The sequence below is a fragment of the Salmo trutta genome, chromosome 8 (genome assembly GCF_901001165.1).
Source record: "Salmo trutta chromosome 8, fSalTru1.1, whole genome shotgun sequence".
Taxonomy (NCBI): domain Eukaryota; kingdom Metazoa; phylum Chordata; class Actinopteri; order Salmoniformes; family Salmonidae; genus Salmo; species Salmo trutta.
The window spans coordinates 39,320,148-39,392,236 of record NC_042964.1 but is presented as its reverse complement, the minus strand read 5'-3'; the positions used below and the strand labels follow the sequence as shown (position 1 = coordinate 39,392,236).

The 72,089-nt window shown below is 43.3% G+C and overlaps 2 protein-coding genes across 5 annotated transcripts; both read right to left on the bottom strand.

The window, feature by feature from the left end:
* Positions 1–30,303: 30,303 nt before the first annotated feature.
* On the bottom strand, positions 30,304–65,475 carry LOC115198877 (neuroepithelial cell-transforming gene 1 protein). Of its 3 annotated transcripts, XM_029761265.1 has the most exons (11): positions 65,245–65,293; positions 51,926–51,980; positions 51,461–51,527; positions 47,046–47,108; positions 34,646–34,930; positions 33,850–33,912; positions 33,475–33,648; positions 33,013–33,270; positions 32,737–32,907; positions 32,196–32,382; positions 30,304–32,086 (listed from the first exon to the last, which is right to left on the bottom strand). In XM_029761265.1, the coding sequence occupies exons 1-11, from the start codon at positions 65,279–65,281 to the stop codon at positions 31,641–31,643; spliced, it is 1,806 nt and encodes a 601-aa protein (XP_029617125.1). In that variant the 5' UTR covers positions 65,282–65,293; the 3' UTR covers positions 30,304–31,640. The 3 variants fall into 3 exon arrangements, with proteins under 3 accessions (XP_029617125.1, XP_029617124.1, XP_029617126.1); XM_029761264.1 differs by lacking the exon at positions 51,926–51,980 and having other exon boundaries at positions 65,245–65,475; XM_029761266.1 differs by lacking the exons at positions 47,046–47,108; positions 51,461–51,527; positions 51,926–51,980; positions 65,245–65,293 and adding an exon at positions 38,907–39,160.
* A 293-nt stretch (positions 65,476–65,768) lies between these two features.
* Positions 65,769–69,656, bottom strand: LOC115198874 (uncharacterized). Of its 2 annotated transcripts, XM_029761263.1 has the most exons (7): positions 69,578–69,656; positions 69,388–69,476; positions 69,074–69,171; positions 68,582–68,806; positions 68,346–68,449; positions 68,131–68,216; positions 65,769–66,215 (listed from the first exon to the last, which is right to left on the bottom strand). In XM_029761263.1, exons 1-7 carry the CDS (start codon positions 69,589–69,591, stop codon positions 66,031–66,033), a joined length of 801 nt encoding a protein of 266 aa, XP_029617123.1. In that variant the 5' UTR covers positions 69,592–69,656; the 3' UTR covers positions 65,769–66,030. The 2 variants fall into 2 exon arrangements, with proteins under 2 accessions (XP_029617123.1, XP_029617122.1); XM_029761262.1 differs by having other exon boundaries at positions 69,388–69,652.
* Positions 69,657–72,089: the final 2,433 nt, after the last annotated feature.

Sequence of the window (72,089 nt, the reverse complement as noted above, 5' to 3'; positions counted from 1 at the left end):
GAATGGGACAGATAATGAATGATAAATGCCCCGGTTCACTCTGCTAAGGGAAACCACATGTGCTCTCTCTCTCTGGCCTGATCTGAGTCCCCTCACTTGAGCCAGAGAAAGAGAGAATAAAAAAAGTGTGTGTTTTCAGAAGCACAAAAGGGTTCTTTGTTGTCACCCTAGCAACCACAGGTGAATGACATCCTCCCCCCTCTCTGTGACTGCGGCAAATTGGAATTAAGCGGTCTGGTATGTGTGACTCTGTGTGTGTGACCTTAGTGATTGAAGCCATATCTCTCTGTGTGTGTGTGTGTGTGTGTGTGTGTGTGTGTGTGTGTGTGTGTGTGTGTGTGTGTGTGTGTGTGTGAGAGACCTTGGTGATTGAAGCCATATCTCAGTGTGATTGTGTGTCTCGGTGTCAGTTTTCCCATGAGAGAGAAACAGGGAAAACCCACACGTTACGAAGAAGCTAATGACTCCCTAACCCCAACCATTGGCCCAGCTACATTCAAATATTTTACCCAGAGCTAAAACAGGACAATGATGTTAAAACACAGACGCAGACCTCTAACGGAGATGAGAAGACATGAGTATACCACATACATTCATGACATCATGCATACAGCTACCACCATAAGGTTGGGTTACACACGGCAACCATAGCCAACACACTGTTCTCACAATGTCACCAGGACTGTTTAATACACAAGCTACACACGATAAACACACTACACAGAAGCACTAGGGTTAAGTTAGCATGTTAGCTAGACTTAGTTGTGTAAAGTACTTAAGTAAAAATACTTTAAAGTACTACTTAAGTATTTTTGGGGGGTATCTGTACTTTACTATTTATATTTTTGGCAACTTTTACTTCACTACATTCTGAAATAAAATAATGTACTTTTTACTCCATACATTTTCCCTGAACCCCCAAAAGTGCACGTTACATTTTGACAGGAAAATCAGCCAATTCACACACTTATCAAGAGAATATCCCTGGTCATCCCTACTGCATCTGATCTGGCAGACTCACTAAACACAAATGCTTTGTTTGTAAATTGTCAGAGTGTTAGAGTGTTCCCTGGCTATCCGTCAATAAAAAATAAAAAAAAACATTGTGCCGTCCGGTTTGCTTAATATAACGAACTTGAAATTATTTATACTTTTACTTTTAATACTTAAGTACATTTTAGCAATTCCATTTACATTTGATACTTTTAGACTTTTACTCAAGTAGTATTTTACTGGGTGACTTTTACTTGAGTCAATTTTTATTAATGTATCTTTATTTTTACTCAAGTATGACAATTTAGTACTTTTTACACCACTGGCTACACTCACAGACTGACAGAGGAGTGTGAGAGAGGCCGTTGGCAGCGGTGGAGGGATATAGGGTTACCCCTGCCAACAGAAGCCAGTGTTTGCATGTCCCTTGTGTCCCTTCTCTCTACAATACATGTGACACAGAGACACATGTATATCGTTCATACACACACACACGCACATACACACACACATTGAGGAACAGTGTTCTTAGTCACAAAAGTCCTTTGAAAAGTGGAAGAAGAATGTCTTTGCATGACACAGATTTGAATAATGTAAATGCATTGGTTGGTGGAGTTGGTTGATGTACAGGTGAGTATGCTTTTTCCAGGCCTTTAAACTGTATATGGGAAAGACAGAGAGAGTCAGATTCACAGATTCAACTACAAAGACTAGGGGGGTTTCCATACCTTGCAAAGAAGGGCACCTATTGATAGATGGGTAAAAAAAAACATGCATTGAATTTCCCTTTGAGCATGGTGAAGTTATTAATTACACTTTGGATGGTGTATCAATACACCCAGTCAATACAAAGATACAGGCGTCCTTCCTAACTCAGTTGCCAAAAAGGAAGGAAACAGCTCAGGGATTTCACCATGAGGCCAATTGTGACTTTAAAAAACAGTTACAGAGTTTAATGGCTGTGATAGGAGAAAACTGAAGATGGATCAACAACAGTGTAGTTACTCCACAATACTAACCTAATTGACAGAGTGAAAATAAAGAAAGCCTGTAGATAATACAAATATTTCAAAACATGCATCCTGTTTGCAATAAGGCACTAAAGTAATACTGCAAAAAATGTGGTAAAGCAATTAACTTTTTGTCCTGAATACAAAGTGTTATGTTTGGTGCAAATCCAATATAACACATTACTGAGTACCACTCTCCATATGATCAAGCATAGTGGTGGCTGCATCATGTTATGGGTATGCTTGTAATTGTTAAGGACTGGGGAGTTTTTCAGGGTAAAAAAGAAACAGAATGGAGCTCAGCACAGGCAAAATCTTAGAGGAAAACCTGGTTCGGTCTGCTTTCCACCAGACACTGGGACATGAATTTAATGTGATTTTCACGTGATTATTTTTTACATGTGAACTTGCAATTTCACATGTGAAACTGCAATTCACATGTGAGGTGAAAACATGGTTTTCTCCTCACATGAGAAAAGGTGGTGTTAACATGTGAACTCTAATTCTAATACATGTGACATTTTACCTCAACATCTAAAAATGTGAAATTGCAAATGTAATGTTGTTTTTCTGTAAGAATGATGCCACCAGCCGAGATTGTACCTGAACAACTATTGGCAGAAAGACAATGCGGTCCAAGAATGTAGTAGAAATCTGATTACAGTCACCTGCACAACGCTTCATCAAAGGAGCCTTTCTTAGTGAGTCTGAGGTCGAGATTATTGCAGGTGACAAACGACATTTCTTCATTCCTTATCTCCACTCAGACTGGGACTATTGTTCATAATCTACCCCTGCCTGGAGGCTGAAAGTCAAAGCTATGAGGGATGGTTGGCAGTGACAGTTTCAACCATGGCAGCATGGTATGTTTAGAAGTACACAAACAGAAGCGGGTTAATTGTAGTCTGCCAGACAGCAGAGAGATGAGAGGAAAGGATAAGAGTCGACAGACAGAGTCAACGAGGGGAAACTCCTCCTGCACATCCTGCCTTGTGACAGAGGAGTGTCAGAGGACATCTTGGTTGAATTTATTAACACTGATGTCATGTTAGGGCTGTTTGTGTCTGTGTTTGAAATGGCATCCTATTCTAGTCTATAAAGTACACTACTATAAAGTACACTACTACATACGGCTCTGGTCAAAAGTAGTGCACTATATAGAGAATAGGGTGCCATAGCGCTCTGGTCAAAAGTAGTGCACTAGAATGCCATTTCAGACACATCCTGTGTCACAGATTTAAAGAAAGCGTACTCTCCTTTGGGACTCCATTGTTCTAAACACAATTCTAACAGAATTGGAGGGGTTCTAAAGATAGAATGGAAGTATTTTTCATTGTGATCTATCTACTTTTGTCAAGGTGCCCCTTGCTGACATCGCTAAAACAGGTTCATGAGGCATATGCTCTATTTTGAAAAGACATATTTTGGATTTATCCCCTGTGTCACGCTGAGCTGAGGGAAGGATTCCAGAATAACGCTGTAACTTTTGTTTCAGGGCACCCGTAATACAAAAACTGAAAAGAGCTGCTGGGCTCGATTACAAATAGTCACACAAAGTACAGTAGCAAAAGCTTCACCCCGTAACAGTGGCATAAAAATAACAATATATGCTTTAGTATCTGCTCAGCAGTGTTCAATACATCACTGGGCCCTCTCTCTCTAGCTCTCTCTCCCGCAGGGCATATTGAAATGGACTAAACAGATGCAGATTGGCATTTATTGTTATCAATCTTTCCCTGAGGCAGATCTGCAGAATGGTCACTAGCTGGCACAGCCACGAAGTCAGAAAATCAGATTATAAACCGCACTGCTAACCATAATGTCGAACCCTAACCTGAAATTAAGACCAAAAAGCTACTTTTTATTTTCATGAATTTTTACGATATAGAATTTTTTTACTTTGTTGCTGGCCCATCTAGCAGAAATTGCTCAGTTCTGCCTCGAGGACAATAAACGTCAACGTTCTAAAACAGACGGCCAATCTGGCGACCTGCTGAGCCAATCTGACTGTGGGGTTAGAACAGTACGCAGCAGTGCTCCGGGGGAGAATCCATTATCTAAACACAGATGGAGTAATACCATCAGTAAACAAGACTAATAACAACCATTTATGAAAGGCTGTGGGCTCATTGACACACAGGTAGTGGTGTTCTTTCTGAGGGAACAGACACAACCTAAAGTAAAGTCAATATTTAGGTTGGCCGTATTTTCTCGCAGTCACCCGCCTCCCCATTCCTCCCTGCTGCTATAGAGGCTAATTATGGGAGAGAGTGAGACAAGATGGTGTAGAGTACAGCCCATCACTCCAGGGGAGTAATGCTTTCCCTCGTGATGCCACAGCTCACACACACACACGTCCCATGAGCAAAGCTGACAGAGGTTGGTGGACACAGAGACACAGACAGAGCTTCCTGGTCTGTAGACAGCAGACCTCCTCAGTAGAGTGAGTACTGGTGAGTAAAGGGAATACTGGTGACCCTCTCATATGACTAAGACTTAATGAGTGAAAGTACATCTATACCCAAACTAACTACTACACATAGCAACTACTATTCACATACTAACTACTACCCATACTAACTACTACAAAAATAACTAACTACCCAGACTAACTACTACCTAGACTAACTACTACCCATACTAACTACTACCCAGACTAACTACTACCCATACTAACTACTACCCATACTAACTACTACCCAGACTAACTACTACCCATACTAACTACTACCCAGACTAACAACTACCCAGACTAACAACTACCCAGACTAACTACTACCCATACTAACTACTCCACATACTAACTACTACCCAGACTAACTACTACACATAAGAACTACTACCCATACTAACTACTACACATAGTAACTACTACCCAGACTAATAACTACACATACTAACTACTACACATACTAACTACTACCCAGACTAACTACTACACATAAGAACTACTACCCATACTAACTACTACACATAGTAACTACTACCCATACTAACTACTACACATAGTAACTACTACCCAGACTAATAACTACACATACTAACTACTACACATACTAACTACTACCCAGACTAACTACTACACATAAGAACTACTACCCAGACTAATAACTACCCATACTAACTACTACACATACTAACTACTACACATAGTAACTACTACCCAGACTAATAACTACCCATACTAACTACTACCCAGACTAATAACTACACATACTAACTACTACACATAGTAACTACTACACATAGTAACTACTACCCATAGTAACTACTACACATACTAACTACTACCCATACTAACTACTACCCATACTAACTACTACACATAGTAACTACTACCCATACTAACTACTACACATAGTAACTACTACCCAGACTAATAACTACACATACTAACTACTACCCAGACTAATAACTACCCATACTAACTACTACACATACTAACTACTACACATAGTAACTACTACCCAGACTAATAACTACCCATACTAACTACTACCCAGACTAATAACTACACATACTAACTACTACACATAGTAACTACTACACATACTAACTACTACCCATACTAACTACTACCCATACTAACTACTACCCATACTAACTACTACCCATACTAACTACTACCCATACTAACTACTACCCATACTAACTACTACACATACTAACTACTACACATACTAACTACTACACATAGTAACTACTACACATAGTAATAACTACCCATACTAACTACTACCCATACTAACTACTACACATAGTAACTACTACCCATACTAATTACTACACATAGTAACTACTACACATAGTAACTACTACCCATACTAACTACTACACATGCTAACTACTACACATACTAACTACTACACATACTAACTACTACACATACTAACTACTACACATACTAACTACTACCCATACTAATAACTACCCATACTAATAACTACCCATACTAATAACTACCCATACTAATTACTACACATAGTAACTACTACACATACTAACTACTACCCAGACTAATAACTACCCATACTAATTACTACACATAGTAACTACTACACATACTAACTACTACCCAGACTAATAACTACCCATACTAATTACTACACATAGTAACTACTACACATACTAACTACTACCCATACTAACTACTACACATACTAACTACTACACATACTAACTACTACACATAGTAACTACTACACATAGTAACTACTACCCAGACTAATAACTACCCAGACTAATAACTACCCAGACTAATAACTACCCATACTAATTACTACACATAGTAACTACTACCCATACTAACTACTACCCATACTAACTACTACACATACTAACTACTACCCATACTAACTACTACCCATACTAACTACTACATATACTAACTACTACACATAGTAACTACTACCCATAGTAACTACTACCCATAGTAACTACTACCCATAGTAACTACTACCCATAGTAACTACTACCCATACTAACTACTACCCATACTAACTACTACACATACTAACTACTACACATACTAACTACTACAAATACTAACTACTACACATAGTAACTACTACCCATACTAACTACTACACATACTAACTACTACACATACTAACTACTACCCAGACTAACTACTACCCAGACTAACTACTACCCAGACTAACTACTACACATAGTAACTACTACCCATACTAACTACTACACATACTAACTACTACACATACTAACTACTACACATACTAACTACTACACATACTAATCACACAGTGAAAATGAAAAATGTACGTATATTATGTGATAACCGAATGACAAAATACAATTTTCCCAAAAATGTGAATCTAACTAATACATTACAGCAATATGTTTGTTACTGTATAGACACTGGCCACATCAGTGTTTTTCACCATCCGTCTAGCTAAACCAAATCCACAATGTGCATGATGTATGCATGGATTATCACGTCTGTGGAGTATTAATTACCTCATGATACCTATTATTATATAGGATGATAGGATCACACAGAAACTGATACGCCGCACACGTGACTTAAGCAGACAGGCTGCTGATAGACACAGATAGAGACACAGCTTCCTGTTTAGTAGACTCTCAGAGGGAGTATACTGATGTCCTCCTCCGATGAATCAGTGTTTAGAGAGAGAGCCAGAGGAATACAAATCCAGACTTTTGCAGTCTCATCCTATCCCCCCGCCAGTCGCCCAGACAGTGACAAACAGTCTCAACATCATCCTACCACCCCTCCGCATACTTGAATGAAAACAGCAATTCAATAAAGATTGACACAGCTGTTACACAACGATTCCATAAGTTGCTATAAGTAATGAGCCGAGTGGAGACACGACCGTCCTATTAAAACCTAATTGTGACTAATGTGGAAAAGAGAACGGGACAAACTTTAGGCAACCGTATTCAAATGAGAAAGTGCATTCGCTAACTAACATACGAAGACCTCACCCTCATATCATGTTTAACAAAAGATGAATAAAGTGCAAAACCCAAGTCAAGTAAAAGTCTAATTTTCCTATATGGGTCCAGTTTATCTCAATGTACACCCAAAAACCCTCAGCTGTAGGGAGCTAAGTAACATAGAGAACCAATTTCACCTCCCACCCGTTTCCCTGCACTCCTCCCCTTGTCCCCCTGTCCCTCCTTGTACACAACCTTCCCTGTATTCCTTGATTAACAGAGCTCTGCGGTCGACAGCGGCTTCTCATATTTCGGTAATAAACTTCATCAAGGGGTAATCAGGCGACCTCGCTCGGTGCGGCCGGGAGTAAAATAATACCGCAACCGCCACCTCGCTCCTGGCAGGCAGTCAGACAGGAAGTGCTTTAATCAGGGCTTCCTGTGCAGCTCGCTGCGAGAGGACCTTGTTTTGTCTAAGAAAGGGCGAGTAATGCATCCACCAGCTGTTGCTAGGACCCATGACTGCAGCTGGAGGCTTAGGGCTTAGGGCCAGGGAAAAGACAGAGAGAGAAGTTCAGCACTGGCGAATAAGGGGAGTATCAGAAGTGATGTACTACTTTTTATGAGCCCAAATCCCATCATATATCACTTCCAAGTAGTGGGCCTAGTCAATCTTTAGCGTTATGTTGACATGGGTTAACACTACACAGTTGTCATGTTTGCATGGGGCCTCATTTTGATTCTCGCATCCTCTTTCTGTAGCCTCATTCAGTGTGTTGGTTGGCCATACTGCAACCCTTAACACCCACACAACAACAACAAAACAAGAAAGTCATGTATGAGCTACAAGGCAGGCCCAGCTGGACAAAAGATGCATTGAGGACGAAACATGAGCTCACTAACAGTCACATCTATGTCTACCAACCGGTTTTCAGGCACAAACAGTTCTGTCAATGTCCCTGGAACATTTAAGGAACCATTCTGGAATGTGATGCGTCACCTTGTCTTTAATGTCCATCAGGAATGGATATCGATAGCAACCGTCAGGAGCTGTTTTTTTGGTAGCACAGCACAAATCGTTTAATGAAAGCCGAAAGGACAGATTAGACAGTTGAGCGTTGTTTCAGAATGAACTAAGTGATACTCAGATAGGGTATGAACTGGAAGGCTACTGTTTGTTCTCTCTGTGTACTGATCCCAAACCTCACACCTTTAGGGGTCTTTATCTTATCATCTGATAGGGTGGTCTCTCTCTCTCTCTCTCTCTCTCTCTCTCTCTCTCTCTCTCTCTCTCTCTCTCTCTCTCTCTCTCTCTCTCTCTCTCTCTCTCTCTCTCTCTCTCTCTCTCTCTCTCCTCTCTCTCTCTCTCTCTCTCTCTCTCTCTCCTCTCTCTCTCTCTCTCTCTCTCCTCTCTCTCTCTCTCTCTCTCTCTCTCTCTCTCTCTCTCTCTCTCTCTCTCTCTCTCTCTCTCTCTCTCTCTCTCTCTCTCTCTCTCTCTCTCTCTCTCTCTCTCTCTCTCTCTCTCTCTCTCTCTCTCTCTCTCTCTCTCTCTCTCTCTCTCTCTCTCTCTCTCTCTCTCTCTCTCTCTCTCTCTCTCTCCTGAGTCACAGTCGATAATGCGAAGGTTGTCCACACAACAAAGAACAGTGAATGCCTGTGTGTCTGACATCACTATATAGTGTACAGTCGTGGCCAAAAGTTGAGCACAAATTAATATTTGTGTCATTCTCAAAACTTTTGGCCACGACTGAACATACAGTTCAATGCATAACTTGATATCTACTGTAACTGGTGGTGTTTGATATCTACTGTAACTGGTGGTATCTGATATCTACTGTAACTGGTGGTATCTGATATCTACTGTAACTGGTGGTATCTGATATCTACTGTAACTGGTGGTATCTGATATCTACTGTAACTGGTGGTATCTGATATCTACTGTAACTGGTGGTATCTGATATTTGTTAGTCCAATGTACAACTGCTAATTGGGAGGGAACGTGATTACAAGTACAAGCACACAAACAAGGAATAATAATCTTGCACATCAACTCTTTTCTCTGTGGGGATTTTCCTAACACCCTGTTGCGACATTAAAGAGTTAAATAATATGATTTCTTTCTTTCACTTAGACGTTCTTAATTAGTTGTTTATGTCCAAGCAGGGGCATTTGGTTTTCTCCGAAAATCACCTAGGTGGTGCTTAAATTTTCTCTGAATTCACAGCAGGAAAAACAGAGTGCCATGTCTCGCTGTTGACAGACAACATGCCATGCAGGTGTTGCTGCTGGCTCGCATGGCACTGCCACACGTGGTAGCTCCCCTCTATGTTGTCATTGGACCCTGGCAACCAACGACACAGCACAGACCAGATAAACAAACCCCTGACATCAGCTTTGAGGAGAAATGGAGTCATCTTGCCTCAATTCAGCCTTTAAAAAGACCACAGAGGATCAAAAACAACAGTATTATCAGAAATGACAAGTTGACTGCAATTTCAACATTATCACACATTTGACACTGTATCCCTACCGGTCCAGTGTTGCCCCTGCCCTACCACATCTGAAGCATGTTCTGACCTACTTTGGGAGTTTAACCCTACCTCACCCCACCGTGCCACCGACACACAAGCAATCATTCTCTAATCAATTCAACAAAAGCTTGACGTCTTTCCCAAGTGTTCTGTCACTGTTTGAGGGTTAAACCAACCTGCCCTCGAGATCTCATGCTGCAATATTATGTCTGATTAACCATAATGAGAAGGGGAGTTTTCCCTTTGCCTTTCTCACGCTGTATGTATACTGTATGTATACTGTATGTATCCAAAGCCCAGCAGATCAGCTTACCACTGAACTGTAAACTCAAGTGGAGTTGGGTGTGTGTAGTACAGTGTTGCATGTCATCCATACCAGACGATCATCCCTAAATTGAGTGTAGTTGTGTTTTACTGATGTAGCACAATGTAAACCGGTGTTCCCTCATAAGTATGGGTCACAACATGCAGTAAATAAAAGGCTTGATATAGATTACTTATTGGAATACAATAACTGCTGTTCCGAGGGCCTTCTGTTTAGCTTTAGGCAGCTGACAGGTCTTACTAGGGGTTGATCTAACTGCGGTTCCTGAGAGCCTTCTGTTTAGCTTCAGGCAGCTGACATGGGTTGGTCATCTCAAATGTATTTTTTTGTGCAGATTTTGTTGCCAAGGTTCCACTTTGGAAAGCCTTTTTTTCAGTTAGTGGAAAACGGAGAGGAAACAACTCCCTCTTTAAAATGAAAGATAATAAAACCTTACAACCATGACTTCATGTAATGACCCTTGAATTAAAAATAATAGCTAACGAAGCATTATGTTAGCAGAGAAATGTACATCCTCCACACCCACTCCTGTGTTTTTATGGTAATACTTTAGGGCCCTCTGAAAATACCCCCCACTTTACCCCCACTGGATAATGTATTACTATTAATGTCTTAGTGGTCATTGTTACTAGACTGATGAGGGCTTTGCACTTATTGCAGTGGAATGTTTCCATTTCATTTTGCCCTTTGGCTCAGTTAAATTGACTCTTCTCACAAACAGCTTGATTTCACTGTTCTGGTTGACTGCCTGCCTCTGACATTTTAAACTCACAGGGATTATTGTTTTATTTATGTAGGAAATTTGGCTAGATAAAGAATAATGTAATTTATATTGATAGCTTCAAAATAAATTAAAATAGCAAAACTCTGTGATCTCTCATCTACAATCTTAGAAAAATAAGTGCTTTCTAGAAACTAAAATAATTATTTGGCTGTCCCCATTGGATAACCCTTTTTGTTTCCAGGAAGAACCCTTTTCACACAGGGTTCTACATGGAACCCAAAAGGGTTCTACCTGGAACCAAAAAAGGGTTATCCTATGGAGACAGCCCCCTTTTGGAACCCTTTTTTCTAAGGGTGTTCTATTGTTCCTATACTGGGTCTTTTTTCATACTCACCTGTTTACCTCTTCTGTCCAGTACTTGCAAGAGGTATCAGTCTGGAGAAGGCATGCAAAGACAAAAGAGACATGATCTAAATCTGTCCTAGAAACACTTCAGTAAGCTTCTGAACAAGAGGCTTATGGGCCCCAAAATCCTAGTAAGCCAAACCTTAACGGCGTGATCCAGGTGTAAACCTGATGGTTTTAGAGTGGAGACATTGGACACCTTGGAACAGGTTGGAGAGTGCATGGTTCTGCCAGGTGTACTGGTTTACAGTCCCTGCTCCTAGGGCCTTCATTGTAAATGATCGAGTGTTCAATCCTGGTCAAATAAAGGTAAGTATTACAACAACTTTGAAGAGCATACCAAAGTCAATATTACACCTAGATATACCCCGCAGCAGTTAGGCCTATAATACACTGGGATGGATATCCTAAGAACCTCCTTCCCTCCAGGGAAATAAAAAAAGGGGACATTGCCTTATCCTCCGCAGTGATGAGGCTCTGTCAACCAAGTCAGTCTGCTAGAGGGCCAGACAAGGACTGGTATGCACAGACAGTACAGTGGGCCCTCCATCACGCTCACATGTTTTGACCACCAGGACTAAACCCAGATGGTTGCTATTGTCGCTTGGGGGCTGAAGAGAGTACAAAGACGAGGGCCAGTGTTTTCATAGGAATACTCCTGTGGAGAAAGACAATATTGTCATGTTTGAGCTTCTTAGCCTGCTGAGGGATGTACTACTGTACTGTGCTGCAGCTGTTTGATGTTTCAGCTTGTCGGCCATGATTGTATTTGGGGTGAAGAGTTTTGCTATTGAAGGCATTATGTAACCTGTGTTGTTGAAATTCAACTTGAAGTGCACTGTTGAGGCGTGCTGTCTGACGTTTCGCCGGCAGCCTAATGGACGGCACAGCTCTGTATTCTCTCTCTGTTTGTCTCCGTAGCCAAGTTGACTATTGGCAACACTCTAAAGCAAGGTCCGCCCACAAAAAGGTGTCAGGCCGAAGTGTGTACTGGAGAGTGTACTGCTAGGCCCGAGGTAAACTGAGTGAGTGAATGAGTAACACAGTGAATAACACCTTGAACAACACATCGTGTTCCCTGAGGACATGGATGAGATCCAGATGGCTGGGCCTCTCTCACGCGATCGGCTGCAGGGAACGGGTTGACCTGACCCAGGTAAGGACCAGACCAGGCCCAGTGACTCTCTGGGAGGGGTTTCCCAGCTCCAGAGAATATAGAGACAGAAGGGTGTGTGTTTGGGAATTGTGTGCAGAAACTTTCAGAGCAGAGAGTTCGCATACTGGACATACCTCAGTGCCCAGACGGCTGACCGACACCAACGTGTCAGTCATCGGTGGTTAAGAAATCCAGCACTCCACCCAAACCTGCACTCACATGCACGCACCCACAAACAGACACACGCACTCATTGTTAATCGCTAACTTAGAAACACATTGTTTCTCAATCTCTTTCTTGTTGACACACAAAAACAGTCTTCTACCACATATTGCGCAAAAAAGAAACAAACACTTACTCATTCTTTCTTAGGAACACACTCAGTCTCACCTTTCAACCTCTCACCTGACAGTACCTGTGCTGCTGCAACCCCCCCCCCCCCCCCCCCCAATGTAAATAGCATGTATGTGTACCGCTACGTTTAGGTTACAGGTGCAAGTCGAAGCCTCTCTCTGCCTTATCGGCACAATCGACCTGCTGTCTATTTTGACAGGTACAGATCTAAGTAGCTATGTTCTCCATGCTAACATGTCAGGGACACAAAGTCAAGAACACGTGTTGTTACCTGCAGGCTGACGTGATCATTAGTAATTGTTCTTAAGTAGTGATTATGAAATATAATTACAGTCAAATTAGCATTTCATAAGAGCACACTCCATTATTTGAACATCGCATGTGAATGTCATTTCTAAGCAGTATGGATAATAGTTTAGGAGGATGACGTTGATGCTAGTAAACTGAGCGTCGATTTTAACGAGATGTTCCCTGTCCGGATGACCCTTCTGAGACAAGAAAGAAATGAGAGACAGACAGAGGTGGAAAAAAAACAGATGAGAAGAAAGACATGAGAGGGAAAGAGAGACAGAGGGGATTAAAAAAAACAACCTGCTGTGTTAGAATCAAAGACATTAAGTTTCTCAACAGTCAGAAAAGGGGACACATCATTGGAGCGTGAGGACACTGTCTTCTTGCTTTGATGTTGGTCTTGACTTTACATACCTCGCTCACCTCGTTTAGCAGGCAGAGGACCAGATGGGGAAGAGGGCGAAGATGTTTGTACAATGATGGGCTGTGGGTTGGTGTTTGTATATTCTAGCTGTTTGACGCTACAGAGTTGGATATTGTTCAGAACGCTAATACTTTACATGACGGGGGACCTTGATTCTCAGAAACCAGAAGGTAAAACCTACATAAAACTGCCATTCAGAATTCCTTAATTTAAAGGAATATTTTTGTTTTTGTTCGCTATGGGAAATTATTCAAATTGAACCGAACTAGATTACGTTGTTCCTGTACAAAAGCAATAGTTGTCCAGTGTTTTCCCGAAAAAAACGTGGCCTAATTTTTAGGGTTAATAAAATGTTTTCAGTGTAAACTTAAATGACTAAAACCAGACATACATTATGTAGAAAAGATAATGGAGCTATATATTTTTTTATAAAATAATCTTTGAGAACTAACAATCACCAGAATAAAAATCAACAGTCAGGAAGAATCAAAAAATGTCCCAAATGTCATGGCATGGGGCCCCATTGATTTTGTCAAAAGGTTTTAGTTACTCAGATACATTTACATTTACATTTACGTCATTTAGCAGACGCTCTTATCCAGAGCGACTTACAAATTGGGATAGCTTAAGAAGATGACATAAGCTATGGTAAAACATGTAGAATTGCAGAAAATTTGCTTTAAATAGCAACATTTTGTCTCTGCGGCCAGTGACCGTGCCATTGGCCACGCCTATTACCTCGCCCACTACCCTGCCCACTACCCTGCCACCAACTTTCCCACCGCTGCTTCAAATAATCCTAGGGGAAACACTCATCTCTGTGACTATTCCTCATCGACCATGCTAAGCCCAGTGTGAAGACATGACAAATTGGAGTTAACCTGTTAGAAACCCACCGGGCGAAGACAGGGGCCCCACAGGTTCACTGAAGAACAATGGACCAGTAGTTCAATGCTGCCTCCTCTGCAGCTCCCTAAAAGCTTCTAAATCTGGTTTACCAGGAGCACAGACATGGGGGATTTTTCAACAAGACTAAATAACTCAAGATACCCACATAGCCTCAGGGAAGGATTTGAGTTTACATCCACCCATCCACATAACCCAGAACCCACCTCCCCAACTCTAAGAGGCTTAATTAAACCTCTACAGGATCAGTGGGTCCCTCGCGGGACGGTTGCGCTAACGTAGGCTAATGTGATTAGTATGAGGTTGTAACAAGAACATTTCCCAGGACATAGACATATCTGATATAAGCTTAAATTGTTGTTAATCTAACTGCACTGTCCAATTTACAGTAGCTATTACAGTGAAATAATATCATGCTATTGTTTGAGGAGAGTGAACAGTTATGAACTTGTTATGAACTTGAAAATGTATTAATAAACCAATTGGGCAGTCTTGATACAAAATTTGGAACAGAAATGCAATTGTTCATTGGATCAGTCTAAAATTTTGCACATACGCTGCTGCCATCTAGTGGCCAAAATCTAAATTGCGTCTGGGCTGGAATAATACATTATGGCCTTTCTCTTGCATTTCAAAGTTGATGGTACAAAAAAACACGTTTTTTTTCTTAATATTATCTTTTACCAGATCTAATGTGTTATATTCTCCTACATTAATCGAACATTTCCACAAACTTCAAAGTGTTTTCTTTGAAATGGTATCAAAAATATAGATATCCTTGCCTCAGGTCCTGAGCTACAGGCAGTTAGATTTGGGTATGTCATTTTAGTCGAAATTTTAAAAAAAGGGTTGGATCCTTATTAATCTAAGATAACTCAAGAAATCTGTCATTAACTTTGACATTTTTGCTGAGGAGATCTTAGTCGTGCAATCTAACTAAGATGTTATTGCAGTATTTCTCAAGTGAAAATATTTGCATAAAAACGATTTGTCTCTCGCTGAATGACATCAAACACTTCATTGAAGAATCCCTACTGTTGACCAATCACCGATGAGGGGGCATAGACTTCGGGCTACCAACGTCGGCTTGCCTCGAGAAAAAAATTGCCACCGACCTCAAACACACTTCAAGTTTTACATTTCCTGCATTGCAGGAAAGTTCTCTTGCGACGAGGTGATCAAATTAAATTCCTACATCTGTAACAAAAGCCTGCTAATTCAATTTCAGTTGACTTTTCTAAGTAGAATTCCAGAGAGGAACACAGAGACTAAAGCCTTAAGGCAGTACGGCAGGAGGTCGGTTGTGCCAAGTCTTCATTTAAAGGTCCGTGTTGTGTACACAAAGAGAACTGTGTAACTCAGGACACCTATAAATCACTATCCCATTCCTCTGTTTATGAGGCAGTGTTCTCTAACCCTGGTCTGTTGTACATACAGAGCCTCCTGACAAACACACACACACACACACACACACACACACACACACACATTAGCAATACATACTTACTCACAATGGAATACACACACACACACGAGAGCAAAAATGAAACAGAACAGACATACAAATTTGTACAGTATGCAAACAAACAATAAAAGCTAGTATTGCACACGCACACACTGTCACGTCCACATTTACTCAAAGTATACAAGCAAACACACACATATACAATAAATCAATCACATGTTTTTTGTCACATGCTTCGTAAACAACAAGTGGAAACTAACAGTGAAATGCTTCCTTATGGGTCCTTCCCAAAAACACAGAGAGAAACAAGATAAATAATAGAAAGATAATAACACAAGGAATAAATACACAGTTGGTAACATACAAACACGCACACACACACAGACGCACACACACACACACACACACACACGACTCCCTTCTCCTTATCTGGCGACAGTGGCAGAGCATGAGATATGGAGAACCAACCTTACATAAATCGGTAATGAAGGAGGATTTACCTTGACAGAGACACACTAACTAACACTAGACACTCCGGGACCATCATCAAACCTGTCAACAGAAATCTATAATGAATCAGAGATCTTTACACACTTTTGTTTTTCTTTACCAACATAAGGTTTGGTCATTAAAATGCTGTATGCTGCTTAGACGTGCACCACCTTCTACACACAACACCCTAATCCCATGTTACAAAACTGACAGCAGCAGCTCCCCGTGCCAACTGACAGACACCAGGCACCAGAGTGTACACACACACATCCTTCCCCTACCTGTCTCATTCTCGCACACCAGCCTGCTATAATACCAGCCAACTGGGCCTACGAGGTGTCCAGTGCTGTATACACTGAACAGGCCCCTCCATTCACAATGCAGGGCAGAGATGTAGTAGGATGTAACATACTACTGGCCGATTACCACACGGCCACACGGCCACACGGCCACGCGGCCACACGGCCGTCACACGGCCGTCACACGGCCGTCACACGACCACACGGCCACACGGCCACACGACCACACGGCCGCCACACGGCCGTCACACGGCCACACGACCACACGGCCGCCACACGGCCGTCACACGGCCACACGACCACACGGCCGCCACACTGCCGTCACACGGCCACACGACCACACGGCCGCCACACGGCCGTCACACGGCCACACGGCCGTCACACGGCCACACGACCACACGGCCGCCACACGGCCACACGGCCGTGGGAGGGTGGCCACCGTCTACGACGGTTCCTGTGCTACACCCACCCCTTCCGCCAATCCTCCAGCTACGGAGGTGGCTCCGGCTTCGGGCGTAGCCCCCGTTCTGCGCTGCCAACCACCACTGGAGGCTCTGGGCTGCAGACCGTCGCTGAAGACCCTGGGCTGCAGACCGTCGCAGAGGCTTCATGCCATGGATTATCGCTGGAGGCTTCGGACCGTTGATCATTACTGGAGGCTTCCTACGGGGAGCGGGAACCGGTCTCACCAGACTGGGGAGACGCACAGGAGACTGGGTGCGCAGAGCAGGCACAGGGCACACTGGGCCGTGGAGGCGCACCAGAGGTCTGGAGCTCAGGGCTGGCACAACCCATCCTGGCTGGATGGTCACTGTAGCCCGGCACAGGCGGAGTGCTGGCACAGGGCGAACTGGGCTGTGCTGGAGAATGAGGGCTGCCGTGCGTAGAGCAGGCGCAGGATAAACTGGGCCGAGGAGACGCACTGGCGACCAGATGCGTTGAGCCGGTGCACTTCTTCCTGGCTGCCGGCCAACTCTCGCCTGGCAACAAACCAACCCCAAAACACACAAAACAACCCCCCTGCCACGCCCTGACCATACTACTATGGCAAAATGACCCTTTTCACTGGTCAGGACGTGACATCAATATAACAATTTGTTTAGCACTTTTGAAATGTACAGAGACAGAATTCAGAACATGGGCCGTTCTTACAGTGTTCTCCCTGTCACCAAGGCAGAACCGTAGGATAAATAAAGGGGGCATATAAACAGACAATGAAAGCTCTTACAAAATGTAATGATTATATTTCTCTAAAACAGATTATAAGCTACAGGTGCACCACCAAGTCATAACAGTATGGAAAAATTAAGAGGGGTAAATATACCAAATTATTAGGGTGAGGCACATGGGTTACTAACATCTTACTACACAACATACACTTAGTATTACTTTCTTATCTACAGTATAAATATCTCCCTGGCATATTACAGCATTTACGCAGCAGCGTACAATACATTTTTGGACTCACCTTGTTGTGCTGTGCTCACTTGAACAGGAAGGTGGCACAGCGGTTCTTCGTGGGCAAATGTTGTCATCAAAGTCTGGAATTCTCTGGATTTATGGTGCTTTCAAGACAACTGGGAACTCCAAAAAAACAAAGTTGAATCATGATGACGTCATTGATCTTCAGGTCGTAGCTCTAGAAAGAGGCCCGAGTGCCTGATTTACAATTACGAGTTGGATGACCGTTCAAAACGTATTTCCCAGTCGGAGCAATTTCTTTCTGGAATTCCAAGTTGTCTTAACTCCTTAAAGTCACGTTTTCGCAGCTAACAGTTGTTTTGAGTGCGGCACAAATCATGCTTCATTGACAGCATGGCCAATGTTGAATGTTTATCATTTTAAACTTTGAAAAGAGACACTTAATCCCAGATTTGAGACCACAATGCCACTCCACTGTCACGACTCCCACCGAAGGTGGCGCCCCCTCCTGTTCGGGTGGCGCTCGGCGGTCGTCGTCACCGGCCTACTAGCTGCCACGGATTCCTTTTGTTTTTCCCCTTTCTGTTATTGTTTGCACCTGTCCTTAGTTGGGTTGATTAGCGGGGCTATATTAGCTAGTTGGCCCGCCTGCTCTTTGTGCGGGATTGTTTCTCTGTTGGTTACTTTGTTATGCGCTGTATTGTAGTTAGCGCTAGTGCGTGGTTTTGCGCTCACTGTGTTTTGTCCCCTGTGTTTGGGGCACTTTGATTTTTGTGTGCGCTCAGTTCGCTATTTGGGGTGGCAGGTGTTTTGCTGTGTCGCTCATTAAAAGCCATCACCCGTATCGCTGCTTCCTGCATCTGATTCCTCCTCCACTACGCCCAAGCATTACATCCACTGAATAGCAGGCTAGTGATTGCTTTGCAGTGCTTGCAGTTAGCCACTGATTCCTTCCACCACAGAAAGCACTGATCTAGGCTGAAACACCTGCATTTTGGAGCTACCTTACTCATGAAAGTAAAAAAGAGACCATGTTTGTTTGTGGCTTTATTAACTCAATGCTTATTTGTATTCTTTTATGTTGCTTGCAGACTGATATGTGTCACGTATTAATGCCAAAATAACATGCAAAACAGGTAAGCCCCCTCACCCATTTTTTTGATAAAAATGTGGGGTTCAAAACAGGCTCTGCCCCACCTGCCCCGAATGACGGGTCGCCACTGTCACTGAACCATTCATATAAGTACCTGCTGAGAGTGCCAAAGCAAAGGCAAGGCCAAGACACCATTAGTCAAGACAATCTGAGCCTATAGATATTGAAGGAAATGTAGATTCCTTTTCGGGGCCTCTGTGATGTGACAAACAGAGTAAAGTAAAATGAAGGGGTGGAATGTTTTTTAGCACTTCTCACAGATCATAAAAATAACTTGTCTGCAGTGTGCGTGCCTCTAAAATAGTATGATGTGAATCTAGATGGATGGATGTGTGTGTGTGTGTGTGTGTATGTGTGTGTATGTGTGTGTGTGTGTGTGTGTGTGTGCGCATACGTACGTGCGTGTGTACACGTGTGTGTGTGTGTGTGTGTGTGTGTGTGTGTGTGTGTGTGTGTGTGTGTGTGTGTGTGTGTGTGTGTGTGTGTGTGTGTGTGATAACCATCTGTGAAGTTGTTTGTGTGCATTTATGCCAGTCTTGGCAGACAGTTGGGCAGACAGAAATAATAGCCCCTCTCCTTGCTGGCCTCAATATCTTGGCATATAAGGGTCGGTCGATTACACTCTCACTACCACAGGACAGCGTTACAAATGACTGGGAAAGGGAAATGCTTGACGTAGCTGTGCAGGCATCCAAGAAAAACTCCACTTCAGCCTGAGCAGAGTGAGTGGTTCAGACCCCTAAAGCCACAGGCTTTCACAGAGGAAATTAAAGGACTGCTTCAAGAGCAATATGTAGCCTACCTGGTTGTCACACCAGAAATGGGTAGAATACTGGGGGAGTAAACACAGATTTGAACTATAAGGCATCTAATAATGTTCTGCCTCAAAAAGCATGAACTGTATGCTCTATTTGGCTGTATTACTAGTACATTCCCAAGATGCAGTTGGCTGGCGATATTGTACCAAACTTTGTCCCACTGCAAAAATCAAACATTCTACATACAGAAGTAGGATCTTAATTTGATCACCTTGCTGCAGAAGAACTTTCCTGCCATGCAGGACATTTTAAACTTGAGGTTTAAAAAGTATTTGTAAGCTTGTAATTTCCACTTTTACATTTCAGACATACGGAAAAATGTATCAACCGCCACAAAATATCCATTAATTATAATACACATAATAATTCACACTATGTCATATATGTGCAGATAATGAGCAGTTCATCATTGCTCTCTCTCTCTCTCTCTCTCTCTCTCTCTCTCTCTCTCTCTCTCACTTGTTAAATCCACTTCAATCAGTGTAGATGAAGGGGAGGAGACAGGTTAAAGAAGGATCTTTAAGCTTTCAGACAATTGAGACATGGATTGTGTGTGTGTGTGCCATTCAGAAGGTGAACGAGCAAGACAAAATATGTAAGTTCCTTTGAACGGGGTATGGTAGTAGGTGCCAGTTCTTGTGTCAAGAACTGCAGCGCTCAACCGTTTCCCGTGTGTTTCAAGAATGGTCCACCACCCAAAGGACATCCAGTCAACTTGACACAACTGTTGGAAGCATTGGAGTCAACAAAGGCCAGCAGCCCTGTAGAACTCAAAATGGCGCTACACAGCTTCCAGAAAACAATCACTTTCAAACTAGGGATTTCGTGGCTAATAGCGGAGGAGCAAAAAAGATGGCGGCCCCCATGCACTCACCACAAATGCCTAGTTTGCTAAGTTTTCTGTATGGTACATTTCTCTCCTTTAGACCTACTCTTTTTTTTGTGTCGTCATTAGCCAGTGTACACCGGCAATATGAAAAAACGTAAAAAGTATATTGTGCTGATTTATTGTCATGTTGAATCATGTCGCTCACCGTAGTTTAAAACAACTTAGTGGATAGTGGTAAAACAATGACAGTCTGAATTCAACATCTTTTTGCATTAAGGTAAAACAGTAATTCTGCTCATAGATTAGGCATTTATGAACTACATATTGACACATCCAACCTATAGAGGGAGGTTTAAAAAATACTTACTGTTGTCGACTAAATAGCCTACCGGAACGTCTCCTTAAAAGCAAAAGACACATTTCAGTTGAATGCATTTAGTTGTGCAACTGACTAGGTATCCAATTTCTGTTCCCCATATTCCACAAACATATTCCAGACATGTTGAAAATCATTAGATATGACCTAAATGTGGGGGAAAACAACTCAACCTTTGCATAACACCTTAGATTTATGCTCAATACGCTTGTATAACACAACACTAGTAAAATGCCATGTGTGTAAAGAGGCCAGACATGAACCAGGATAGGGGTGTTGTGACTGGCATGAAAAATGGCATTGGCACAAAGGCAACGGGGTGGAGACAGCAAGGGTCATTAGCCTGCCATGCACTGCCCATTAGGCACTTGTGATGATGGCAAACTAATCCCCAATGGTGGAAAAAGTACTCAAATCTCATACTTGAGTAAAAGTAAAGATACCTTAATAGAAAATGACTCAAGTAAAAGTGAAAGTCACCCAGTAAAATACTACTTGAGTAAAAGTCTAAAAGTATTTGGTTTTAAAAATACTTAAGGATCAAAAGTAAATGTAGTTGCTAAAATATACTTAAGTATCAAAAGTAAAAGTAAAAGTATGAATAATTCAAAATTTCTTATATTATTTATGGATAGCAGGGTCACACTAACACTCACATAACAAAGTATTTGTGCTTAGTGAGTCTGCCAGATCAGAGGCAGTAGGGATGACCTGGGATGTTCTCTTCATAAGTACTTTTGGGTGTCAGAGAAAATGTACTGAGTAAAAAGTACATCATTTTCTTTAGGAATGTAGTGAAGCAAAAGTAAAAGTTGTCAAAAATATAAATAGAAAAGTAAAGTACAGATACCCAAAAATAACTATTTAAGTAGTACTTTAAAGTATTTATACTTAAGTACTTTACCCCACTGCTAATCCCTTTGGTTTTGGGAGTTAACCAAGGTGTGTCGTATCTGGGTTACTCACCTAAAGCCACACCTACATGTTTATACCCTTTTATACATCTTCTATTTAAGTGATTACACAGAAGTATCATGCTTCAAAAACTAGGTTGGAAAGATAGTACTGAGCATCAGATTGATATGAACCAGAAAATGTTATAGCTGTCAAGATGAAAATTGGTTACATATTAAGTTAGTATTATACCACACATGACTCAGTCACAATTAAGTTTATCCCATTATCAATAGAGATTTCTCCACCCATTCTGCTAAACTAGTGACCTTCTGCACTTAAAGGCATGATTAAGGACTTCTAAATGTCAGTGGTGTTGAATTGTATTAATTTATTTTTTATTTAACCGTCATTTAATTAGGCAAGTCAGTTAAGAACACATTCTTATTTACAATGACTGCCTACTTGGTATTTGGTGGTATTCTGCACTGTATCTTTTGGAGCTTAAGAAATGAAGGATTCATAACTGCCATTAGAGCAAGACAAAGTTGAAGTTACTTTTCAGACTGAAACAGGTTCATCTTATTTTGAGTCAATTTTGAGCTGTATTTCAGGGTGAATTCACTCACCTGAAGCGACTGTCTATGGCGGAAATCCCTGAGACTGTTTGTCTTAGAGGAAAATGCAATTTGCTGACAGGTCCTTTTGACACGGTGTTAGTGGTGACTGAACGTGCCTTTTATTTCTACACTCTGATGCCCTGGTATGTTAGGGTGTGGACGGAGGACTGTCTCTGTGACAGAAACATGAAGGCTGACTCAAATGGGGCGTCTGTGTACCCATGTGACCTGGAGTCCATAGAAGTTGCCTTAAGCACTGGTCTCAAGTCATATGTTATATTTAGCTCCAAATTAGTTCAGTTTGAGATGTCATTTGGGAAAACTGATCCTAGGTCTGTGCAAAGTGGGTAATTTCTACCTTGAGAGTCTGACCCACTGACATAACAAAGAGTTTAGCAGTTTCACTCTGTTCTGACTCGCAGGCTCTATAAGGGAGGCAACGCTGTTGAGGGCTTTTCATCAAACATAACATCTATCACATGATAATCCTTGTTCTGTAATATGTATGTACTTGTGTGTAGGGGAGGCTGACCTTTTGGCTATTCATGGACCTCACTTCAGAACCAATTTGATGTCAAAGGACTCTTTGATGGTGTGTGCATATGTTTTACATTTTCACTGGGGGTGGTGAGACTTGAGTTGGGGAGCTTGTCCAAAGCATTGGAGTGTGTGGTTGCAATAGGGAAATACAAAACAGTTAGGTCATAGAGCTAGCCCGGGGGTAGTGCACTGATGTGGGAGTGGGAGTGTGTATAGAGGACAGTGTGTTATCGCCTTTCTCCATTGTAGTCTTTGTCAAGTTGGTTTGATTCCGGAATTGAGTAACAGTGTCACTTCCATGGCACTGTTAAGGTAATATGTGTATGTAACTTAGTCACTTAGTAGAAACGTTGCTGCTTCCCTACTTGGTCTGAATCATATCCCTGTGTCTCTTTGTCACCCCAGGGGTAATAGAGAAGTAGGCTGTCTATCCGGAAGAGTTTGGATGAGTGCTGCATGGTGGGGGGTTTAGGATGAGTGTTACCGGATGGAGGGGTGATCAGTTACTGTAACGAGCCACATCTGTCTGTCTCAATCAGCTCCCCCAAGCTCTTTCAATTACATGTCCCCATGAGCTGCTGAGAGGAATGTTTTATAGGGTGGACGAGAGTTTTGATATGTGTTTGTTTGTGCATTCTTCAGGGTTCACATATCAACATTTAGTAGCGATTATATGGTATCATGCAATAGGGGATTTTGGCCATGGTTTGCGGAGGTGTACATTGATTGATTGTTAGGGCACTGGGTAGCTTCAACCACATGGCCTAAATAAACAGCTTCCTGCCATGCTGGATACAAGCCAGCTTTGTTGAATGTCCCCCGACCCAATGACTTTGACAACTGATGCCACTGTGGTATCACAATCACTTTCTGATATGGTCTCTGCATATCTCTCCATATCAATATCTTTCTCCATATCAATATCTACAGGCATAACAGTATCCAGAGCAATGCTTTGACACTGTATCCTCGTGAAGAGTAATATGGTGTAACTGTCTGTTTCAAGGACCATGTATTGAATTACATACATTCACACCTCAAAAGTACACAATTGAGACACAGCCCTGTTACGCAACCGCAGTTGTTACTGTTAATGGGGTGCTTGGCAGTTTTATCGACCACTTTAAGCCAAACGGTCCCTTGTTTGTTTAGAAACACCTTAAGCACAAAAGACAACAGCGAACGCCTGGGGGTTTTCTCCCGAGTGACTCCCCTCCTCCCTTCCGCTCCAAAGACGAAGTAAGATTGTGTATAATAGTGTTGCACAACGATGGATGTTACCCAGTTCTCCTTATTGGGGGTCAAAGGAAAACACAAGAAACGAAACATTAGTTTAACACAGTGATGAGGGTGTTGTAATACTTTCAGAGGGCTTGGAGCCTAATAACCCCTCAAGCAGTGAGTTGACACTGGTTAATGTTTAGTCTCAGTCAGGGTTGTTAAATGACAATCACTGACAATCATTTCTCATTTGGACTTTCTTTGTATGAATCCAACCAAAAAAGCACAAAATATCCCTTTCCTCAAGTAGATAAAAACAATAAAAGTAAATGTTTTGGTTTCTACTGACTACAGACGCTTGATAAGACCCTTCTTACATTACCTCACTGGCAAATGAAGTTAAGTGTCCATTTGTTGAATTGTGACAATTATGTACTTGTGTATATAAGGCCTGGGTTAAAGTAAATATGCAACAGCATGTTTGCTTTGTGGAGAGAATGAGCGAATGCCTTGAGAATTCTCCTATTACTGAAAAGCAGACATGAGGCCATTACTCCATAAAAGCTGAATCCGAGCTCGGCCCTGCCAAGCGGCACTGGCTGCACAGAGACCATTTAAAATGGCTGTAAGTTAAACCAGTCAAACAAATGACTTTATGCTGCTGGACATGAATGTGTTTACAGTGATGTCTGCAATGGACTCCCTATCTCTCTCTCTCTCTCACCCATAGCCCATAACTTAACTCCATACTTATGTTGGCACTATATTACCAAACATTATTGGACACACACATTATACACTGATTATACCAAACATTAAGAACACCTTCCTAATATTGAGTTGTACCTCCCCCTTTCGCCCTCAGAACAGCCTCAAATCGTTGGGTCATGGATTCTACAAGGTGTCGAAAGTGTTCCACAGGGATGCTGGCCCATGTTGACTCCATTGCTTCCCACAGTTGTGTCAAATTGGCTGGATGTCCTTTGGGTGGTGGACCATTCTTGATACACACGGGAAACTGTTGAGTGTGAAAAACCCAGCAGCTTTGCAGTTCTTGACACATTGTCTCAAGGCTTAAAAATCCTTCTTTAACTGGTCTCCTCCCGTTCATCATCACTAATTGAAGTGGATTTAAAAAGTAACATAAATAAGGAATCATAGCTATCACCTGGATTAAACTTGGTCAGTCTATGTCATGGACAGAGCAGGTGTTCCTAAAATTTAGTATACTCAGTGTATATCTCCTCTTTCATAAAAAGCACTTGATCGATATCTAAATGTGTGAACAAAGGATTCTTATTTGACTCTGCCATGTCTCATTGCCCATCTAACATTCCCTCATCTCCCACCCCTTCTAATGCGACTAGCCCCAATGCCGATCCCTCTTTTTCCCCTGCCCCGCTACAACATTTCTCCCTGCAGGCAGTCACTGAGTCTGTGTTGCTAAAGGAGTTCCTGAAACTTGACCCCAAAACAACATCTGGGTCAGATGGTTTAGATCATTTTTTCTAAGGTTGCAACACCTATCATCGCCAAGCCTATCTCCGACCTTTATAACATGTCTCTCCTCTCTGGGGAGGTTCCCATTGCTTGGAAGGCAGCCACGGTTCGTCCCTTATTTAAAGGGGGAGATCAAGCTGATCCTAACTGTTAATGGCATATTTCTATTTTGCCCTGTTTATCAAAAGTGTTGGAAAAACTTGTCAATAATCAACTGACTGGCTTGATGTCTATAGTATTCTCTCTGGTATGCAATCTGGTCTCCGTTCAGGGTATGGATATGTCACTGCAACCTTAAAGGTCCTAAATGATGTCTCCATTGCCCTTGATTCTAAGCAATGTTGGGCTGCTATTTTTATTGACTTGGCCTAAGCTTTTGATACGGTAGACCAATTCCGTTCTTGTGGGTCAGCTAAGAGTATTGGTGTCTCTGAGGGCCTTTGGCATGGTTTGCTAACTACCTCTCTCAAAGAGTGCAGTGTATAAAGTCAGAACATCTGCTGTCTCAGCCACTACCTGTCACCAAGGGAGTACCCCATGGCGCGATACTAGGCCCCATGCACTTCTCAATTTATATCAACAACATAGCTCAGGCAGTAGGAAGCTCTCTTATCCATTTATATGCAGATGGTGCAGTCTTACACTCAGCTGGCCCCAAATGTTGTGTTAAACGCTCTACAACAAAACTTTCTTAGTGTCCAACAAGCTTTCTATGCCCTTAACCTTGTTCTGAACACCTCCAAAATAAAGGTAATGTGGTTTGGTAAGAAGAATGCCCCTCTCCCCACAGGTGTGATTACTACCTCTGAGGGTTTAGAGCTTGAGGTAGTCACCTCATACAAGTACTTGGGAGTATGGCTAGATGGTCCACTGTTCTTCTCTCAGCACATGTCAAAGCTGCAGGCTAAGGTTAAATCTAGATTTGGTTTCCTCTATCATAATTGCGCCTCTTTCACCCCAGCTGCCAAACTAACCCTGATTCAGATGACCATCCTACCCATGCTAGATTACGGAGAAGTAATTTATAGATCGGCAGGTGAGGCTGCTCTCAAGCGGCCAGATGTTTTTTACCATTCGGCCATCAGATTTGCCACAAATGGTCCTTATAGGACATATCACTGCACTCTATACTCCTCTGTAAACTGGTAATCTCTGTATAACCGTTGCGAGACCCACTGGTCAATGCTTGTTTATAAAACCCTCGTAGGCCTATCTGAGATACCTACTGCAGCCCTCATCCTCCACATACAACACCCGTTCTGCCAGTCACATTCTGTTAAAGGTCCCCAAAGCACACACATCCCTGGGTCGCTCCTCTTTTCAGTTCGCTGCAGCTAGCGACTGGAACGAGCTGCAATAAACACTCAAACTGGACAGTTTTATCTCCATCTCTTCATTCAAAGTCTCAATCATGGACACTCTTACTGAAAGTTGTGGCTGCTTCACGTGATGTATTGTAGTCTCTACCTTCTTGCCTTTGTGCTGTTGTCTGTACCCAATAATGTTTGTACCATGTTTTGTTATGCTACCATGTTGTGCTGCTGCCATGTTTTGTTGCTACCATGTTGTTGTCATGTGTTGCTGCCATGCTATGTTGTTGTTTTAGGTCTCTCTTTATGTTGTGTTGTGGTGTCTCTTGTCGTGACGTTTTTTTTTTTTGTCCTACATATATATTTTTTATCCCAGCACCCGTCCCCGCAGGAGGCCTTTTGCCTTTTGGTAGGCCGTCATTGTAAATAATAATTTGATCTTAACTGACTGCCTTGTCAAATAAAGGTTTTAAAAATCCGGTCTCCCTTGTCATAACAACCTATACAGTGGGGGAAAAAAGTATGCAAATGCAAATAATTTTCAAACATTTTTGACATGCGTTTTTCTGGATTTTTTTGTTGTTATTCTATCTCTCACTGTTCAAATAAACCTTCTATTAAAATTATAGACTGATCATTTCTTTGTCAGTGGGCAAACATACAAAATCAGCAGGGGATCAAATACTTTTTTCCCCCACTGTATGAACCCCCAATTGCCACTGTTAACATGCCAATGGTATTAAAAGGTTTTGATGGTCCGTCCGTTAAGTCCCCCCTTTCAGGGGGAGGATTTGCTGTAAATACAGTCAGTGGTGTTGTGAGGAATGGAAGATCTGGGGACAGACTGAGGCACAGTGCATTCAGAAAGTATTTAGACCTCTTCCCTTTCCACATTTTGTTGCGCTACAGCCTTATTCTAAAATGGATTTAATAAACAAATGTCCTCATCAATCTACACGCAATACCCCATACTGACGAAGTAAAACATCTTTTAGAAATTTTTCTAAATGTTTTAAAAATAAAAAACAGAAATACCTTATTTGCATATGTATTCAGACCCTTTGCTATGTGACTCGAAATTGAGCTCAGGTTCATCCTGTTTCCATTGATCATCCTTGAGATGTTTCTACAACTTGGAGTACACCTGTGGTAAATTCAATTGATTGGACATGATTTGGAAAAGCACAAACCTGTCTATATAAGGTCCCACAGTTGACAGTGCATGTCAGGTCAAAAACCAAGCCACGAGGTCAAAGGAATTGTTCGTAGAGCTCCGAGACAGGATTGTGTCGAGCCACAGATCTGGGGAAGGGTACCAAAAAATGTCTGCAGCTTTGTAGGTCCCCAAGAACACAGTGGCCTCCATTATTCTTAAATGGATGTAGATTGGAACCACCAAGACTCTTCCTAGAGCTGGCCGCATGGCCAAACTGAGCAATTGGGGGAGAAGGGCCTTGGTCAGGGAGGTGACCAAGAACCTGATGGTCACTTGACAGAGCTCCAGAGTTCCTCTGTGGAGATGGGAGAACCTTCCAGAAGGACAACCATCTCTGCAGCACTTCACCAATCAGGCCTTTATGGTAGAGTGGCCAGACGGAAGCCACACCTCAGTAAAAGGCACATGACAGCCCGCTTAGAGTTTTCCAAAAGGCACCTAAAAGACTCTCAGACCATGAGAAACAAGACTATCTGGTCTGATGAAACCAAGATTGGACTCTTTCGCCTGAATGCCAAACGTCACGTCTGGAGGAAACCTGGCACCATCCCTACGGTGAAGCATGGTGATGGCAGCATCATGCTGTGGGGATGTTTTTCAGCGGCAGGGACTGGGAGTAGTCAGGATCGAGGGAAAGATTAAGAGAGCAAAGTAGAGCGAGATCCTTGATGGAAACCTGCTCCAGAGCACTCAGGACAACGACACTAAGCACACAGCCAAGACAATGCAGGAGGACAAGGACAAGACTTTGAATGTCCTTGAGTTTCCCAACCAGAGCCTGGACCCGATCAAACATTTCTGGAGAGACCTGAAAATAGCTGTGCAGCGACACTCCCCATCCAACCTGACAGAGCTTGAGAGAATCTGCAGAGAATGGGAGAAACTCCCCAAATACAGGTTGTGCCAAGCTTGTAGCGTCATAACCAAGAAGACTCAAGGCTGCAATCGCTGCCAAAGGTGCTTCAACAAAGTACTGAGTAAAGGGTCTGAATACTTATGTAAATGTGATCCGTTTTTTTTATTTTATAAATTTGCAAACATTTCTAAAAACCTGTTTTTGCTTTATCATTATGGGGTATTGTGCATAGATTGATGAGGGGGAAAAAACAGTTCAATCCATTTTAGAATACGGCTAACGTAACCAAATGTGGAAAAATTCAAGGGGTCTGAATACTTTCCAAACGCATTGTATTTTTCTAAGATAGAGGGACGAGGGCTGGTTTGTTTGGGAAGAGGAATTCATCGTAACTCTGAAAGTGAAAATGTTTTGCTTGTAGTTGCCCATGTGAGGAAATGTGGGTGAATGTTCAGAAAAGATTTCCAAATTATGAGCTCTGCATTGTTTAGTGGGGTCATCACAGCTCCATGGAAAGTTAAGTCATTTGTCGGTTATAGCCAAGACTAAGAGATGCCATAATGGTGTAATCATTGTCGTCACGCCATTAACTATCTAAACAATTCAGAGAACTCAAAATTCAGAGAACTCAAAAACAGTTACCAAGACAGCAACCAACAGCCGATGATGATTGTGTTTATGTATGACACGTACGTTTATTCAGTCCACTTTGTGGAAAAAAATAGAAAGAAAGATTGTAACTCAAGTCAGATGCAACTCTTACACAGATCTTTATTATAGATTTTTGTGTTGTTTTTATACCACATACATACAGGCCATGGCAGTCATATCACAGCCGTTTACTAGCTCTTCACTTTTCAGTACAGTTATTTTCCATCCCCTTTTCAAACAGCCAAACCTCTACACTCATTTTCCTTCTACAAAACACTTTCACAACACCATCTGTTTTCTCCCTCAAAACATACATAGTCTTTCTTTACATTTTTCTCACTGGCTTTTGACCAGTGCCTCTAACCTCCATTTTTGACAAGGCACCACATCCCAGCTCACTCGGAGCTCCATCATTGCGTGGCTAGTGGCAAAACACACCTTGAAACAAAAACCCAACTTCTCAGTTCAAACACATTCAACATTTCCATCTTTTTCCCACATCTCTTAAATCTTCTTCTAAACATACTCTTTTGCATTTCTCAACCCATCTTTGTGGTTTCTTTCAGCTATACGTCATCTCCTCAGTAGATCCCAACCCATCAGACAAGTATGTACATGCTCCTGCCACTACCGTGACTGGGCAGTGGCAGCGTCAACAACTAAAGCTCCGTGGAAGATTGCTACATTGAAAAGTGATAGATTTTCATTCGGAAGAGTCAGCTTTTTAAACCAACATGGCTCAGTTTAAATTGTTTTTACATTGTAGTAAAAGAAAATCTCATTTGATATGTTTTTTTTTTCCCCCATTAAAATGCGATTTGATTAAAATTAATGCCTTCAACTGCAGTAGATGCAAAAACGTGGCCGGATCATAAAAAAAAAATCTGTTATTAGGAATGTACAAAAATAAGACCCGTCCTCCAGTACACCTACGAATCAGACTTATCAAATTGTATAGTTTTCAGTTTCGTATACATCTCATCTATTGTGGGAACTCTTCCCTTCTATCCACCTCACATCCCCAAAAAGTGTTAAATAACTTCAGCTAAAAGCTAGAAACAGTGCTGTTTTAAAACAGAGCTACAGTAAGTTCAGATTGAAAAAAAAAGGAGTAAAACTTTAATTAAAAAAAATCAAACAGTAAACAGGACAATATGCACAACTTCTCTCTAATTACTGAAAGCCAAGCAGGCCTCTCCAGAATGGTATGCACTTAGCCCCTTTGTGGACAGAACCAAGTGGAGGGATGGAAGAGTAAAGTAAATAGCTGCCAATGGGGACAGTAACACAAAATACTGTTGTAATAATAAAACACACAAACACATAAATAAAAAGTCCCACGGGGAGGGAACACCCAGCCCCCCCCCCACTCTGCTCCCCCTTCCTTATGTACAAACATATAGTCCGCTCGCCCAGGAGTCCATTTTCTCCCCTCTAATTACACCATGGTCTCCTTCCTCTTCCCTAAGGCACAGAGGGAGCGCTTGTCCTTTTTGGTTTTGTGTTTGGGCGACGGGGAGGATAGTGGTGATGAAGAGGAGGATGAGGAGCGGGAGGAGGGAGACGTTGAGGTGGGACTGGGGGTCTCGTCCCCACATAGCGAACTGGAGGCGGACGTTGCACCTGCGGGCGTCAAAGGGCAGTTCTCGTCGGCCTCCTCCGTGTGGATGATGGAGGAGATTTTGGAGGAGTGCCGCTTGGAGTGGGCGTCGTCTGCCAGGGAGGAAGCGGGCGTGGTGACGGCGGCGTCGGCCGGGTGGTGGACGGAGATGGCGCTGCGCAGGCAGTTGAGCCACTGCTGCTTGTGGAAGACGTCGTTGACCTGCAGCGTGTGGGACTGGCCCTGAGACGGGTCATGGAAACGCACACGGAAGATGTTCTTGGCTGAGGAGATGAACAGAGAACAAGAGGTTAGATTAACCATCAGTTTCAGTTACAGGCTTTAACCTCTACATAGACATGGAAGGTCATAGGGGAGGGGTCAGGGGCTCACCTTTGTCTGAGTTACTGAATGCTCCTCTGAAGGAGCCACCCATTTTGACGTCTCCATCCTGCAGGTCCTCCAGCACCAGGTCCTGCACCGGGATTGGCTGCCGGTACACCTGGAAACAGTGGTGCTCGTTCCGCGTCACAGACCGGGTCATCACCAACAGCTCTGTGAACAGGAACACATGCAGCTTCTGGAGGGAGGACAAAGGAAAGGAGAGAAGATAAAAAAAAAAGAATATTAAAATCAGATCATTGCCAATGTTTTGTTTAATTTCAGGCATAGTTTCTCACATTCTGCCAACAGATAATTATTTTTTTCCTGAGGACTTATTGGTAGAGATTCTCATGTGGTTATGTAATTCATGTGTTATTTGGTTCATTTTAAATGAAAAAGGTCCAGGTTTTGGACTGCCTTATTTGGGGGTGCAGAGCTCAAGTTTGTGCACGTGAGGGTTAGAAGGAGCCTGGGAAGAATCATTGCTTTAGGTGGATTGAGGTGCGAGTGTGCGTATTTTAGCATTATAATGTGTGTGTTCTAAACTCACTGTTCCGCTCTTGTTGCGTAGCTCGCCGTGACACAACAGACTCTTGCACTGGTCGATGCGCGGGTCTCTTTGCCTGTCGTCCAGATACTCCAGCTTGTCTATGTAGTACTGGCTCTCTGACTCACCCTTCTTCATGTTGATGTCAGACAACACACCCTGGATGATGGTGATCTGGAGACACACACACTGTTATAGTCACAAACTGATAGGATACAATGATATATTTGATGTTTCAGAACGCTGTGTTCATGAGTGTTTGTGGGCGTCTCCACTCACCGCTAGCTCCAGGTGGGGCGTGTCGGGGTGCTCGGGCGCCGTGTGTTTGAGGATCTCTTTGAGCAGGAGGGGGTATTTGAACAGGCGGGAGCGGGGGATGTCCAGGAAGCTCCACAGGTCCAGCTTCCTGCTGAAGGGAGACTCCAGGCAGCGCTGCAGGAAGTCCTGCACCCTTCGGTCCTGTTTCTTCTGGTCCAACAGGGCCTTGGCCGCCACCTGGTTACTGCAGTAGTCTCGGTATGCATTCAGCCCTGGCAACTGGTGGGGAGAGAGATGTGCCGTACCGTTAGCACTTTGGCCATTCACTGCTAGATAAACATACAGATGTCATGTCATAAAGGGGCATCTTTATGACATCTTCAACACGTTGGTCCCTGCTAGATAAATACTTATACAGGTAGAGACAGGTAGAGAAAGATAGAGAGAGGCCAAAGTTGAGTGGGCACAGGCCCTGGTACGTACCCAGCTGACGACGATTTGTCCTATCTGTCCCACGGTGCCGTCGGGGCCGGTGGCTCTGGCCAGCTGGGCCAGCAGGTCCTCGTGGAGGGGGATGTAGGCATCCAGGTCCCCGAAGATATGGGTCAGCTCCTCCTCCGACATGATACTCAGCTTCAGCATGGGGTCGTGGTACGCCTGGAGGAGAGAGAAAATAGAGCCAAGCGGTCATTCAACGGCTAACGGTTTATTTAGAAAGAGAGGGGGAGGCTAAGTATAGCTCTAGGATTCCATTCCATTTCTTTTTATAGCTAATGGGTAGAGGAGAGCTGCCAACTAGTCAGGTTTAATCTGTGTGCCTGGTATGTACTCTCGGAGGGTTTGAAATAAAGTACGAACCTTGCGTGCGAGCTGGAGGTCCTCAATCAGGTCCTGTTCCCCGCGAGTCAACTCAAATATGGCCTGAGGGGGAAGGAGATGAAAGACATATTTAAAACACCATGGAACAGGATGTCATGCCAAATTAAAACACAGTACATATTAAACCGTATAAAACTAAAGAGGACACCAAATTACTGAGTGCATATTAAAAGTAAGAGGACAAATCAACGCCAAATGAGTTGCCAAATTCTTGGGTCCCTTCTCCCTCTCTGTTACTCTCGGTCTCTCTGTGTTGTTTATGGTTTGAGATTATTCTGACAGTTGGTTGAGAGGTCTGCCAGGCCAGGGGTACATTAGTGACGCCAGACAACAGCTCTGGAACAGACTGGTGACAGACTGGGCCTTGACCGCTTCTAACCCCACTTAGCTCATGCAGCACAAATACCGAGGGGGCTTTCAAAACAAACAAAAGTCTGAACTCTTGTATGAGAATCAAAAGAGAAAAACAGAGCGAAAGAGGGGGGAAGAGAACAGGAAAAGCGCCCAGCCCTCTGGCTTTAATAACTCTGTCCCAGGCTAGGTTGAATACCGTGGTGTCTGGCTATGTGACCTGGAGCGCACTCAGTCATCTGGAGCGCTTTAGCAGGGCCAGCCGGACTAGACATCAGGTATGTGGTTCAGTCTCTCACCTCACACTGTTCTAAGCTAATCAAACCATCTATTGTTGCAGCCGAGTTCCCATTCTTTCTCTATTGGGATTTGTGTGAAGAGAGATTTGAGAATACAAGTCTATGGTGACGGTGTTGACTCTCACCTCCTGTCTCTTGATCTCCTTGGTGGAGAAGGTGCCCTTCTGGTGGACGTCTAAGGTCTCCGACCACAGCGTGCTGTTGCGTCTCTTGGGCGGCGTGGGCGCCACCGCCTTACTACATGGCTTCTGGGGCACGCCCGGCGTCTTGCCACCATTGCCATCACCCCGGAAGGACATGGACTGGATGGTCTGGCCGAAGCGCCGGACGGCCCCATTCCTCACGGGGGAGATGAGGTTAGCCAGCGAGCTCACCCTGCCGAGAGGACGGACACGCTTGTTGCTGGGTTCCTGGATAGAAGAGGGAGAGGGGGGAAAACACAGATTAGGCTTAGGATCCTCAACTTCCTTTATCATTTACCAGAAACCAAACCATCTGAATTCCAACTCTTTTAGCAGAAGCCTCACCAGGAAACAGCTAGAAGCTTCCCCATGACTGATATCACATGGCCCTCATGATGCCAGCCATGAATCCCTATTGATGACACTACCTCCACAAGGGACTTGGTCAGGAAACTGTTACCAGGGAGGAGGGGTTTGGCCCATAGAGACAGCGGGCAGGAGGAAGCAGCAGCCCCAGCAGCTGTTGCCTCCATCATGTGAGGACTGAGGAGCCCAGGGCAGGCTGGGGGAGCACAAAGACCCTCTTTCAGACTGCAGCCCAGAGGCGCCGACCAGAGAAGGGGCCTGGAGGCATGCCAGGAATGCACCCCTGCTCTCAGCTGTCCAACACACTCACACTACACACACTTACTCTGTCTCTCACACACACACACACACACACACACACACACACACACACACACAACTACTCAGCATTATGGCCTGACCACAGCAAACGGGCCGTGAGACTGGGACTGTTCAGTCACTCAAACATGGGAAGACAAAAGGCCTCAGTTTAACTCCCGTCTCCCAGAGTTCAGTGAGGTATGGGACAGGACGGTGCTGTGTTTGGACAGCTACAGTAAAACTGATGTGACTCTGGACGGAAGACCACCGGTGAGAGACAGAGAGGAACTAACAGGCCTCGTCCTAAACAGGCACCAGAATACTGGAAGTCAGTCTTTTTTAGGAGTCACAGGTGGGAGGTTGTGGTGCGAGTTGGAACAGGCCCTGGAGCCCTCGTCGCGTGAGAGAAGCACCACACCTGTGCCAGGTAATCCCGTTTCACCCCCCTGTACTGAGCCCTGAGGCAGGGAGAGCGCAACACTCCCCTGTACTGAGCCCTGAGGCAGGGAGAGCGCAACACCCCCCTGTACTGAGCCCTGAGGCAGGGAGAGCGCAACACCCCCCTGTACTGAGCCCTGAGGCAGGGAGAGCGCAACACTCCCCTGTACTGAGCCCTGAGGCAGGGAGAGCACAACACCCCCCTGTACTAAGCCCTGAGGCAGGGAGAGCGCAACACCCCCCTGTACTGAGCCCTGAGGCAGGGAGAGCGCAACACTCCCCTGTACTGAGCCCTGAGGCAGGGAGAGGGCAACACCCCCCTGTACTGAGCCCTGAGGCAGGGAGAGCGCAACACCCCCCTGTACTGAGCCCTGAGGCAGGGAGAGCGCAACACTCCCCTGTACTGAGCCCTGAGGCAGGGAGAGCGCAACACCCCCCTGTACTGAGCCCTGAGGCAGGGAGAGCGCAACACCCCCCTGTACTGAGCCCTGAGGCAGGGAGAGCGCAACACTCCCCTGTACTGAGCCCTGAGGCAGGGAGAGGGCAACACCCCCCTGTACTGAGCCCTGAGGCAGGGAGAGCGCAACACTCCCCTGTACTGAGCCCTGAGGCAGGGAGAGCGCAACACTCCCCTGTACTGAGCCCTGAGGCAGGGAGAGCGCAACACTCCCCTGTACTGAGCCCTGAGGCAGGGAGAGCGCAACACTCCCCTGCTAATGCACTGGCCCGCTGCCAACAGCCACAAACATCACACTGCAGATCTGAGGTTATGAGTTCATAGACTGTGAAAGAGACCTCTTCAAAAACAACCATAAATATCATGCAATTAGACATGTTTTGTGAATAAAAACATATGTCTTGTGAAATCTATGCTGCATGTCTATTGGAACCCCCAAGCTCTTAAACTCTCTGAGCCTTCTCCTGACTCAGCATGAATGGGGTTTTGCCTCGGCTCAGCGAAACAGAGAGCCATTCAAGCTCCTCCTGGCCCCAGAAGCAGACCACAGCTGCAGAACAGATCCACCCCAGAGTCTGGCGTGAATCTGCTGGCGTGAAAGCCACAGTGGCTGCGGCCAGCTAGGGTCATGGTCCAAATGTGGTCGGGGTCTTTGACCAGGACTGCCAGACAGTCCAGGAACTTACCTAAACCACAGAGCCAATAAACCGAGAGGACCAAAGCGGACCACATCCGAACCGCTCTGACGGTGGTCCAGAAATGGTGCGGTCAGAAAGGAATCCCAATCCTAAAACGCAGGCCTGGTTTAAACCTCTTTAGACTTTATTTTAATGGGCCTCATTACTGAGTGGAGAGAGGACCATAATGGCCACACTGACCAACTAGTTCTGCTGTAAACCCCATTGGACAACGGAAACAGAGAGAGGGTGAATTTGCTTTGGAAATCAAGAGGTCTTCCAATGTAAACTTTGGAAACGTGTGTTGCCCATTGTGCCTTTCCTGTCATTTGGGGACCGGCCCTGGAATAACAAAGGCCACTAGTGATGTTCTTTGTACGCCCACCCAGTGTTACTATCAGCTGGAGAGAGCAACATGTAGACTGATAGAAACTAGTCCTAGTCCAGGCAGTTTGACTACAGGGAACTCCCTGGAATACTGTTCAGTCACGCTCCTTTCAGGAAGCCAGACATATCCGGGGTTTGTGCTGCTGGACTGTATCGTTCTGTACCATCTTTGGAACAACCGACCCCCCCACCCACCACCACAACACAGATTGAGGGACCATGGGTACTCACTCAAATCTTCCCTAATGTCCTAAATTGGCCTCTGGTGAGATTTTAATAACCCCCCAGAATTCTCCTTCTACCTCGTTATCTCCAACCAGAGAGCCAAAGGCTCATCAACTAAATGTATCCACTTTTTCAGCCAGCACTCCCCCCAAAAGCACCTTCCTGTGCCCCTGGCCTCCCTTTGATGTAACCCCGCATGTTAATCCCTGCTGGCTTGGCTGTCCCTCCTGCAGCTCTCTCACTGATTACAGCATTGCTGATAGCAGGGCTCTGAGGGAGTGGAACACCACTGTTTACCCTGGATTCCAACAAAAGAGCTCATCAAAGAGTAACTGTGGAGTGACTTAGGTTTAAAAATGGGTGTCACAATCATGAACATCTGTTGAGAAATGCGACTACTCACTTCATTGAAGAACTCAACTTCTCCTTTCTGATATACCGACAATGTAGCCGCTGGCTTCCCCCTTAAGCCCTTTCCGAAATCTAACCACAAAAACCTTGAATGGGGGAAGGAAGGAGACTAGAGAAGTGAGTAAGAAAGGCTGCTGCTGACCAGTGGCTCTGTGTGAGTCAGAGAAGAGGCACACCTGGGTTCTACCCCCCTCCCTTTAATTGTGTGTGAGGAATGCTGCCAGCCTGCTGTGTGAGCACTCACACCTGAGAGCCACTGCCCTCACTGCCCCAGGGCTCTGAGAAAAGGAGGGGGAATCCCAACTGGCAAACTAAAAATGTGCAATAATGTTGGCATTAAGTTCCAACCACACACACATTCCAAGTTAGAATGTTATTGGAATTAAGAATTTGGTGAGAAGTCGCAAACATGGTGCTGATCTCTGTATGGCTATTTGTCCCCTGCTGTTACAGTGCTGATGAGGAACTACTCATCCCCGAGAGCTAGGATACATTACCTGTCTGGGCAGATGGATTCACACAAAAGCCAGCAAAGCTAAAGGGATGGATAGTTTTATGACCTCTGCTCTACAGGTTAAAGTTATCATCTTCAGTCCGACAGTATCATGGAACAAATATCTCTAAAAAGTTTGAATTGAACAAGGTTCTGCCAGAGACTAAACACACCACACACACACACACACCTTACTAAGGTGCAGTGTTCAGGTGAGATACGAAGTATGTGACAAATATGCTTGTGACGAAGCTGTTGTTCACAAAGCATGGGACACATTTTTTTGTTTTGATAGCAGAGAGAACAGGGCAAGGTGCTGATACACTCAGATCTGACAAGAGATCAGTGGCTATCGCAGCAGAGAACAAGTTCCTATCCAACTGATACCAAATGACAAAGCCAGCAGAAAGAACATACTAGATCAAATCACTACTTCTCCCAGAATCTCACCTCTGAGTCTTTGTTGGCTTGGTTTTGACAGTCTATAGCTTGTAGAGTCCGTTTGATAGGCACCAAGCTACCCAGTACATCGTAAGCCACCATAGCGTTGAGAAAAAAAAATCCAACAAGGTTTCTGCTATATCCAGTTAGTCTTCATTATTCCATATGAAAGACTTATTGTTCAAAATATCTTTGTGAGAGTAGAACAAATTCACTCCACACACTACGGCTCTCTCATTCTAAACTTTGGTCTGAGGTGGAGTTAGGGAGGGGGCGGTTTAAATACTCCTTGGTAAAGGGAGGAGCAAGCTCTCCAAACCCCTCCCACCGTTTAGGGGGGTTACTGTTGGAGGAATCAGACTCTTCTTGAAGGGCTATACAGGCGAAGCAGCCCATTTTGTGTGTGTGAATCACCAACAAAAAACACACACACACACACACACACACACACACACACACACAATAGTGCTAGGAGAATTCCATGTAGTAAGGTTTGTTAAAGTGAAAGGAAAGGTTACGCATCATGTGTAGACAGTATTACAGAACAATCTCTAAAAGTTCAGGTTTGAACAAGGCAGTCATCTGCCAGAGACTAAACACACACACCCTGCTAAGGTGCAGTGTCCAGTGGAGATAGCAGAGAGAATAGGGATAGCAGAGAGAATAGGGATAGCTGCTGATTCACTCACAGATCTGATGAGAGATCTGTGGCTATCGCATCAGAGAACAAGTTACAGTCCAACAATATGGGCAAATAATCTAATTGCAATTGTTGAACCCAATATTATGATTGCGATTTTACTTCCGATTTAAATCAAAACAGTAAGAATCATAGAAATAAAATGAGTATTCCAAGTCTATGGTTGGTGTTTGGCATGACAACTAAATGAAAAAGCCAGGTGCAGTAGACGTTGTTGTGAAAGGGAAGGAACCCAAAGTGTTGGTCAGAGTTTCCCTGGAGACCCTCATTACATTTGAATGTTACATTCATGGCATAATTTATTATTTTTTTTTAAATGCAGCCTCTTACAATATTGCAATTTCGATTAATTGAGCTGCCCTAACTAAGAGAGAAACTTGCTTCATGTGTTTAAATGCGCTCATACTGATGAATCATGTCAAAAAGTAGGCTTAGATGAATTCTACTTCAGATAATTAAGTCACTTCCTTGGAAACAGCAGTTGTACATTTCCACCTATAGAATCTAGTTCAAACAGAACCAATAACTAGAGTTAACCATCATGTAATAAATATCACATTCCATTGAGTGAGTAAATATGGAGCACTTTGTCCCCTGGCTTTCTGGTGTGAAAGGTGTAAAGTGCACCAGTGTTTGTTGTCTGCTTTAGCTAACGACAGAGAGCCGTTACCAGGCTCTGATCAGCAGGGGATGATGAAGATCAATTAGAATATCAATAAGACTCATTCACCTCCTTATTATATCACACGCACGCACGGTCTGCACTAGACCCTGTGTATTGAGGGCAGAAGTGTAGTGTGTGGGGGTGGGGTGGATATAAATGAAGGGTGTTTAGTTCGTTATTACCCAGAATGCTAGTAGATACTACAGACTTCCAGACATTGCGCTAATCAACTTCCTTCAAACTGCACACAGAGACATAAAAATGGTATCCACAAGTTCATCAGACTCCAGGGAAGTAGATAAAGGGCTTCACTGCCAAAATCCTAAAGTACCCCTTTAGGGGGGGGGGGCATTTACATCTGCACCCAGTTTAACAGTAGAACGAAGTGAGAAACTAAACTCAGGCCATTCTGAGTTTTAAAGTAAAAGACAAGCTTGCTTCCCTTTTCCTGCCAGACACATTCATTCTCCATTTGAATAAAAGTGAACTGAGAGGTGATTAGAGATGTGAAAACTCCTGTGGTAAGCCATTAAACCCTGGACATGTTGCTACATACCCATATAACTGCTGCGCAAATGGACTGCAGAATCCAAGGTGTTGACTGTGTGATGGACTGGATAATGTGCTGAGGTGCTATGTGGTAGAAGGGATGTAAAACCTTGCTTGTCATTTAGCCAGTCTGTGTGTGCGTGCGTAGCAAACATATTAAACCAATGTGAAGGCTCGAATTCACCCTCCTGTGTCAATACTGAGGTGTGAAACAGGACATATGCAACTAAGCATGTGTGAGAGTGAGAAAGTGAGTGTGTGTGTGTGTGTGTGTGTGTGTGTGTGGTGACAGAAGTGAGAGAGCCCAGATGGTTTATTGTTGCTAAACTACATGAGGACTGGCACCATGGTTGGGAATGTGTTCATCAGGACTGTTTACTCTGAGGTAAAACTGATCATGTTATACAGACCAACAGGTCTCTGACAGTCTGGCATACATCACTCCACAAGCAGAGTCCACTCCACAAACTGACCCACCTAGTGGCTAGGATTCACACCTCCAGGCAAGGAATCAAATGGTAAATAACAGCCCAGGGGAAAAAAAATCTCACTACATGTTGATTTGGGTGATGACTGGATTACTTGTGAAAAAGGGAGAGCAGTTTACCAGAGGGGAGGATGGTGTGAATGATTATTCAGATAAGACTGAATAATAATATTTAGTAAATGTCTGTTTGCTGGAATATGAACCAGGATACAGACAGTCTGGAGGAGATAGACTATAAAACACACCACTGCCCCAGTGTTCATTTCCAGTGCAGAAAGTCATGATTGATTGTATGCAAATGTCTGTGTATACAGGAAAAGAGTCTGTTTCGTGCAATCATCCAGACACAGGGAAGACAACGTGGTGCATTTCAGTGTTAGTCACTCCGTTCGGGGATACCGGCAGCTGAGCCACCCCTCTGTCTGGGCCATCACCCGTGGGTGGGCCGTGAGCGCAACACAAAATCCCTCAACCCGCCGGGTCCAAACAGCTCTAATAAAAAGGTCTGACAAACAAATGTGTATTCACACACACTTACTTAATACTACCCTCTCACACACACCCACCCACACTTTACTATCCTCCCCACACACACACACACACAGAGACGCAGGCAGGAGTGAGTCACCTCAGCCATAGCGTTAGCCTCTATTCTTCTGCGGTACCTCCCTGCCAGGAACAAACAGAGCCTTGGGGCTTACAGTTCGGACTGAACTGAACATGCCCTCCACATCAGCAGTACAGGAAAAGGCTAGTGTTTAATTAGAGCTCTGGGGAAGGCATACCAGCCAACACTTTCCAAGGGGACTAATTCACTCAACAAATAGTGGAACCATTGCCCCCTGGTGGTGGGGGTTTGGTGCAGGAGTTCAGGTACAATAGATGGAATGAATCTGATATTATTGGATTATTCCTCCCTATATACATTTGGTCTGTGAGTCCTTATTTGAGCAGACAGGAAGAGAATAGGCCTACGGGTGTTCATATACTATAATGACTCACGGCTTTAGTGTGGTCGTATCAAACCCAGGCACTGCCAGATTGAGTGGGCCAAGAGAAAAAGAAACAAAAACAGTTTCGTTTCTGATACACCAACTCCTGTATTGCCCCATTTCTTACTATTTGGAATTTGCCTCCTTTGTTCTCTCTCCATTTCTTCCCCCTCTACCTGTTTCCCAATTTCCTGTGGTCTCTCTGTCCCTCATTCCTCTGCCTTACCGCCAATCAACCTATAACAACTAAAGTAGTCTGTCTCTTCAGCAGCTATTGGAGGGGCGATGAGGACAGGGCTTCTTATCCAGCAGTGCCCCACTAAAACCATCACAGAGCAGCCATTAAACACAATACCAGCGATAGACTTCACACCAGACAAACATCCCCTGGTTACTCAATAGTTTACTTAAGTGAGTTTTACTCAGTGCACACAACCAGGGCTTCTTTGGTTGCTACCAAACAGTGTGGAGGTAACCAAGAAGCACAGGTTTGTCATGACACTGATCAATGCCACATTCCATAGAGCGCACACACACACACACACACACACCTAGCTAACACACCAAGCAAACACACCAAGCAAACATGCAGAAGAGAAAAAAGGGGTGGTCAAAGAAGCTTGGAAAGTTACAACTTGTGGCTTCAGGTTTTTCAAGGAACCCTGATTCCAGCCAGGACTGGCAATCCTCAATACAAGCGTGCAGCATTTACAGCAAACACCTTCTAGTCAGGTACTCAACCCTCCTGAACTGTTTTTATTGTGGCAACATTTTGGCAGAGAACTATAGAAGTAGCCTATTGTTCATAGGTTGTTTACCTGCCTCAACCCCCTCCACCTGGGCCAAGGAGCCAGACAGCAAAGGGGTGGTTGAAGGTGGATTTGGGGACACGTGCAGGGGATGGGAGCAGATCTGGTGCAACAGGTTTGCGAATAGGCCGAGACTGCGAATCCATAGGTAACCGCCCCGTCCGCGCCTAGAGCCCTTTTCCCCAGAGCTGAAGATCCCAATCACATTCTGCGCATGTGGGGGGGAATTTACGCACACATTTTTGTGGCACCCTCCCTGCACATTGCTCACTTTCACCGGTGAAACATCCATGCGGCGTCTGCATGCCAACTATTGGATCTCAAATCAGTATCATGGGGAGATGCATTTAGATCTTCTGGAGTTACACAGCGTTGTTCCGAAGTAGCCTACAGTGTGGTTTTGAATTATGTACAGTGGGCAGATTTTCGAGCAGATGGGTTAGCAAACTGTAGCATGCCTGTGTTGAGTTTCAATCAAAGCACATATTTAACCTATTGGGGCACGTTGTTAAGGTCTGGCCACATGAGAGAAAAATGCAACAAGTCACACAATCATCCTGAAATCTCATAAGAAATGAGGTGGTGTTTGTCTTACAGTAAAACTATAATACGCTATTATACTCAGTTATGTTATGTAGAATACCATCATGATGTGATCTTGTATGCGACAGCGATTCAGCTTTGAGCTAACTTTATTAAACGAGGACCATTCGCCAGAGTAGACTGTTCACCTAGCAGCCGAATGAGTTCATTTGACATTTTAGTCATTTAGCAGCCGCTCTTATCCAGAGCGATTTACAGCAGCAGTTAGGATTAAGTGCCTTGCTCAAGGACACAACGGCAGGTTTTTCTAATCAGATGAATAATAGTACCCTGTTCAATTTGTCACAAACCTCTATGGCAGGTCATATTTCTAGTAAACACATACTTTTGATGACAGAGGAGTGGTTCAGTGAATCATTCCTCTCTCCGTCCTTGCCAAACTACGACTTCTATGAAATCTCACTTGGCAAGTTCATTGTAATTAGTCCGTTCTTCCTCAGCGGAGCTTAATCTTGTTTTGATCGTGTTTAGTGTGAGTCAGTGGGTGGTTTGACCTCAGTCATACACTACAAGAGCCTTTAAACTTTGCTTAAATCACTGCACTGCAAATGTTTCTCCAAATGTAAAATGTAGAAGTTGCGCCAAACGTCTAAGTGTTTTGGACACCCTGGGTTTCTCCTACTGGAGCAGCTGCATCTGGGGTTGCACCGCTGCTGTCTCTCATTCTGAATGGTTAAGTTAAGAGTTAAGGGTTGGCTATAGGGTAAAAAAAAAAAAAAAAAAAAACTCAACTGTAAAGTGTAGAGAATCATTGTACCATCTAAACTGCTGTGAAATATATTTTCAATAACCAAAAATATTGTATTTTCTGCTGTTTGATGCTGGTGTACAAAACCGAAAGTTAAAGACACAAAAATGAAACTCAAGAACGGGAAGCATATAAATAGAGCACATATACACTACTTCTTAAACTTGCTTTCAATGAGAATGACAGATCTAGAACTAACAAGGTTAAGGTTTGGGATAGGGTTAAAACAAATAAATGTAAAACGACTATCTAGCACTGGGATTCAACACACGGCTTGTGGCTTACGCCCATCCACCATCTCCATCCAAAATGCCCTAGCAGGGTTTTGAAGGCATCTCTCGACGTCCTCGGGACATGGATGGACATCCAATTTCTAAGTGAATCTGTCTGCTCAATCTCAGTACACAGCATGGCTGTCCTGTACTGAAGCATGGATGTACCTTGTGTTACAATAACTGATCGTGAAGTGGTCATTCTGACAGTCTAACAACTCCTTGTGTTGACCAATTACCAATAACACAGTGGAAAAATAAGACTTTCATAAAGTTGAATGACAGACAGGATTACGTCTGTTTCCACAATTCCATTCCACTATAGTCCATCCCATCATAATACCATGAGGAGACTGAAATCAGCTCAACCATGAAAGTGTTGGAACCTCAGGCAAGAATCATGGAATGAATGAAGCAACAGAGACAAGGCATGGCATAACCTGCACCATGGGGCACTCTGTTCACAACGTTGACATCAGCAAACCACTCGCCCCCACACAACGCCAAATATGTGGTCTGTGGTTGTGAGGCCGGTTGGACTTACTGCCAAATTCTCGAAAATGACATTGGAGTCGGCTTATGGTAGAGAACTTAACATTCAATTCTCTGGCAACAGGTCTGGTGGACATTCCTGCAGTCAGCATGCCAATTACACGCTCCCTCAAAACTTGAGCCATCTTTGGCATTGTGACAACACTGTACATTTTAGAGTGGTCTTCTACTGTCCCCAGAACAAGGTGCACCTGTGTAATATCATGCTGTTTAATCAGCTTCTTGATATGCCACACCTGTCAGGTGGATGGATTATCTTGGCAAAGGAGAAATGTTGACTAAAAGTGATGTAAACAAATTTGAGCGCAAAATTTGAAAGAAATGCGCTTTTGTGCGTATAGAACATTTCTGGGATCTTTTATTTCAGCTCATGAAACATGTTCAGTTCAGATAGCTGACAGCTAATGTAATTTAGCAGTCTAAAAAAATATTAGCGGACATGAGCTAATTGACTGACTATCAGTGACTGACAGAGAAACTGCTGATGCACAACCACATTCTGAAATTGCACCTTGTGTATTCTAGTATTTTAACTCTAGAAAGTAAGTCGAGACCCCGACAGAGTTCCCTGGTATAGACAAATATAGACCAGCCTATAGTCCACCTCAAAATGTCAAACACACGATGCTACAGGAAAATAACAAGTCTTTGTATAGAGACTACCAGTGAGATGGCTTAAATCTGATTGAGCATAATGATGTGGGGTTGTTTAGAAATTGTGATGGTGCAAATCTTTTTAATGCACTACTATCAACAGTCTCATCAGGCCACCCTCAGCTTTCAAGTCATTTCCGACCCAAACATTTTACTGAAGAAATTAGAAGCGATCAAAAACACAAGACTAGGCTCCGCTGGGTAGGAACGGACTAATGTCCTCCATATTGTCATCAAAAGTTTAAAAAAAGTGTTCACTGGAAATGTGGCCTGTCATATATGTTTGTGAGAAATTTAACAGGGTACTATTAAATCATCTGATTACTCAGAAGAGTGCTTGTTATGTTTTGAGTGTGATAATTATACCCTGATGAAGACAGTTTGTCTGTCCAAACATCGGTTATTCAATAATTGCGTTGGCGCTCCTAGAGCGGGCAGCTCTCCTTTTCTTTACCGAGTGTTCTACTCCGCTAGCCAGCACCTCGCCTCAACAGGTGTTTTTCTTTCGCCTCCAGATTGAGTGTGATAATGAAACCTCTGTCGAAACAGAGCATTGCTCTGAAAATCATCCCACGTTGGAATACTGGTGACAGGCCTAGGGTGTGTCAGAAACACCAATAGACCCACATTACAAGGATGTTTTCCAACCAACGAGTTCTGCTCGTCAATTTACTAAAAACAAGAATCATAGTAACTGCAGTAGATTTGGTGATAAAATTCCCCGAACATGAGTTGATGAGTGTTGTGGTGGTTGCTGTAAACAAACATGGTCCTTATCTGGATGGTTTTCAGTGATACGCTCAAGTATCACAAACAAACAGGATGAGGCTAGACTTTGGATAGCCTATAGGCCTAGCTTCTTCAGACCTCAGCCAAAGATATACAGAGGTCAGGAAACTGTCCATGTTGGCACCAAATGATCCATTGTAATGACATTCTAAGTCTAGATTGCAATTTCCCGTACATTCATGAATGTCAACAACTCTTGGGGACAACAACAGTTTACAGAACTGTGTGCGTCACCTTGACAAACAGATCTAGGATCAGTAATGCTGGTTCAGGGTATCTATATTGTGAACTCAGATCAGTGTTATGGGACGGTTCATTGTGTGTTTTACCTTGAAGTCAAAGCTGCACAGGCTGACTGCATCAGAGTCATCCTTCTCTCTCAGCTTCCGCTTCTGGGGACAGATGGAAATGAGATTGTTATTATTATAAAAATTGACAGAAACTTACCAATATCTATACACAGGTAGACACCAATACCCCCACAGACACTCTTAGGCAGATACCCAAAAAGCTACACACAGACACTCATGAGTGTGTGCAACCTTTATTTAACTAGGCAAGTCAGTTAAGAACAAATTCTTATTTACAATGACACCCTATCCCGGCCAAACCTGGACAACGCTGAGCCAATTGCGCGCCGCCCTATGGGACTCCCAATCACAGCCGGATGTGATACAGCCTGGATTCGAACCAGGGACTGTAGTGATGCCTCTTGCACTGAGATGCAGTGCCTCAGACCGCTGCGCCACTCGGGAGCCCAAGTCTCTCCAATTCACACAAAACGGTTACATCGCGTCTGGACTCCTGCTGCTCTGTTAGAAATAGTTCAATAAGAATAGACAAAACACCACCACTCTGCCCCATTACCCTGTCCCATCCTGGTCTCATTGGTATGAGAATAGCCCCAGTGAAGAGAAGAACTGCCCCATTGCTAAGCCCTATTGCCCCAGGGACAATGTTCACCCCTGGAGGTTCTATTGGGAACAGGAAAGGGTGAAGCACAAGAGCACTTGAACACCTGGGGAGAAGACCAGCTGGCAGGTGAGATGAGGTCTGGCCCTGAGTTTGTGTGTATGTGACTAGGGTTGTAAAGGCTGGAGGAGCGCTGGCGTTGCCTGATTGCCGGGGCTCTTAGGGCGCTGTCATTAGGGCACATTAACCACGGAGGGAGTAGAGGGCCATCACAGGGCATTTAGGAAGCCGAGAAGTGACCACCGGTGTACAGGGTGACAGACCGGACAGGGTAGGACTGTATGTTGAGGTAGCTGTTTGTTATGAATAGTTGGTTTTGAAGGGGGTAAATGGCCATTTCTTCCTCAAACCTGTTAGCTTTCCTTCAGTAAGAGAATTCATTGTGCAATATAAAGAGAACACCTTGTGCAATATCTGATCACACAAAGTGAGAAAATGTACATTTGCATGGTTCGTAAAGGGGACACAAGGGGCCTACATTTGCAATGCTCCAGATGAGAGAACAAGGCTAGATGATTAACTAGCCTACTAAGGGGAGTGAACAGTGCTTTGGCTAAGAGAGAGTTGCGCAACACTACAGTACAGCTCCTAATCAAGAGATTATCATTGAGTGCTACAGCTGTTGAATACAGTAGTTTCATGCTCTGTCAGTTTTTTTTTAAAGGTAGTCTAATTGAGGCAGTTAGGACCTTTCCTGAAGCTAATGAGGGAAGTGGGATCATGGATCAATCAATTAAACTCTTGTTTATAGTGGAGCTGATGGTAAAATGAGAGGCTGAAACTGGAAATCTGATCAAAAGGCTACAGTGCAGCCATTCATCAACTAGCCATAAAAAATGCTCATTAGCCAATAGCTTTAGACTAGTGTGTTTAATCAGCTAGTGACTGAACGACTAATCATTAAGCTGATCCCCATTCAAAAGGAATTCAAGTGATTGACCAGAGAAAACCCATTTTAATGTCTTGTTATTACCTTAACTGTATAGTGCTAGGCTAGCTTTTAAAATAACAATGGGTTTCGGATCAGTTTTTTGATTAAATCATCAAAAGGGTGGGCCAGGTTAGATGGAAAGTTTACACTGGACTAGAGGCATAATGTAGAAGTTCCTCAGCTCTTTTTTTGTTAACCTTTATTTAACTAGGCAAGTCAGTTAAGGACAAATTCTTATTTTCAATGACGGCCTAGGAACAGTGGTTTAACTGCCCTGTTCAGGGGCAGAGCCACAGATTTTTACCTTGTCACCTCGGGGATTCAATCTCGCAACCTTTCGGTTACTAGTCAAACGCTCTAACCACTAGGCTACCTGCCGCCCCAACCTAACAACCTAGTGCCGATGCAATGCAAGTCTGGGCTAGAGGGGTCTTCTCTTCAGAGCCTCCCCCAGACAACGGGGCTTGTTTTAGGGCATTTTGCGGAGTCTCTGTTGACTGCTGTTGCCCATGCAAATGATAGTTTTACATTACCATGACATCACAGGCTAGGCTAAACTGAACTTTTAAACAAACCCAGCGTAGGCCTGAGAAAAAAATTGGCATGTGGGATTAGCTATAAAGAACTAGGTGATATTTGTTAAGCTTGATACAGTCAGAGAAGAAGAGAGTGGTAGAGGGAGGATGGGGAGAAGTGTAGAAAGGGCAGAGTGGTGGTTGGGACTGAGGCAACAGTGGAGTTCTTTATTCTCACACACACACACACACACACACAACCCTGGCCTATTATTGTGCTGGCCTGTTTGTGTGCGTCATGTGATAATGGCACCATAAAACCATGGCCTGGTCAGCTGCCAGAATACATAACCTGGTAGGCTCTATGTTATTACCAGCACAAAGCAAAGCTATGAGGTAGGTAGGTAGGCCTAGAAAAAGGTGGGGGCAGTGGGGTCAACACTGTGTTAAGGAATGCAATGGACCCTCAAGAGATTCTAGAACAGAGACTATGATAATCAGAGGTCATATACTTAGTACCCCACCTCAGTCTTTTGGTATGTGCTGGGTAGGTTAATGTTGATGTCATTGAATTAGGGTGCTTGCACTTACAAGCACATTCCATGCATATAGGCACATCAAAATACAAATCTCAATTCCTAGGCGCGCACGCACACCTGTTTGAAGTGGGAACGTTTGCATGGAAAGAGATGCTGACTGACATTCTGGCTGTCTGAACACGTCGCTGGGAGAGACAGAAAAGCTGCCATCTCTCCTATTAATTACCTGCCTACATTCACACAAAAGCAGGTGGGTTTGATTGGCTGTTTTTTTTGCAGCGCTGGAAACCTAAATCACATTCTCAACATTACAGAACTGCCCTGAGGCCTTGCTAATGTAGTCTGAGATAATATGAAAAACACTACAGGCCCCCCCCCCCCCACCTAAACTGTACTATGCCTGCCCCAGCCTCCAGAAAGTCCCCTACCTACCCCCATCAAAGCACAGGATCCTCCTGACTTTATTCAAGTTTCAAGGTAGAGATAAGAGGGGATGGGAGACAAAGGAGAAGAAAGGAGCCCACAGTTTGTCTGTCTATACTTCTGTCTCTTTGGGTAGATTTATAAAGGGGAGATAATAGTGGAGTCGATGGGTGGGGGTGGGGGGGTAGTCTAGGTAACAAGCGCCGTATGCTTGTAGTGGTTGAGCTAAGCGTGCCAGTTAAAGAAAATGTGTGGAATCAAAGGCAACGTTTGGCACGAGATGAAGAGCCTCTGTCCTCCTCTATCCCTCCCTCCCTCCTGCTTTTCATCTCCTCCTCCCCCCGACTCAGTTGAACGATGGATAGGGTTTCAGCTGGGGTTCACTCATAAACCCTGGAATAGTCCAGGCCTTGTCGTTCAGTTCCTTTCTCTAATCTCAACTCTGTTTCCAATCAGCGATCGTATTTAGGTCTAGGTTTTACTGTAAACAGCAGGCCGGCCAATCTGAGAGGAACAAGAGATATGTTGATTCCATTATGTTGAAGGGGAAATAGAAACAGGAAGATTGTTTTGTTTGTTCACTGTTGGATCACTGGGTAGTGTGGGGAGTCTGTCCTGTGCCCGGCATCAGCTGTGAGGGTGTCATGCAATTAAAACGTTCCTGAATGGAGGATCAGATAGACCTGCAGGGGGCTTACGTCACCTCTCACTCAGAGGTGATTGCGAGTTGCCTAAACAAACTGCACTGGCATGCATACATAGTTAATCAGTTTACAGGGTTTCTGATGCTGCATGAGTGATTCAAGGTTTAGCTTGAATGCCTTTACTTTTGACGATCAAGGTTATCATGAACTATGCGGATTCCAGATGAGTAATACGTGTGTAATAGTGACAACATCATCCACTATGGAGTAATGGACTATGTTCTGAATAACGATACACAGGTGATGAAGGATGCATCCAAGATGCAGTCCAAACCTCCCCTCAAAACCTGAAGACCAAAGTTGATCAGTCATTTGTCATTATCGTTTACTAATAAATTACTTTTTCCTAAACTTAAGTGCACAGAGTCAGTATCTGTGGTCAAAGTCAGAGGAACTTTACAGCTTTGAGAATGAACAGGTCCATTTGCTTCCGTGCCTGTTTAAAAACACCAAGGCCAGATTTGAAGCCAAAACAGACAGTTATGACAGAGTTATAACAGGGACAGTCACTCCCTGTCCGCACAAACAGGCCGGATAGCCATAATCATCCCAAATAATGCCAGGACAAAATGGGGAGGATAATGGAATGAGCCACGGTACCGGTCCTGTGAGGGAACAGGGAGACAAAAACAAGAGGAGCTGGATGGAGGCTGTACTCACCAGACTGAAGTCCCATTGAGGTCCAGAGGTGAGGAAGGTGAAGGAGCTCCCTCTTCTCAGTCCAGGCCTTCATGATGAAGATGGGGAAAAAAGAGCAGGAAATGATTGCTTGTTCAACAAGTACAACATGAATAACACCATACCCTACACCCGGATCCAAAAAGGTGACACCACTAAGACCTTTACGTCGCAGGGCACGAGATGACATAACACACCAACACAACTCCACCAGGTAACAACCACACAATACCACCATGTCCAATGCCGCATGCAAGAACGCAAGCTCACCCCTGCCTTGTGAACGCTCAATCACGGTAGTGCAGGAAGTGCCTCAGAAACACAATTACTCCTTCAGTCATTCAGTGCCTTCCCCAACGACCCATTCAGACAGAGAGAGCCATGCTCAGGTGCCACCGTATACGTCTGTGGCACACGCTGTATGGGAGTATAGGCTCTAGTACATACCACAGCCTGCTGTAGCCATAGCGATGTCCCCTTCGCTGCATCCTCAGCCGGCCAGCTAGGATAGCCACCCAGCAGAGAAGACTCAGTCAGAGAACTGTCCTTCACCCCTCACGCTCTGTGCAGCACCCACAGGGTTACCAGGTTGCCTAGATGTCCTCACAATACTCTTCTCTGTCTTTCTATTTATAGGCCAGACAGCCAACCCCTCTCACATGTGTAGGAGGACCCTACCCACCCCTTTCCTAATTGGGGGAAGAAAGCAACTGTTGCCTCCTGTCGGAAGTTCGTTTGCTGAGAGCCTAAGCAGGGAGTGCTTTTTAGGAAACAGATGAAGCAGGCCCCTGCTCCATTCTGGTCACCTCCAACCTCATGTAACACCTCAAATACAATATTCACCCTTATCAGGTTCTCAATGATTAAACATCAGGTTATATTTGATCATTGACGATAACCTGATGAGGGCGAGAACTGAACGTGGACTTCAGGAAACAGCAAAAGGGAGCAGCTCCCTATCCACATCAACAGGACAGCAGTGGAGAAGGAGGAACGTTTTAAGTTCCTCGGTGTACATATCACCGACAAGCTGAAAATGGTCCACCCACACAGACAGTGTGAAGAAAGAGCAACAGCACCTCTTCAACCTTAGGAGGCTGAAGTTAAAAAATACAAATAAAAAAGTGGCTTGTCACCAAAAACCCACCCACCAGCATAGAGAGGTGGCTGCCTACCTACAGACTTGATATCATTGGCCAATTGAATAAATGGAACACTGGTCACTTTAAGAATGTTTATATATCTCGCATTACTCATCTCATATGTATATACTGTATACTTCACCATCTATTGCATCTTAGCCGCTCTGTCACTGCTCATCCATATATTTTATACTTATATATTCTTATCCCATTCCTTTACTAGATTGTGTGTATTAGGTTTTGTGGAATTGTTAGATATTACCTGTTAAATACTGCTGCACTGTCAGGTCTAGAAGCATAACGCTACACTTGCAATAACATCTGCTAACCATGTGTATGTGACCAATAACATTTGATTTGAACTGTATTTGAGGGATTACATCAGTCTGGCCATTAGAGTGGGCTAGTTTAAGTCAGATCAGGACAAGTTGAGGGCTCTTTGACAAAGCACAATCTATTCCCTCTGTCTGACTAGACGATTACCCTTCAGACAGGCACCCTGTCAGCACACCTAAAAGCCTCTGTCAGTCTTTTGAGACAGAAGGATTGGATTTCTATTATGGCCCTGTCTGACGCTGATAACAACCCATATGAGGGATGAAGCCAAATTTGACAGCTTTCAAAAGACCAGTTTCCACACGGTTTGGGTCAATGTCAAGGTGTTACTTAGATAGCTTCTGAAACCGTCAACAATATGTTCCAATATAAACCAGATCCTATCTGAAAACAGATTGGGGATAATGGTGTTAATATATTGAGAGATCTCTGAACCACTTGTCTCCAGCATGTGTTTGTCGTACTGCTGTTACTGGGCCAAGTTGTTCCAGTGTTTCCGTTGGCCTTCCTGCCTCGTTGCTACAGGTGGCATTGTGCACAGTGACACAGTACTTGTCTATAGTGAAGGGCAGACTGCACTGACCGCAGCTGTAGTGCCACTCTACCGCTTCCTATGTGGTCTGCACTCAGAATCAGTACGACTAGTAGTGGAGGCCTAGAGGACAGTGGAGGAATTCCCTAAGTGTGAGTGAGAGAAAGAGGGAGCGAGAGAAAGAGTGTGAGAGAAAGAGAGCCCGAGTGTGAGAGACAGTGTGAGAGCGAAGAACATAGGGAGTTCAGACAAGTCAAACAGGAAGAAAAATATAGGACTAAAGGTGGAAAGTAGATTATAGGGAATAAGGGCACGGATAAAGAGAGGGATGGGAGAGCAAAAATCAACAAGAAAAAAAAAAGACAAAAAACTAATTAAGGAAAGCTTTGACTATGTACAGACTCAGTGAGCATAACTTTGCTATTGAGAGAGGCTGCCGTAGGCAGACCTGGCTCTCAGGAGAAGACAGGCTATGTGCACACCGCCCACAAAATGAGGTGGAAACTGAGCGGCACTTCCTAACCTCCTACCAACTATATTAGAGACACACATTTCCCCCCAGATTACACAGACCCACAAATAATTTGAAAACAAATCCAAATTTGATAAACTCCCATATCTATTGGGTGAAATATCACAGTGTGCCATCACAGGAGCAAGATGTGTGACCTGTTGCCACATGGGCAAGCAGTGAATACAAACACCATTGTAAACACAACCAATATTTATGTTTATTTATTTTGCCTTTTGTACCTTAACTATTTGCACATGGTTACAACACCGTATATAGCCATAATATGACATTTGAGGTGTCTCTATTCGTTTGGAACTTTTATGAGTGTAATGTTATTTGTTTATTTTGCTTGTGTTTATTATCTATTTGTAAATGTAAACATGTTTACCATGCCAATAAATCCCTTTGAATTGAGCGAGAGAGCGAGAGACCTGGGCAGAAGAGAGTTGTGTCTGTGTGGCACTGGAGGTGTCAAAGGTCACTACAGGTGGTCAGCAGACCCCGCACTCCTCCACCATTTTACATCATGAGGACTGTGGTCAGTGACAGTCATGGTAGAGACCATACAGGCATTGTGAGCGACAGACCTACGAGCAAGCAGTGCTGCTCCTGCATGAGCCAGAACCGCAGCCTGAACTGGATGATCGGTTTGACTCAATATTCAACGGAACGCACCATAACGTGGGAAAAAGGAGAGTTTAGTTACGGGATCTGCTGTGGCCTGGAGGTGTGGGGGATGGTTATGACGACTGTCAAGGAGAACGCCTTTGGGTGTGTGTATTGATGTGTACATTATTCCAAATGTCATTACCTCTGACAATGCGCCATGATGCGAAACAAATCTGAAGAGACACCAGTAATAAGTAGCCTAATAGGTCTATCAACAGTACGCGATGAGAATGTCTCTGCTCAGTAAGACATTCCTGTCCAATAAACATCCCAGTGAGATCTGGCCGCCTACGAGCTCATAAAGTGAGGTGATGCTTTATGTTATTCTGTTCTGGGAACCGGTGTGTTCCGTAGACACCAGGAACACCGAGGTATGTGAGGAGATGTATGAAGCGATGCTGCGACAATCTGGGTGGTTCACTGGTGTCTGCCTGGTGGTGGTGTCTGAGGAATGCAACCGGGCTTCACAGGAACACCAGACAATCACAGTAGCTCCCTCAGGAGAAGCCAAGGGATGGCCAGAGCAGGGCTATTTCTCAGACAGTGGTCAAAACATGCAGGGAATGGAGGCCTGAGCCCAACACGGGGTGTGTACAACACACATATCACCACCAGCCCTGTCCCTCATTCTCATCATTCTAAACAAACACAGTAAAAAAGGTACATTATGTAATAATGCAGAATAGAATGGCCGTAGAGCTCCTTTAATGCAGAAAATAATTCCATCCAGAGACTGGGAAAGGTGTTTCCTAAAAGGATTTAGGTCTAATCATGTGATGTTTTTGAAGGTTCTTCCTCTGATGCACACTTTGTACAGTAAATGACAAAGATGTATCATCCTAGAGTGATTAGGCCAGCATTGCTTTTATTCACATTTCTGACCCACACACACCAGATAACAGTCACACCTGACCTTAGCCTAAATCGATTATTTCAGATGCTGTAATGATGGGATGTAATGTTGTTTAGAGGGTAAAACAAATAAAAAAACACTTTATTTAACTAGGCAAGTCAGTTAAGAACAAATTCTTATTTACAACGACTGCCTACACCGGCCAAATCCGGACGATGCTGGGCCAATTGTGCACCACCCTATGGGACTTCTAATCACGGCCGGTTGTGATACAGCCTGGATTCGATCCAGGGTGTCTGTAGTGACGCCTCAAGCACTGAGATGCAGTGCCTTAGACCGCTGGGCCACTCGGGAGCCTGGGTCATTCAAATGAAAAAACATCCCAATGACAAAACAAATTATTTTAGACATGATTTCCTTTTATCTGACCTTACCTGTGTGGACCGGATGTTTACAGATGCTGACCTGCTTAAAAACAGAGATAGCCTAGCAATGTGGTGCACCTGACAGACTTCTCTATCATAAAAACCCCTCTGACTGTGCATGCCTGAAGGTAATTTACTATGAAAACTTTACCTGGGGCAAGAGACAGTTTTTCCCAGGTGAAGTAAACTCATGAGAAATACTGGAAGAGTGGAAGTTGGAATCAGTTTTACATAAACTAACCTGGAAAACAAAGGCAGGGCCTAGTATGATGCCTTTCCACTGACTCACAGCACATACAGCTCCCACACACTGGCACAGTGAAAGTGGCCTTTGCCCCCGGGCTGACTGCTATGACCAAGTGAATACGAAGTGACATCAATCACGTACGCATAAAAAGGCCCCATGCAACAGCACAATGGCTGGTATCAGCTTTCTGAACAGCTCATTGTGGGGGAAATGTGACATTGGATACAGGTGAACGCTATTGTTAAAGGGTCTAAAAAATATAGATGGTTTTACAATCTAGGTTTGTATGACATTATAGAGTTAGGTGTTTATTTTTCTAGAACATTACTGACCATTCTGCTCCCACGACACCTGTCCATTGTGAAAGGGGACAAAGGTCGGTCCCTGGGGCTTGTGATTGGACGTCACAGGCAGGGGTATGATTCTTACTCAGAGGTAGACCTATCTGTTACACACTTCTGTGGGTGAATAACACCTCAATAGGCTGGAAGCAAGTAAGTCAGAAAATGTTGAGCACGGAGCTCAATAATCACAGAGGTAACATTCAATCACACACCTATTACCTAGTAGTCCAAAGTCCACTGAGCAACACTCTCCTTGTTTTCCTGCAGAGTTGGCTATTAGCGTCATATTTATAGTCACAGTTTTCCATGTTTTCCCAACAGTGGGCAGGGGCCTTTTGGCACAAAGCATGGAAAGCCTACCAGTGTGCCACTTGCCAACATAAACTTTCTCAGTACTGATCATCCCAAAATAAAAATTGACTTTTGGCTCTATCAGTCCGCTGTCTGACTGAAATGATAAAAGTCTTATTTAAAAAGCCTGGGGAAATTCACAAAGACTATTTTTGTCATAAAGTGTATACTCAAACAGGAAAGGTTAAAAAAGTATAAACAAATCAAGTATTTTCTTCCTTACAAGATGTGGAACAGTAGAGGTTGGACTCAGAAGGGAACACTATCTTTATGAGACTTTGAACAAGAAGTGCAAAGTCCTTCCTTGAGACATCATATGCTGTTCTGTAGGCCAGAGAGATATGCAGAATTCTGTAAAAATATCTGTATAACGTAAAACACCAAATAATGCATCCAGAGCTGAATTAGGCCGATACCTGCTAATGATCAAAATCCAGAAAAGAGCCGCTCAATTCGACAAGCACCTAAATGGAAATCAATTCCCAAACCTTCCATAAGAAAGCCATCACCTACAGAGAGATGAACCTAGAGAAGAGTCCCCTAAGCAAGCTGGTCCCGGGGCTCTGTTCACAAACAGACCCCACAAAGCAACACAGACCCAACCAAATCACGAGAAAACAAAGCGATAATTATTTGACACATTGGAAACTACTCACAAAAAAACTGATCAAACTTGATGCTATTGGGCCCTAAACAGAGAGTACACAGTGGCAGAATACCTGACCACTGTGACTGACCCTAAATTAAGGAAAGCTTTGACAGACTCAGAGAGCGTAGCCTTGCTATGTACAGACTCAGAGAGCATAGCCTTGCTATTGAGAGGCTGCAGTAGGCAGACCTGGCTCTCAAGACAAGGCAGGCCGCCGTAGGCAGACCTGGCTCTCAAGAGAAGACAGGCTATGTGCACACTGCCCCCAAAATGATGTGGAAACTGAGCTGCACTTCCTAACCTCCTGCCAAATGTATGACCATATTAGAGACACATATTTCCCTCAGATTACGCAGGCCCACAGAGAATTTGAAAACAAATCCAATTTTGATAAACTCCCATATCTTATCTATTGGGTGAAATACCAGTGTGCCATCACAGCAGGAATATTTGTGACCTGTTGCCACAAGAAAAGGGCAACCAGTGAAGAACAAACACCATTGTAAATACAACCCATATTTATGTTTATTATTTTCCCTTCTGTACTTTAACTATTTGCACATGGTTACAACACTGTATATAGCCATACTATGACATTTGAAATGTCTCTATTCCTTTGGAACTTTTGAGAGTATTGTTTACGGTTTATTATCTATTTCACTTGCTTTGGCAATGTAAACATACGTTTCCCATGCCAATAAAGCCCTTTGAATTTAATTGAAAGGAAAAGTCTAAACGGTATACCTGGGACATCCCAACTCTGACAAACTGTCAGACTGGCTCAACAGCCACTAGGCAGCTAGCTACCTGCTACCCCTGTCCCCTGGACTTCCTTCCCCTTTATGGATATTCTACCCCCAATGGACATTTAGCATTGCTACAGTGTAAATAAGTATATAGTATTCTTTTTTATATTACTGTTTCATTCACCCTTACCCTGCCCCCAGTTATATATTATTATATCATCATCTTGTCTCACTCTTCTTTTTTTTCTTTTTTTTCTTTGACCTGCACTGTTGGAGCACGGCACATTACATTTTCACTGTACCCTGCAATTACATCTGTGTCCCTATACATGTGACTAATAAACTCCATGTATCGATCTATCATCCATCAAACGTCCACATCAACTGTTATTCATGGTTCCTTGATTAATTTGTTGGTATTTACTGCCACCTTGTGGTGAACTAGGGTGTATTACAGTATTGCAGCAAATTGTCCGTAGTACACAATTACTTGCAGTACTAGCTATCTGTAGCCGACTGTCTGTGTAAAAGTTCACAATTATGGCATGTACGGGAACATGCAAAAGTAACCAGCTAAAACAGTTTTCCAACGACTTGGAATATGCAACCAGCACTCCATTCTAGCTGCAATATAAGTTTGTTTGCTTGTTAACAGGCTTTATGAAGTATAGCCAAAATAACTAGCAAGGTAGCGATTTAGCTAATAATATATTCCTTAAAATGATCTAGCCAACCATGACATAGCGACCCAGCTAACAGACTTTAGAGAACATTCACTTAAGAGTCTCGTTAAGTCATTAGCAAAACGTTTTCATAGGAATGTTCCAATGATGTGTCAAACAGAACTTACCCAGAACGTGGTTACCATGTTCTCCGAATGTTCAATATTGATGTTCAAGACAAGTTTAATTGGAACATTGCAAAAATATTCCAGTATCCAGTTCTGAGGGTTAGGAGAATATTACATCAACGTTACACCAAACAGACACAGAAAATGGTTGCCAGAATATAAGATTAATATAATATAAAACGACCACACCAGTAGAAATTCCGTTTTTAGAGCTGAAAGATCAGATGTTGTTGCACAGCGATTTAAAAGGTGCAATATGCAGAAACCCCTCCGCCATTTCGTGGTTGCAAAAATTGTAGTTTTCCTAATTTCAGTTTGTGACAAAACAAGCAATATATATATATATAGTGAAATAAAGTATATTTTCAATAACCAAAAATACTTTATTTTCATCTGTTTGAAGCTGGTGTACAAAACCGAAATTAAAAACGGGGAGCATAGAAATAACACACATAAAACATATCTACCGCATTCAATGAGTGACAGATCTATAAATCAAATCAAAGTTTACTTGTCACGTGCGCTGAATACAACAGGTGTAGACCTTACAATGAAATGCTTACTTACAGGCTCTAACCAACAGTGCAAAAAGGTATTTGGTGAACAATAAGTAAATAAATAAAAACAACAATGAAAAATAACAGTAGCGAGGCTACATACAGACACCGGTTAGTCAGGCTGATTGAGGTAGTATGTACATGTAGATATGGTTAAAGTGTCTATGCATATATGATAAACAGAGAGTAGCAGTAGTGTAAAAAACGGGTTGGCGGGTGGTGGGACACAATGCAGAAAGCCCAGTTAGCCAATGTGCTTGGGCACTGGTTGATCAGGCCAATTGAGGTAGTATGTACATGAATGTATAGTTAAAGTGACTATGCATATATGATATACAGCAAGTAGCAGCAGCGTAAAAGAGGGGTTGGGGGGGGGGCACACACAATGCAAATAGTCCAGGTAGCCATTTGATTACCTGTTCAGGAATCTTATGGCTTGGGGGTAAAAACTGTTGAGAAGACTTTTTGTCCTAAACTTGGCACTCCGGTACCGCTTGCCATGTGGTAGTAGAGAGAACAGTCTATGACTGGGGTGGCTGGGGTCTTTGACAATTTTTAGGGCCTTCCTCTATAACTCACATTTCTATGAATTTGGTCAGGTCGCCCAATAGTTACATATTGTAGCTTTAAGTCAGTGAGCCATAGTTTTAGTCAAAGTATGATACATTTGTGCTTGAAGTGGCAAATCTGAACTGCACACTTTGTGCAAATCCATGTGAATGTGTGGTCTTTTCCTATGTCATACAAATTATTTTCAGTCTAAGTTTCCTTTCAGGGCAGGGTTTTATATGACTGTTACCACCAGTGGCGACCTGTCATTCAGGGCAGGGTTTTATATGACTGTTACCACCAGTGGTGACCTGTCATTCAGGGCAGGGTTTTATATGACTGTTACCACCAGTGGCGACCTGCCATTCAGGGCAGGCGGGGAAGAGCCTGCTTTGCATGTTATTTTTGGCATTAATAAGTGCCACATATCAGTTTGCAAACAACGTATAAAAAAAGTTTTTAAAAAAATCATTAAGTTAATGAAGCTGCATACAAACATGGTCTCTTTTTTGCTTTCTTGATTAAGGCAGCTCCAAAATGCAGGTGTTTCAGCCTAGATCAGTGCTTTCTGTGGTGGTGGGACAGAGGAAAATACAGAGCGTAGGGGTTGGTAATGTTCTCTAGTTACGCTGTGATTGGCTCAGTGTTCTGTCACTCATGAGGTGAATCTGCAGGGAGAGCGCGAAAATTCAGGTCCCTTGGGTGCTGCCATAGAGTTACATTAGAAGTGCCCATCCAAGAAGGCTCAAGGTCATTGGCCACAGATAAAATAACATCAAATCACATACCTACAGTAGCTTTGATTAGACTGATGTCAACATCTTACTTTCAAAATCCTCATCATGAATCAAGTCGACAATCTACTGGCAAATCCTTTTCAATCCTTGTCATAGGAAGACAAATTATAAAGAGAAATTACAGATAAAACGTGTCGGGGCTCATCGGCCATAAACATTACACAAGTTGGAAATCGCAAATTCAACAATGAGTGGTTGGAAGGAATCAGTGGCTAACTGCAAGCATTGCAAAGCAATCACTACCCTATTAATATGTGGAGTGGATGTGTGGTCCAAGTTTAGGTTTAAGGGTATTTTTTCACAGCTTAAAATGATAAACATTCAACATTGGCCATGCAGTCAATCCAGCATTACTTCTGCCGCTTGCAAAACAACTGGAAACTCGGAAATCCCAGAATTAATTGTGTTCAAGACAACTGGGAACTCTGAAAGAAATTAGCTCCGACTGGGAAAATACGTTTTGAAGGGTCATCCAACTCGGAATTTAAGGTCGGGAGCTCGGGGCTCTTTCTAGAGCTCCGACCTGAAGACCACTAACATCTTGACTCAACTTTGTTTTTCCCCACCTAGAGTTTCCAGTTGTCTTGAAAGCACCATAAAACCAGAAGAATGCCAGACTGTAATGACAAAATTAGCCCAAGAAGGACCACCGTGCCACCTTCCTGTTCCAAGTGAGCACAGCACAAGGTGAGTCCAAAAATGTATTGTATACTACTGCATAAATGATGTAATATGTCAGGGAGATATGTAATCATCGAAGATTATAAGAGCTTTCATTGTCTGCATATATTCCCCCTTTATCTATACTACAGTTCTGTACAGGGAGAATACTGTAAGAACAGCCTATGTTCTGAATTCTGTCGCCGTACACTCGGGCTCCCGAGTGGTTCAGCGGTCTGAGGCACTGCATCTCAGTACAAGAGGTGTCACTACAGTCCCTGGTTCGAATCCAGGCTGTATCACATCCGGCCGTGATTGGGAGTCCCATAGGGCGGTGCACAATTGGCACAGTGTCATCCGGGTTTGGACGTCATTGTAAATAAGAATTTGTTCTTAACTGATTTACCTAGTTAAATAAAAGGTTAAATAAAATAAACACTTTCGAAAGTGCTGAACAAAGTTATATTGACTATGTCTGTTCTAGCTCATTAATGTCTGAATCAAAATTACAGATTGCCTCTTATCCACATTTGTTTCAGCAGGTCAGTTATGATTTTTTAAAGGCAGTAAATGAGGCTGAATGAACTATTTCGCTGCCAGACGACTCACCGCTGATATCCAGGTGTAACAGTGATAAGGTGTTGGGACTGCTGTTGGGACTCTGCTGTTGGGACAGTTTTATGTAGGTCCTAACAGTTTGTGGGCACCGTTTGTCACCGTTATAGTACAATTAATGTATTGTTTAGTGTTGTGGCTTTGCTGGCATGAAAAAAAAAAACATTTTGTAGAGGTTGCCCCACCAAGATATACACGCTAAAATCTCCACTGGTTACCACCCACCAGCATGGCTTATTAAATCAGAAACAGCTGCAAAGTTACTCCTCTTCACGATAGATGAGCCAAACAGCCTTGTGTGCATTTGGCCACCTGAACCATGGAGCAAATTAAAATAGAGGGTGCAAACATGTTATTGCACCTACACTTAAAAAAAAGGATAAATTGGATAATTTGTCACCTTTTTTGGGTGGATAGTGTGTGTGTGTGTATATATATATTTTACACACACACAGTTGAAGTCAGAAGTTTACATACACCTTAGCCAAATATATTTAAACAGTTTCACAATTCCTGACATTTAATCCTAGTAAAAATTCCCTGTCTTAGGTCAGATAGGACCACCGCTTTATTAAGAATGTAAAATGTCAGAATAATAGTAGAGAGAATTATTTCTTTCAGCTTTTATTTATTTCATCACATTCCCAGTGGGTCAGAAGTTTACATACACTCAATTAGTATTTGGTAGCATTGTCTTTAAATTGTTTAACTTGGGTCAAACGTTTTGTGTAGCCTTCCACAAGCTTCCAACAATAAGTTGGGTGAATTTTGGCCCATTTCTCCTTACAGAGCTGGTGTAACTGAGTCAGGTTTGTAGGCCTCCTTACTCGCATTTTCAGTTCTGCCCACAAATTTTCTATGGGATTGAGGTCAGGGCTTTGTGATGGCCACTCCAATACCATGACTTTGTTGTCCTTAAGCCATTTTGCCACAACTTTGGAAGTATCATTGTCCATTTGGAAGACCCATTTGCAACCAAGCTTTAACTTCCTGACTGATGTCTTGAGATGTTGCATGAATATATCCACATAATTTTCCTACCTCATGATGCCATCTATGTTGTGAAGTGCACCAGTCCCTCCTGCAGCAAAGCACTCCCACAACACGATGCTGCCACCCCCGTGCTTCACTGTAGGGATGGTGTTCTTCGGCTTGCAAGCCTCCCCCTTTTCCTCCAAACATAACGATGGTCATTATGGCCAAACAATTTCTATTTTTGTTTCATCAGACCAGAGGACATTTCTCCAAAAAGTAAAATTTTTGTCCCCATGTGCAGTTGTAAACCGTAGTCTGGCTTTTTTATGCCGGTTTTGGAGCAGTGGCTTCTTCCTTGCTGAGCGGCCTTTCGGGTTATGTTGACATAGGACTTGTTATACTGTGAATATAGATACTTTTGTACCCGTTTCCTCCAGCATCTTCACAAGGTCCTTTGCTGTTGTTCTGGGATTGATTTGCACTTTTCGCACCAAAGTACGTTCATCTCTAGGAGACAGAACGCATCTCCATCCTGAGCGGTATGACGGCTGCGTGGTCCCATGGTGTTTATACTTGCGTACTATTGTTTGTACAGAAGAATGTGGTACCTTCAGGCATTTGGAAATTGCTCCCAAGGATGAACCAGACTTGTGGAGGTCTACAATTTGTTTTGTCCGTCTTGGCTGATTTCTTTTGATTTGCCCATGATGTCAAGCAAAGAAGCACTGAGTTTGAAGGTAGGCCTTGAAATACATCCACAGGTACACCTCCAATTGACTCAAATGATGTCAATAAGCCTATCAGAAGCTTCTAAAGCCATGACATCATTTTCTGGAATTTTCCAAGCTGTTTATTGAAGGTCACAGTCAACTTAGTGTATGTAAACTTCTGACCCACTGGAATTGTGATACAGTGAATTATAAATGAAATTATCTTTCTGTAAACAATTGTTGGAAAAACGACTTGTCTCATGCACAATGTAGATGTCCTAACCGACTTGCCAAAACTATAGTTTTCTAACCTGAAATTTGTGGAGTGGTTGAAAAACGAGTTTTAAGGACTCCAACCTGAGTGTATGCAAACTTCTGAATTCAACTAATATATAAAATCAAATTGTATAATTGCGTTTTATGACAGCATTTCGCAAAACAGCTACCCCCTTCGCTCCAAAATTAATGGTTTTATGGAAGATGACAAAGCCATTTAGTGTTAACTCAAGTTAAGTCAAAGATAGGCCAGTGGTTTCCATCTGTGGTGAAGTTTTCCATAAATTAATACTTGTGACAAATCCAACAAAACCAGCCATGGGGGGGTTAAGCAATAAGGCCTGAGGAGGTGTGGTAAGGGCTAGTTCTTATGCACAACGCAATGCGGAGAGCCTGGATACAGCCCCTAGCTGTGGTATATTGGCCCCCGAGCTGCCTTATTGCTATTATAAACTGGTTACCAACTAAATTAGAGCAGTAAAAATATATGTTTTGTCATACCCATGGTATACGGTCTGATATACCACGGCTGTCAGCCAATCAGCATTCAGGGCTCAAACCACCGGTTTATAATAAGATGTTAATGTTCTAGACACGTTTCAATAAGGGAATGTTCTACTAACTCCAACACCAAAACAAATGCATATTGGTTCTCAGGAGGTTTTTGCAAACATATGTAGAATGTTCCTGTAACTAACTGAAACTGGACACTTAAACATCAGAGGAACATTACAGGTAACATGAAAACGTCCCCTCTCCCTAGATTTGTTAGCTGGGATGTGTAACAATGACTACGTGCTCGAACTATAACGTCAGCCAGCCACATGCTAGCCATTGAAACAAACATTCAACTGACGTTACAGAACGTAACATTATCTATCTAAATAATGTTAACACCATATAAATAGTTTACACATTTCTATTCGTTTCATAGCGTGCATTCAAAAGTTCAGGCAGCGTTTGTCTCACCTTGATTTGTTATTGCTCTCGCCGAACGTGTCATCATCGATGGAGAACTTCCTCTTCTTGTTTGCCTTTCTCTTCGGTCTGTCATTCTGTTTCTCTGGTATTGAACTTTGGACCTGTGCTTCATTGGTTTCCTCCATTTGAAATGCAGAACCAGAAATCAATGTTGAAGGTGAGAATAATAGCTAACTATTTATTAAAAAATAATAAGAACAGTAGACGGATGTTTGAAATTCTTTGAATATGGCGGAAATCCGAGCAATGACCAATAAGGAGAGACCTGAGGTTTTAGTTGCTAGGATATATGGTTAAATGGGCGGGTCATACCGTAAACAGACGACTCTGGGCGGAGCCAGCCCCTCTAATAACAATTGGGAATGCTGTAGTACAATGACCTCGCTTCTATTATCAGCACAAAACAACAACCCTTTGACACCATTTTCCTGTTATGTTAAGCATTCAAAATGTAACGGGTACTCTGGTTTGTCAGGGAAAATGTATGGAGTAAAACATATTTTCTTTAGGAATGTAGTGAAGTAAAAGTTTAATGTAAATATTAAAGTACAGATTCCCCCAAAACTTCTTAAGTAGTGCTTTAAAGTACACACACACACACACACACACACACACACACACACACACACACACACACACACACACACGTCCCAAAAGTAATTTAAACCATAAAGTATTTATTGCTGAATTTCAACACATAGTTGGCAAACCGCTCCAAATATAGAGGGCAAACAGCTATTGTGTGCATGCATTGAAAGGTCCAGGCATCAGATATCATGGCGGCAGTTCACAGCTGTTGGTCACGTTCCAGTAGGCGGTCTGTCCATAGCGGAACGCCCCCTGTCCTGGTGCTGTTACTGTGACTGCAGTCTCCAGCAGGGCCGAGAGAGTGAGGGGCTCACACAGTTCACTACACTGATCTTTGACCTCAGTGCTCTGGGTCAGATCTAGGGCAGTACCTAGATACAGACACACACACACACAAAATATTTATATCATTGTAATCATCATCATCACCAAAATCAATGTCTTGTGCCATGAAATACCTTCTTTAAAAAAAAAATGTTTTTAATTATTTATTACAAAAAACACAAGGAAGGGGTAACATTAAAGTATTAGAACATGAAGGACAAACAATACAGCATCAAGACACAATCAAACATGTATCAGTCTTTCCGCAACAGAACCATCCTTATGTGTGAGGGTGCGTGTGCATGATAGTGATATAAAATATATGTCATAGTTTCCTTTTTCATGATCACAATCTTGTGAAACCCGAACCCTCCAAGATCCCCCCACAGTTCCCCAATAGCTGTCCCTCAACCATTCGAGACCCCTCCCACAGTCCCCCTGGAAGAAAAAAAATAAAAATACAATATATTCCATTCTCCACCCCCAAGAGTCCCCCAATACACCAACAACCAAGAGAATGAACTAAAGAGAAAAAAGGAAAAGACAGAAGAAAACAGCAAACAACAATGCATTTAAAAAATAAATAAATAAATACATTTAAAACAAAGGACATCAAGGACAACTGAAATCATAACATCAATGCCAACTGTATATGTTTGTGTGCATGTCTGGCACTATTACATGTATGTGTGTGTTCTTGTATGTGTTTATTTGAATGAGAGTGTGTGTATATGCATGTGTACAAACACCTGCACGGCATCAGCCTCAGGCAAACCGGCATTAGTTGAAAAAACACTGCCACTTAGTGTCATTCAAATGTACTTTTATTATGTTTTATTTTGACTATTTTTTTCTCTTTATCTTTTGACCATCATTCTCTCTCTCACACAGCAACTCCACTCCCACTTGTCTCCAATTCCACATACCAACCCTCAGCCTCCCTCAGCCCATCCCATCTATCTCTGCTGGCCACCCACTTCCTGTTTCAACCCATACCAACCCTCAGCTTCCCTCAGCCCATCCCATCTATCTCTGCTGACCACCCACTTCGTGTTTCTACGCAACACATATCTTTCAACTATGCTATGATGTTTAACGTACAATTTCAATCTATCTAATCGAATAGAATCTACAGATTGGGTGTTGAAGATAAATACTTTTACTAAGAGTATTAGTATATTAGTAATTGACTGACCCGGTCTCTCCAGATCTCCTAACAGTACTATTTCTAGGGTCAATTTTAGATCAATGCTATGCATTTTCAGCCATTCCTGAACCTGAGACCAGAAACAGGCTACCTGTGGGCAATACCAAAATAAATGGTCTATTGATTCTGTATCCTCACAACAAAATCTGCAGAGTTTCGATGATTTTATGCCCCAGATATTCAATATTTTGTTGGTGGCAAGAATTCTATACAATAATTTTAGCTGAAAAGCACGAAGTCTTGAATCTTGCGTTGTTTTATATATCAACTCATACACCCTGTACCATGGAATCGGAACATCAAAAATCTCTTCCCAACTATTTTGCAATCTGTAAGGCACAGTTGTCACCATCCTGGTCCTCGAATGAAACTGGTATACTTTCCTATTTATGCTATTTTTATTCCTCTGCCAGTTTTGATCCTTTATATTGGGCAGACAGACCAGTTCCCAACCTCCTCCCGCTGCCACCCGCCTCCTCCATTTTTGGGGCAATGCTGTAATCAATTGGTTTTACTCTTGGATTGAGCAGACCTTCCCGTACAATTCTGATAACTCCATGAAGGACATAGCTCTACCATTACAATTTACAATATAATTTAAAAACAAAATACCATTTTCAAACATTTTTTCCATAAATACAGGTATTTTATCAACCAGCACATTTGAGTTCAGCCATATTTGTTGTAAAATTTGTTCTATTTTTTCAGGGGGATGAAATTGAAATTGTAGCCAGCTCTGCAATACAATGAAATACCTTCTTGCCAGTTGTCCCTGTCTGAAAACGATGACCTATCCTCAGAGAACTGCACACAGAGACTTGTTTGCCCCCATGATGGAGCTCTGTGGGACCACAAAGTACTGCCATTCATCAACATCCCTAACTATACATGGTAATGGAGAGAAATATGATGTTTCAAATGATTTGTGACAACAACTCAAGACCACTCAACTCTTTCCCAGCACACCCACCTGCTGCTCCGCTTGCTGCCATCTCTTCTCATCCCAGATGGCAATTTAAGAGGATGTTTCAGAGGAGGCAAACCACTCTGACGACCCCGAATGGCTTCAAGCCTCTGAGGGAACAGCCAATTGATCAATTTAAGAGCATTCAATATTCAAGATTTCCACATTACTCTTGGTTTATGATCAGTCAGGCTTGGGGGTTTTGCTCAACATCACATTATTATTTTTAAATGACCTCTTACCTTGGCGGGGTCGGGGGGGTTGCCTGCCAGGTATTTGGTGGGGCTGTCACCCTCCTTCAGGTTATGGAGGTCAGGCAGGGGGTTGTTGGCTATGAGTAAGGCTGTCCTGTCCAGGTTGGCCTCCGAGGCCTTGAACATGAGCGTCACTCGATTCTTATGGCGGCTAGACTTCCCTTGCCCCTGAACCTCCAGCAGCTTCTGACACTCCATCCTGTCATTAAACGCCTGAGATGGGGAGAGAGAGAGAGAGAGAAAGAAAGAAAGAAAGAAAGAAAGAAAGAGAGAAGAGAGAGAGAGAGAGAGAGAGAGAGAGAGAGAGAGAGAGGAAATCTAATCTAAGCAAGTATCTAGAAATCTACTTGTTGGTTTTTCATTTATGACTGTTTTTATAGACAACAGAGTTTGCATTGGTTGAATGTCTTATAAAGATGACACAGGTCATGGTTGGTAACGGTGTGTGACATTGTGTTCTGTGTGTTGTATCAGGGAAACCTTGATCACTGAGGGCCCGCCAATGGCTGTCTCCATTATAGCCAGTTTGGACTCAGACTCCTCCCTAAGAATGTTCCAGATCTCTTTGGAATCAAGGACTGTTACAGACATATTGAAAATATGTCAAACGTCATCGACTTCAACACACAATACTGCTCATTAGTACTGTAGTCAGCCTACTGTAGTCTGCCTACTGTATCAAGGATAGCAGCAATGTAGCAAAACCCAGATACAGATACAAATGTGATGGTTGGTATTGTGTTTCAGAGCATGAACTCAGTCATAGATTTGCATTATTAGAATGACTCTCTCACCTTTTGCTTTCTGATAGATCTCACGGGCCTTTGGAGCAATAATCTCATCCTTATTCACTGGCTGGAGGAAAGCCTTATTCCCTAAAGCCCTGTAAATCAATGCATGGACCATCTCACTACAGCCAATTCATATTGCAAACAATAAGCATTATAATAACAAAATCAAATCATTTATCAAATAAAACCGTACTTTTTAGCCTGCATGGAGGATTCAAAAACAAGTTGCTACAATGAGAATACTGACATTGTGATTCAGAGGCTTAAGTGAAAGCAGTTCCATCATATTTAGAATGCAACAGTGCATTCTACAGGTCTTTGGGTGATGTCATAGTGTACTATAGAACTGTAATATAGAACTATATTGCACTGTTGATGAAACACCGCCAAAGTTGTGTGTTGTGACATCGAACAAATAATATGCTAGGTTGAAGATACCCAGGTTAGGAAGATTTCTAATATCCCATAAAGCTTTGCGTAAATGTGGAAGATTTCTAAACAAACAGACCAGCGATGCTAGTTATCAACTAGAATAAACATTAATCTGTTTAATTTCAAAAGCTTACGCACATGAATACAACTTATCCTTAGCTATTTTGTCTTCTACCTAGCCAATACGGGCTCCACAGGAGGCTGGTGAGGGGAGGATGGCTCATAATAGCACAGGTTTGATGTGTTTCATACCATTCCATTCCAGCAATTACAATGAGCCTGTCCTCCCCAATTAGGGTACCACCAGCCGCCTGTGAAAAGATCACCTATGGGTTTTGAAACACCCATATAATCAGGAGATAGGTAACACACTGGGAGCATTGATGTCTGTTTGCATTTGACTCATATAAGACCATCAAGGTGAAAGGAAAAGAGTACTACTGCAGTGCCTAGGCCCCATTAAGATGCAAGGACAACTAGGCCCCATTAAGATGCAAGGACAACTAGGCCCCATTAAGATGCAAGGACAACTAGGCCCCATTAAGATGCAAGGACAACTAGGCCCCATTAAAATGCAAGGACAACTAGGCCCCATTAAGATGCAAGGACAACTAGGCCCCATTAAGATGCAAGGACAACTAGGCCCCATTAAGATGCAAGGCCAACTAGGCCCCGTTAAGATGCAAGGACAACTAGGCCCCATTAAGATGCAAGGACAACTAGGCCCCATTAAGATGCAAGGACAACTAGGCCCCATTAAGATGCAAGGACAACTAGGCCCCATTAAAATGCAAGGACAACTAGGCCCCATTAAAATGCAAGGACAACTAGGCCCCATTAAGATGCAAGGACAACTAGGCCCCATTAAGATGCAAGGACAACTAGGCCCCATTAAAACCCCATTGATTTCAGGGAAATAGCTCATTACGGAATAATGGCAGGTTTTAAAATAATGATATAAGTTGAAATTACATAGTATCTCAGCTAATAATCATGTACACAGAATGACCTCTGGTCAAATCTGTTCGTCTGTAGCATTTGAATGTGGAGAGGCACTTATTTTTCTTCCTTCGCCTCCTCCTCTTCCTCTCCCAGTTCAACTGCATTCTCTGGGATGGTCTCCAAGTTCAACTCCATGATCATGTTTATACTACAATGCTAACTACCATCAATGCCATCGCCCTATCCACAACACCTTTATCTACACCTAACAACACACTATATGAATAGATGCCAGTTGTGCACTGCATGTCTTGTCAGACCCGGAGAGTGACATGGTAACACAGGCGACAGAGACACCGAGCAGAGATAAGATAAACTTCCACAACTTTAAAATCTTATTGAGAACATCAGGCTTCCTTGGAACTCATTCATCCACATTACAGAACAGGAACTTTCCTGGTTTAAGATTCTGTACTCAGTAGACTTCTGTGGTTCTGTGCAGTGTCTAGCACAAGTCCTGCAATAAAATGCCTTTTCTGTTTCCATTGTCATGTTATAAAGTAAGTGTTGGATTGTGTTGAGTGCTTCTAGATATAACAGTGACTGAATCTGTTATGAGTGAGGGTATTGTGAAATGACTTGTTATGATCCCTTGAGCTCGGATAAGTTTTATACCTAGCAGACCAGGGTTATATAGTTCACATGCAGGTTCAGAACCACGGACACAAATATAATAACATACACACAGGAAAAAGTAAGATATCAATTCAGTTTAATTGAACATTTATTCAATAAATACTTTAAAACTGTCCCACTGGAAATGAGCTCCCGTCCAACTCATTTTGATTCCAGGATCTGTAGCGCAGAAGCCTGTGACACGTACAATATGAACATTCATCCAATTCATTTCCTGTCCGCTTGACTGTAGAGTTGACATGTAGACATCGTGAAGACATCGAGGCATTGATCCCCAGTCATTATAACCGATTTCAAATGGTGCTAGAAGGCTGTAAGGGGCTCTAAACACCAGAAGAAATCAGTCATCCTTTAAAGGGGAGAGAGAGAGAGGATGGCTCCAGTAGACTGACACTACCAGAGGCCCAGTGCTGTTCTCCTGTCACCAAGAACACTGATTTCAAATGGTGCTAGACACTGGGAACATTAATCTAAACCACCATGTGAAACCAGCCTCTGGGGGAAGACTTTCCCTGCCGGACAATAGGGATGCAGTGGACGCGCAGCAGCAGCAAAGATTTTGGAAGATACTTTGCTTATTTCTCTCTGGCCGTAATGACAAGTAGAAACTCTGTGCAGCAGTTGTGACATGGATG

Excerpts from the sequence above, each read along its gene's own strand:
- LOC115198874 (XM_029761262.1), bottom strand. The coding sequence starts at position 69,499 with ATGGTCCATGCATTGATTTACAGGGCTTTAGGGAATAAGGCTTTCCTC. Across the intron at positions 68,450-68,581 it reads ACCCCCCCGACCCCGCCAAG|AGGCTTGAAGCCATTCGGGG; the intron begins GTAAGAGGTCAT and ends CTGTTCCCTCAG. Across the intron at positions 68,217-68,345 it reads GGCAGCAAGCGGAGCAGCAG|AGCTCCATCATGGGGGCAAA; the intron begins GTGGGTGTGCTG and ends GTGGTCCCACAG.
- LOC115198877 (XM_029761264.1), bottom strand. The coding sequence starts at position 65,381 with ATGGAGGAAACCAATGAAGCACAGGTCCAAAGTTCAATACCAGAGAAA. Across the intron at positions 33,649-33,849 it reads ACCTCCAGCTCGCACGCAAG|GCGTACCACGACCCCATGCT; the intron begins GTTCGTACTTTA and ends TCTCTCCTCCAG. Across the intron at positions 33,271-33,474 it reads GACAAATCGTCGTCAGCTGG|TTGCCAGGGCTGAATGCATA; the intron begins GTACGTACCAGG and ends TCTCCCCACCAG.